Raw genomic sequence first — 66,804 nt, forward strand, 5'->3', positions numbered from 1 at the left:
TCAATGTGATCATGGCTGATCATCCCCAATCAGTACCCCGTTCCTGCCTTCTCCCCATATCCCCTGACTCCACTATTTTTAAGAGCCCTATCTAGCTCTCTCTTGAAAGTATCCAGAGAACCGGCCTCCACCACCTTCTGAGGCAGAGAATTCCACAGACTCACTACTCTCTGTGAGAAAAAGTGTTTCCTCGTCTCCGTTCTAAATGGTTTACTCCTTATTCTTAAACTGTGGCCCCTGGTTCTGGACTCCCCCAACATGGGGAACATGTTTCCTGCCTCTAGCGTGTCCAAGCCCTTAACAATTTATATGTTTCAATGAGGTGACCTCTCATCCTTCTAAACTCCAGAGTGTATAAGCCCAGCCGCTCCATTATCTCAGCATATGACAGTCCCGCCATCCTGGGAATTAACCTTGTAAACCTACGCTGCACTCCCTCAATAGCAAGAATGTCCTTCCTCAAATTAGGGGATCAAAACTGCACACAATACTCCAGGTGTGGTCTCACTAGGGCTCTGTACAACTACAGAAGGACCTGCTCCCTGCTCCTATATTTGATTCCTCTTGTTATAAAATTAGATTCCTCTCCTCTTGTGAAAGGTCCCAACGATAGAGGCACAGACTCACACAATACTGAGACAGGGCACGACTCATGGAGGGACAGACTCACACCTGGCAGAGCAACAAGAGAAGAAACATCAGTGACAACTGGACCACAGAGTCATCCAGCACAGAGACAGGCCCTTCTGCCCCACTCATCGATGCCAACCGTGAAAGTGAGCATGCAGGTACAGCAGGCAGTGAAGAAAGCGAATGGCCTGTTGGCCTTCATAACAAGAGGAGTTGAGTATAGGAGCAAAGAGGTCCTTCTGCAGTTGTACAGGGCCCTAGTGGAGTAACTCAGCGGGTCAGGCAGCATCTCTGGAGGATAAAGCTAGGTGATATTTCAGTTTGGAACCCTTCACCTATCACTCCTCCAGAGGTCCTGCCTGACTCACTGAGTTACTGCAGCTCAGTGGTTTTATTAAGTTACATATATTTATGTATTAAAGTTACATCAATTATGGGGAAGTTGCTAGAATCTCAATTATTTGGGTTCTTTATTCCTTACTTAAATAAAGTGGCATCAGAAAATTGGCCTTTTTTGGATTTAGAGTCAAGTGTGACATTTGCCCCTCCCCAGTTTGAGTGCCTTTGGGAGATGTCATCAGATGCCAGAGATTTGCCTCAATTATGCACTATGGGCCATGATTTTATTAAAACATTATCAATTTCAATTAGGCACTTCACTTATTGCACAGCTGCCGTGAACCACTGCTATTCAGCCTCTCCCTCCACTGGGAAAACACTAAATTACTTCATCGAAACATAGACAATAGGTGCAGGAGTAGGCCATTCGGCCCTTCGAGCCTGCACCATTCGCCATTCAATATGATCATGGCTGATCATCCAACTCAGTATCCTTTACCTGCCTTCTCTCCATACCCCCTGATCCCTTTAGCCACAAGGGCCACATTTAACTCCCTCTTAAATGAACTGTGGCCTCAACTACCTTCTGTGGCAGGGAGTTCCAGAGATTCACCACTCTCTGTGTGAAAAATGTTTTTCCCATCTCGGTCCTAAAGGATTTCCCCCTTATCCTTAAACTGTGACCCCTTGTCCTGGACTTCCCCAACATCGGGAACAATCTTCCTGCATCTAGCCTGTCCAACCCCTTAAGAATCTTGTAAGTTTCTATAAGATCCCCCCCTCAATCTCCTTAAATATAGCCAATGAACTGGCCTCAACTACCTTCTGTGGCAGAGAGTTCCACAGATTCACCACTCTCTGTGTGAAAAATGTTTTTCTCATCTCGGTCCTAAAAACACCGTTTTCTAACTTACTGATTTGTACTATTTTGCAATCATTGCAACGCCCAATATAAGTGAGGACATTACAGCCAAGGGTAAGGATGTACGCTCCACACTCTCTTGTACTTGTCATCTGTGGAGAACATGGATAGGTGACGTTTCAGGATGTCCTCAGACACTGCCTGAGTTTCTCCAGCACTGTGTGTATGTGTTGCAGAGCTGGTGCTGGTTGGTAGTGTGTGGAGACACTGGCCGTCTGGTCTGGAGACTGGGACTCAGGGAGGTTAGGAGCAAGGAGGTTCTACTGCAGTTGTACAGGGTCTTGGTGAGACCACACCTGGAGTGTTGTGTACAGTTCTGGTCTCCAAATCTGAGGAAGGACATTATTGCCATAGAGGGAGTACAGAGACGGTTCACCAGACTGATTCCTGGGATGTCAGGACTGTCTTATGAAGAAAGACTGGATAGACTTGGTTTATACTCTCTAGAATTTAGGAGATTGAGAGGGGATCTTATAGAAACTTACAAAATTCTTAAGGGGTTGGACAGGCTAGATGCAGGAAGATTGCTCCCGATGTTGGGGAAGTCCAGGACAAGGGGTCACAGCTTAAGGAAAAGGGGGAAATCCTTTAAAACCGAGATGAGAAGAACTTTTTTCGCACAGAGAGTGGTGAATCTCTGGAACTCTCTGCCACAGAGGGTAGTTGAGGTCAGTTCATTGGCTATATTTAAGAGGGAGTAAGATGTGGCCCTTGTGGCTAAAGGGGATCAGAGGGTATGGAGAGAAGGCAGGTACGGGATACTGAGTTGGATGATCAGCCATGATCATATTGAATGGCGGTGCAGGCTCGAAGGGCCGAATGGCCTACTCCTGCACCTAATTTCTATGTTTCTATGTTTCTATGTTACCTGGCCGTTGGTGCAGCTGCCAGCCACGATGTTGGTGTCTGTGGGACAGAACTGGAAGCAGTAAATATCATCCGGAGCTTCCAGCATGATCTAAAGAAAATCATAGACAACACAGCAGAGAAAAACCTCACTCGTAACAGGAGCAGAATTAGGCCATTCGGCCCATCAAGTCCACTCCGCCATCCAATCATGGCTGATGGACATTAGACAATATACAATAGGTGCAGGATGAGGCCATTCGGCCCTTCGAGCCAGCACCGCCATTCAATGTGATCATGGCTGATCATCCCCAATCAGTACCCCGTTCCTGCCTTCTCCCCGTATCCCCTTACTCCGCTATCTTTAAGAGCCCTATCTAGCTCTCTCTTGAAAGTACCTAGAGAACCGGCCTCCACCGCCCTCTGAGGTAGAGGCTGATCTATCTCTCCCTCCTAACCCCGGTCTCCTGCCTTCTCCCCATAACCCCTGACACCCGCACTAATCAAGACTCTGTCCATCTCTGCCTTAAAAATACGCACTGACTTGTGGCCTCCACAGCCGTCTGTGGCAAAGAATTCCACAGATTCACCACCCTCTGGCTGAAGGCTGAAGGGTTAGTGTGGGGGGGTCAAGTTAAAAATTGTCCCGCTGGTGTCATCTACACGTGCAGGAGTAGGCCATTCGGCCCCCCATTGAGCCAGCAGCGCCATTCAATGTGATCACGGCTGATCACCCATAAATAGGGAATGTATTTACCTGTCACAGATAGTCAACCTGAGGAGCACCTTCAGCAACAGACTGGTTCCACCGAGATGCAGCACAGAACGCCACAGGAGACCCTTCTTCCCTGTGGCTATCAAACTGTACAACCCCTCACCCTTCTGTCGTGGGGTAGACTGAGACTGAGACTGACTCCCCCACCATCTCCCCAATCTTCGCAGATCAATTTCCCTCCTGGGATAAATTACGTGCTATCATATCGTATCAGGCCCTTCGGCCCAACTTTCCCATGCTGACCAATGCGCCTCATCTACACTCGCCCCGCCCCATCTGCATGTGGTCCATATCCCACCAAACCTTTCCTATCCAAGTCCATGTCCAAACGTATTTTGAATGTCCACAAAAATGCTGGAGTAACTCAGCAGGTGCAGCAGCATCTATGGAGCGAAGGAAATAGGCAACGTTTCGGGCCGAAACCCTTCTGGAAATAGGCAACGTTTCGGGCCGAAACCCAGAAGGGTTTCGACCCGAAACGTTGCCTATTTCCTTCGCTCCATAGATGCTGCTGCACCCGCTGAGTTTCTCCAGCATTTTTGTGCAACTTTCGATTTCCATCATCTTCTTAAAAACGGTATTTTGAATGTTGTCCGTTTCAGTTTAGTTTATTGTCACGTGTACCGAGGTACAGTGAAAAGCTTTTGTTGTAGTACCTGCCTCAACTACCCCCTCCGGCAGCTCGTTCCACAAACTACCCCCCCCCCCCCCCCCCCCCCCACCTCTGTGGGAAAAGATTGCCCCTCTTGTCCCCTGTTAAATCTTTCCCGTTCCACCTTAAACCAGTGTCCTCTACTTCCTGATGAAGGGTCTTGACCTGAAATGTCACCTATCCATGTTCTCCACTGATGCTGCCTGACCCGCTGAGTTACTCCAGCACTCTGTGAAACGTCACCTATCCATGTTCTCCACAGATGCTGCCTGACCCGCTGAGTTACTCCAGCACTCTGTGAAACGTCACCTCTGGCAGCTCGTTCCATTCACCCACCACCCTCTGTGTGAAAAAGTTGCCCCTCGGATTCCTATTAAATCTTTTCCCCTTCACTTTGAACCCGTGTCCTCTGGTCCTCGATTCCCCTACTCTGGACAAGAGACTCTGTGCATCTACCTGATCTATTCCTCTCATGATTTTATACACCTCTATTAGATCTCGTAAAAACTAACCTGCCTCCACCACCTTCACTGGAAGCTCATTCCACACAGTCACCACTCTCTGAGTAAAGAAGTTCCCCCTCATGTTACTCTAAACTTCTGTCCCTTCATTTTCTAGTCATGTCCCCTTGTTTGAATCTTCCCTACTCTCAGTGGGAAAAGCTTATCCACGTCAACTCTGTCTATCCCTCTCATCATTTTAAAGACCTCTATCAAGTCCCCCCTTAACCTTCTGTGCTCCAGAGAATAAAGCCCTAACTTGTTCAACCTTTCTCTGTAACATGCCATATATATTTAATTTACTTACTTACTTACTATCTGGTGGAGCAGCCACAGTCAAGCTGTCAGCTGTGGTCTACAAACTGTGTGTCGTTCCCCACAGTGTTCACGGAGGCCGTGGTCCCTCTCTACCTCACTGACAAGACACAGGAGATGTTCCAGTGCATCATCGGTCAGGACGTCACTGCGGACAATCCCCACAGGATTATCAAGAAGGAGGTGATCATCGATGACATGAAGGCTCGGGCAGCCGTGTCCGACTTCCACCCCTACAAGCACCCAATCTTGGTGAGTACGAGGGAACTGCAGGCGCCACAATCTTCAGCAACACACAGAGTGCTGGAGGAACTCAGCGGGTCAGGCAGCGTCTGTGGGGAGCGGGGGAATGGGTGACGTTTCTAGTCAAGACACTTCTTCAGTTGACGTTTCGGGTCGAGACCCTTCAGCTTCAGAAGAAGGGACTCGACCTGAAACGTCGGCCATTCCTTCTCTCTCCACAGATGCTGCCTGACCCACTGAGTTACTCCAGCACTCTGTGAAACGTCACCTATCCATGTTCTCCACAGATGCTGCCTGACCCGCTGAGTTACTCCAGCACTCTGTGAAACGTCACCTCTGGCAGCTCGTTCCATTCACCCACCACCCTCTGTGTGAAAAAGTTACCCCTCGGATTCCTATTAAATCTTTTCCCCTTCACTTTGAACCCGTGTCCTCTGGTCCTCGATTCCTCTACTCTGGGCAAGAGACTCTGTGCATCTACCTGATCTATTCCTCTCATGATTTTGTACACCTCTATAAGATCTCCCCTCATCCTCCTGCGCTCCATGGAATGGAGACCCAGCCTACTCAACCTCGCCCTGTAGCTCAGGCCCCTGGGTGTTGAGATACCTGTGGGTGAATGGGGTCACTGAAGTTCCAGAAGAGGATGTAGGAGTGGCTGTGGACCGCTCTGCTGCTCGGGTTCATCCGATCCTCCATGGTGATGACGTCTGCGATGGAGACGGCGATCAGGCCTGCCACAGGTACAGGGATTGTCCACCATTAGCATCGACTAGGGCGTCACTGTGGTGCAGCGGGTAGAGCTGCTGCCTCACAGCGCCAACGACCCGGGTTCCATCCTGCTGTGCTGTCTGTACGGAGTTTGCACGTTCTCCCTGTGGGTTTTCTCCGGGCGCTCCGGTTTCCTCCCACACTCCAAAGGCGTACATGTTTGTAGGCTAATTGGCTTGGTGTAAGTGTAAATTGTCCCCAGTGTGTGTGGGATTGTGTTAGTGTGCGGGGATCGCTGGTCGGTCTGGACACGGTGGGCCGAAGGGCCTGTTTCCGCGCTGTATCTCTCAACTAAACTAAACTAATTAACTAATAAATAAATTAGCTGACAAGTCACGGGTAGAATTTTGGACGGCACGGAAACAGGCCCTTCGGCCCATCGAGTCCACACCGACCAGCGATCCCCGCACACTAACACTATCCCACACACACTGGGGACAATTTACACTTACACCAAGCCAATTAGCCTACAAACCTGCACGTCTATTGGAGTGTGGGAGGAAACCGGAGCGCCCGGAGAAAACCCATGCAGGTCACGGGCAGAACGTGCAAACCCCGTACAAACAGCGCCCGTAGCCACTCCCTCATTCTCATTTCCCCCTCCCTTGTTGTTCCCTCACTCAGTCCCCTCGTTACCCCCTTCCCTCCCCATTGCCCCTCCCTCGCCCCCCCCCCCCCCCCCCCCCCCCCTCGCCCCCCCCCCCCCCCCCCCCCGCCCCCCCCCCCCCCCCCCCCCCCTGCCGTCCCTCCCCCCCCCCGTTGCCCGCGGTTACCGAGGATGGCGGGGTGCCACTCAATGTGACTGATCCTCTTGCCCTGGGACTTGAGGAGGTCGGTGAAGGACTGGTACTCCTTCAGGTGGCCGTCCGTCTTGCCGCCAAACGTGCTGTCCTCCTCCGACAGACCGCGCCAGTCGTCGTAGAACACGTCCATGATCTCGTTCTGCTGCAGCGCGCACTCAAACCTGTGCCAAGCACAGCGCACTGCCGTTAACAACACACACGCACACACACACACACACACACACACGCACACACACACTGCCTCACGGCGCCAGAGACCAGGGTTCCATCCTGACTACAGATGCTGTCTGTGCGGAGTTTGCACGTTCTCCCCGTGACCTGTGTGGGTTTTCTCCGGGTGCTCCGGTTTCCTCCCACACTCCAAAGACGTGCAGGTTTGTAGGTTAATTGGCTTTGTGTAAATGTAAATTGTCCCCAGTGTGTGTAGGATAGTGTTAGTGTGCGGGGATCTGCTGGTCGGCACGGACTCGATGGGCTGAAGGGCCTGTTTCCGTGCTGTATCTCTCTATTAAGGTGAGCTTAGGAATGGTGGTCAATGCTGTACCTTCGTCACCAACAAATATGATAGGCCTGGAGTTTAGAAGGATGAGGGGGGGGACCACATTGAAACATAGAATAGTGAAAGACCCGGATAGAGTGGATGTGGAGAGGATGTTTCCACTAGTGGGAGAGTCTAGGACCAGAGGGCACAGTCTCAGAATTAAAGGATGTTCCTTTAGGAAGGAGATGAGGGGGAATTTCTTTAGTCAGAGGGTGGTGAATCTGGGGAATTCTTTGCCACAGACGGCTGTGGAGGCCACAAGTCAGTGGATATATTTAAGGCAGCGATAGATGGATTCTTGATTAGTGCGGGTGTCAATAGACAATAGACAGGTGCAGGAGTAGGCCATTCGGCCCTTCAATCCAGCACTGCCATTCAATGTGATCATGGCTGATCATCCCCAATCAGTACCCCTACTTGTCAGAGGTTATGGGGAGAAGACAGGAGAATGGGGTCAGGAGGGAGAGATTGATCAGCAGTGATTTGATGGGCCGAATGGTCAGATTCTGCTCCCATCATTTATGACCTTACAAGAAGGTACCTGACGGATACGGAGTTGACGAAGGTGTGCAGGGCTTCTGATGTCATGAGCTCTTCCCGCTCGGGGCTGGAGAATTCCCGGGGTGTGTACTGAGTGCAGGCGTTCCGTGGGTAGGTCCTGCAACAGAAAGAGGCGACAATCTGAACAAGGAACTACCCCAAACACAAACCCCTTACAACATCTACCCTACCCTACAGCGCCAGAGAGCCAGATCCATCCTGACCACGGGTGCTGTCTGTGCGGAGTTTGCACGTTCTCCCTGTGACCGCGTGCGTTGCTTGGCTTTCCTCCCGCACTCCATAGAAACATAGAAATTAGGTGCAGTAGGCCATTCGGCCCTTCGAGCCTGCACCATTGCCATTCAAATATGATCATGGCTGATCATCCAACTCAGTATCCCGTACCTGCCTTCTCTCCATACCCCCTGATCCCCTTAGCCACAAGGGCCACATCTAACTCCCTCTTAAATATAGCCAAATGAACTGGCCTCAACTACCCTCTGTGGCAGAGAGTTCCAGAGATTCACCACTCTCTGTGTGAAAAAAGTTCTTCTCATCTCGGTTTTAAAGGATTTCCCCTTTATCCTTAAGCTGTGACCCCTTGTCCTGGACTTCCCCAACATCGGGAACAATCTTCCTGCATCTAGCCTGTCCAACCCCTTAAGAATTTTTGTAAGTTTCTATAAGATCCCCTCTCAATCTTCTAAATTCTAGAGAGTACAAGCCAAGTCTATCCAGTCTTTCTTCATAAGACAGTCCTGACATCCCAGGAATCAGTCTGGTGAACCGTCTCTGCACTCCCTCTATGGCAATAATGTCCTTCCTCAGATTTGGAGACCAAAACTGTACGCAATACTCCAGGTTTGGTCTCACCAAGACCCTGTACAACTGCAGTAGAACCTCTCTGCTCCTATACTCAAATCCTTTTGCAATGAAAGCTAACATACCATTCGCTTTCTTTACTGCCTGCTGCACCTGCATGCCTACCTTCAATGACTGGTGTACCATGACACCCAGGTCTCGCTGCATCTCCCCCTTTCCCAATCGGCCACCATTTAGATAATAGTCTGCTTTCCTGTTTTTGCCACCAAAGTGGAAAACCTCACACTTATCCACATGCTACTGCATCTGCCAAGCATTTGACCACTCACCCCGCCTACCCAAATCATCCTGCATCCTCCTAGCATCCTCCTCACAGCTAAAACTGCCCCCCAGCTTAGTGTCATCCGCAAACTTGGAGATATTGCCTTCAATTCCCTCATCCAGATCATTAATATATATTGTAAATAGCTGGGGTCCCAGTACTGAGCCTTGGGGTTTGGGGGGCCTTGTGGTTTTGTCCACTCACCATTTGGTCTGAGTGCTGCTCTCCTGCAACTTTGACACGGCTTGTATCCCGATATCTCTCTCCAGCTTCTTGATGTTGAAACTTTTATCCTGGTACGACGCACATTCCACGTAGCTGTCCTTCATCTCGGCATCGTTGCGATCAGCGAATCTCACCGGCGCCCCGAACATCCGCCGGACCCGGGAGATCATGAATTTAATCTGCAAACGCGTTAAAGTTAACGGGGTTTAAATTCATCCACTACCACGACCTGTCTTGACACGAGTGACCCACGAATTCTCCCGAGTTTCCCCCTTGATTCAAACTCGGAGATGCCAGCTGTAGGTACTCGGGGCTATTTTTTTTTAACTTGTGGACATTTTTCAACATGCTGAAAAAACTTCCCGACTTTCCTGATGCCCCGTGTACGAGCCGCTACGAATATCTACGGACTCGCAGCGTACATTCCACGAGTTTTAATCCAGGGGAAAACTCGGGAGAATTGGTGAGTAACTCGGGAAAGTGGGACAGGGGGCTTTAAGGCAGAGATTGACGTAGAAAATCATGACAGACGGATAGATTCTTGATTAGTACGGGGTTATAAGTTCCCAGAGTAGGGGAATCGAGGACCAGAGGACACAGGTTCAAGGTGAAGGGGAAAAGATTTAATAGGAATCTGAGGGGTAACTCTTTCCACACAGTGGGTGGTGGGTGTATGGAACAAGCTGCCAGAGGAGGTAGTTGAGGCTGGGACTATCGCAACGTTTAAGAAACAGTTAGACAGGTACATGGATAGGACAGGTTTGGAGGGATGTGGGCCAAGAGCAGGCAGGTTGGGCTAGTGTAGCTGGGACATTGTTGGTCGGTGTGGGCAAGTTGGGCCGAAGGGCCTGTTTCCACACTGTATCACTCAGTGAATCTATGATAGATTTTTGATTAGCACTGGTGTCCGAGATTATGGGGAGAAGGCAGGAGAATGGAGTTAGTAGGAAGAGATTGATCAGCCGTGACTGAATGGCAGAGTAGACTTGATGGGCCGAATGGCCTAATTCTGCTCCTGGAACTTATGAACATGTTATCGACCACATATAAATATCCATCTCGTTGCTGCTCTTGTGTTCAGATAGAGATCCAGTATTCAATAGGGCATGTCATGGCTGGCATGGGGATTAGGGGCCAAAGGGCCTGTGGCTGTGCTGCACTCTTCCTTGTTTAAGAGGGAACTGCAGATGCTGGAGAATCGAAGGTTACACAAAAAAGCTGGAGAAACTCAGCGGGTGCAGCAGCATCATAGATGCTGCTGCACCCGCTGAGTTTCTCCAGCTTTTTTGTGTAACCTGCACTCTTCCTTGTTCCATGTTATAAGAAGATGAGGGGAATAGGTAGGATGATGCACACAGTCATTTATCCAGAGAAGGGGAACCAAGAACCAGGGGACATAGGTGTAAGGTAAAGGGGGAAAGATTTAATAGGAACCTGAGGGGCAGGTTTTCCACACAGAGGGTGGTGTGTGTATAGAAACATAGAAATTAGGTGCCGGAGTAGAGCCATTCGGCCCTTCGAGCCTGCACCATTCGCCATTCAATATGATCATGGCTGATCATCCAACTCAGTATCCCGTACCTGCCTTCTCTCCATACCCCCTGATCCCTTTAGCCACAAGGGCCACATCTAACTCCCTCTTAAATATAGACAATGAACTGTGGCCTCAACTACCCTCTGTGGCAGAGAGTTCCAGAGATTCACCACTCTCTGTGTGAAAAACGTTCTTCTCATCTCGGTTTTAAAGGATTTCCCCTTAATCCTTAAACTGTGACCCCTTGTCCTGGACTTCCCCAACATCGGGAACAATCTTCCTGCATCTAGCCTGTCCAACCCCTGCCGGAGGATGTAGTTGAGGCTGGGACTGTCATGACATTTATAAGACATTTGGATAGGTACATGGATAGGACAGGTTTAGAGGGATGTGGGCCAAACGTGGGCAGGTGGGACTAGTGTAGATGTGGTATGTTGGTGGGCAGTTGGATAACAGGTTCTGTAACATTCAGAAACGTTATGGGAAACGAGACTTAAAAATGATTGAAAATAAATCCGAAGCATTTCTTTCCCTCTCTCCATCGCTCCCCCTCCCTAGTTCACCAACTAGTTTCACTGTGTTCCTGACGCCTTGTTCTCACCTCCCCCCCCCCCCCCCAGCCAACACCGAACCATTCTACATCTCCTTATCATAGTCCCCTTTGATCTGTGTTTTCACACCTTACCCTCCCATGTCTCCATCACCCCCGACTCTCAGTCTGAAGAAGGGTCTCGACCCAAACAGCACCCCTTCCTTCTCTCCAAAGATGCTGCCTGTCCCGCTGAGTTACTCCAGCATTTTGTCTCTAACTAGAGTTAGTTTGTCAGTTAGCTAGCTAGTTAGCTAGTTAGTTAATTAGTTAGTTAGTTATGTTTATTTATTTATGTATTTGGCTGGTCAGTTAGCTAGTTAATTAGCTGGTTAGTTAGTTATTCATTTGGCTGGTCAGTTAGCTAGTTAGTTGGCTAGTTAATTAGCTGGTTATTTATTTATTTGGCTGGTCAGTTAGCTAGTTAGTTGGCTAGTTAATTAGCTGGTTATTTATTTATTTGGCTGGTTAGTTTGCTAGTTAGTTGGCTAGTTAATTAGCTGGTCGGTTAGTTAGTTATTTGGCTGGTTAGTTAGCTAGTTAGTTGGCTAGTTAATTAGCTGGTTGGTTAGTTAGTTATTTGGCTGGTTAGTTAGCTAGTTATTTGGCTAGTTAATTAGCTGGTTGGCTAGTTAGTTATTTGGCTGGTTAGTTAGCTAGTTAGTTGGCTAGTTAATTAGCTGGTTGGTTAGTTAGTTATTTGGCTGGTTAGTTAGCTAGTTAGTTGGCTAGTTAATTAGCTGGTCGGTTAGTTAGTTATTTGGCTGGTTAGTTAGCTAGTTAGTTGGCTAGTTAATTAGCTGGTTGGTTGGTTAGTTAGTTATTTAGCTGGTTAGCTAGCTAGTTATTTGGCTAGTTAATTAGCTGGTTGGTTAGTTAGTTATTTGGCTGGTTAGTTAGCTAGTTAGTTAGCTATTTAATTTGCTGGTTAGTTCGGCTTTTGTCATGTTTGCCTGGTTGGGAACTGGCCAATAGAACAAAAGACCTGGACCACAGAATGACACAGAATGAGTTCTAGAGTAACTCAGCTGGTCAGGTCACTGAAGAAGGGTCCCGACCCTAAAGGTCATCTATCCATGTTCTCCACAGATGCTGGCTGACCCGCTCAGTTACTCCAGCACTTTCTGCCTCTTTATGTAATAACCAACATCTGCAGTTCTTTGCTTCGACATAAATCCACACTTGCACCTTCACTGGCGTTTCCTCAAACTGTTCTTGTTCAATCTCAATGCCGCTGCCCAGATCGGCCCAGGGTTTGTGTTTGGGTTCTTGGCTGTGTTCCTGTTGGTCGACTGTGTCCTGAGTCTTGTTTATTTGGAAGCTCTGGAAGAGAAGAGAAACACAAGACTTCTTGCACACCTTTCTTCCACACTTGCACCTTTCGTGGGGGGGGGTTGAGTCACGGACACAGCATTGTCCTTTGGCCGACTCTTACACCAACCCCGCTCTAACCCACCTCAGTCTCCTCACGTTCACAACCGCTGTCTGGGAGCGACGGGGATCGAGCACAGACGAGGAGACGAGGAGACGAGGCCTGGGTGCAGATCCACAATTGTCACATTTAATCTGTGGGATAGGCTGGAAGGGCCGAGTGGCCTCATCTCAACGTTCAAGATTGAAGGGTGAGATTCAAGAATCAAGGTCAAGGAGTCATGGGTCAATGAGTCAAGGGTCAATGAGTCGAGGGTCAATGAGTCAAAGGTGAAGGTCATGGGTCAATGAATCAAGAGGTCAGTCAAGGGTCAACGAGTCAAGGGTCAAGGGTCAAGGAGTCAAGGTTCATGGAGTCATGGGTCATGGAGTCAAGGGTCAATGAGTCAAGGGTCAATGAGTCAAGGGTCAATGTCAAGGGTCATGGAGTCACGGGTCAACGAGTCACGGGTCAACGAGTCAAGGTTCATGGAGTCATGGGTCATGGAGTCAAGGATCAATGAGTCTAGGATCAATGAGTCAAGGGTCATGGAGTCACGGGTCAATGAGTAAAGGATCAATGAGTCAAAGGTCAATGAGTCAAGGTTCATGGAGTCAAGGGTTAACAGTGCCAAGATTGAAGATGGAGGTTTGGGGATTTGTCACTGTGCCGAGAGCAGATCGATTCCATTCTAACTTGCTGCAGCTTTATGGGCAAATTAAACAACACAGCCAACAATGATACACCTCGCAATCAGTTATTCAAGATAAACCAGACCACGAGACTGTCCACCGTAGCAGGCTGTGTTGTGCAAACACCATAATAGCTGTGGTTAGGGTTGTCCAGAGTTGTCCAGAGTTGTCCAGAGTTGTCCTTGGCCGGTGGCCAGGAAGAAGCTGTTCTTCACCCTGGACGTCACCTTTCTCAGCTACTGGACCAGTGCCAGTTACAGTAAACTCTCTCTCTCTCTCTGTGTTTAGAGGCAGTACAACAATCACTCACCTGTAAGATTATCTCCTTCATCATCTCATTCAGTACCAGGTAGAAGTTTTGCCCGTATTTGGAGTTGACATCATAGGCAATCATAATGTCGTCGCCTTGATAGTCCTGGGTGGACACAACGATTCATGTTAAAGCACTGGCTCAGAGAGAGACTTGCATGGAACGTGCATCCGAGATGGAGCCTCCAGCTAACCCAGGCTGCAAAAAGCGTGGACACTGGCCGGCCCATCACGATACTCGAAGGTCCATCCCTGACCCCCCCACCATCGAAGGTCCACCACAGTACTGACCTCCCCACCATCGAAGGGATCTACAGGAGGCGCTGCCTCAAACAGGCCGCCAGCATCATCAGAGACCCACACCCACGCTCTCATCTCACTGCTACCATGAGGAAGAAGGTACAGGGGCCCAACCCAGGCGAGTATTTGCGTGCCGCCCACAGAAGCAGATCTACACTCACATAATACAATCGCTCCACACTGTTAAATCTCTGTTCCTACAGCAACACCTCTTACTTGAAGCATTATCAGGCAACTGAACCAACTAGAGAGCGGTCCTGAACTACTATCTACCTCATTGGTGACCCTCGGACTATCCTTGATCGGATTTTGCTGGCTTTACCTTGCACTAAACGTTATTCCCTTCTCATGTATCTGTACACTATGGACGGCTCGATTGTAATCATGTCTTGTCTTGCCGCTGACTGGTTAGCACGCAACACAAGCTTTTCACTGTACCTCGGTACACGGGACAATAGACTAAACTGAACTACATTATACGATCGACGTATATCTAAAGGGATCACACATTAGAATCATCGAGTCATACGACGCGGACACAGGCCCTTCGGCCCAACTCACCCCTGCTGACCAAGATGTTCTATCTAAGCCAGTCCCACCTGCTCTTTGGCCTTTAGTCCTCTAAACCTTTCCGACCCATGTGCATGTCCGAATATTGTTATTGTACCTGCCTTAACTACCGGTACCTCCTCTGGCAGCTTGTTCCATACACCTGCCCCCATTTATGTGAGAGGGTTGCCCCTCAGGTTCCCATCTTGCCCCCCCCTCACTTTAAACGTAAGCCCCCTGGTTCTTGATGCCCCTTCCTGCCCTGTTATCATGCTCTCTGTCTCGATGGCATCTCTATGGGGCGGCACGGTGGTGCAGCGGGTAGAGTTGCTGCCTCACAGCGCCAGAGACCCGGGTTCCACCCCGACCACAGGTGCTGTCTGTACGGAGTTTGCACGTTCTCCCCATGACCGCATGGGTTTTCTCCGGGCGCTCCGGTTTCCTCCCACACTCCAAAGACGTGCAGGTTTGCAGATTAATTGGCTTTGGTAAATTTGTAAATTGTCCCTTAGTGTGTGTAGGATAGCGTTAGTGTACGGGGGGGGGGGGGGAGGGGGGTGATCGCTGGTCGGCAAGGACTCGGTGGGCCGAAGGGCCTGTTTCCGTGATGTATCTCTAAGTTAAACTAAACTCGACATTTTATAATATTAAGTAACAACTCCTTCTCCCTCTGTCTTTCCTGTATCCCCCACTCCCCTGACCACTCACCTCTCATACTATCCCACTCTGCATCATCCCGTTATTGCCCCATTTACACCGACAGTGTATCGTCTCCCTCCAGCTTTACATTTCAGCTCAGTTCAGTTTATTGTCACGTGTACTGAGGTACAGTGAAAAGCTTTGTTGCATGCTAACCAGTCAGCGGAAAGACAACACAATACTCCTCCTTCCAGCCTTCCCCCACCCACCCGCTAATGAAACCATTCACCTGTATGGGACCCCAGCTATTTACAATATATATTAATGATCTGGATGAGGGAATTGAAGGCAATATCTCCAAGTTTGCGGATGACACTAAGCTGGGGGGCAGTGTTAGCTGTGAGGAGGATGCTAGGAGACTGCAAGGTGACTTGGATAGGCTGGATGAGTAGGCAAATGTTTGGCAGATGCAGTATAATGTGGATAAATGTGAGGTTATCCATTTTGGTGGCAAAAACAGGAAAGCAGACTATTATCTAAACGGTGGCTGATTGGGAAAGGGGGAGATGCAGCGAGACCTGGGTGTCATGGTACACCAGTCATTGAAAGTAGGCATGCAGGTGCAGCAGGCAGTGAAGAAAGCGAATGGTATATTAACTTTCATAGCAAAAGGATTTGAGTATAGGAGCAGGGAGGTTCTACTGCAGTTGTACAGGGTCTTGGTGAGACCACACCTGGAGTATTGCGTACAGTTTTGGTCTCCAAATCTGAGGAAGGACATTATTGCCATAGAGGGAGTGCAGAGAAGGTTCACCAGACTGATTCCTGGGATGTCAGGACTGTCTTATGAAGAAAGACTGGATAGACTTGGTTTATACTCTCTAGAATTTAGGAGATTGAGAGGGGATCTTATAGAAACTTACAAAATTCTTAAGGGGTTGGACAGGCTGGATGCAGGAAGATTGTTCCCGATGTTGGGGAAGTCCAGAACAAGGGGTCACACAGTTTAAGGATAAGGGGGAAATCTTTTAGGACCGAGATGAGAAGAACTTGTTTTCACACAGAGAGTGGTGAATCTGTGGAATTCTCTGCCACAGAAGGTAGTTGAGGCCACAGTTCATTGGCTATATTTAAGAAGGAGTTAGATGTGGCCCTTGTGGCTAAAGGGATCAGAGGGTATGGAGAGAAGGCAGGTACGGGATACTGAGTTGGATGATCAGCCATGATCATATTGAATGGTGGTGCAGGCTCGAAGGGCCAAATGGCCTCCTCCTGCACCTAATTTCTATGTTTCTATGTTTCTATCCACCTATCACTTGCCATGCTCTGTCCTCCCCCATCTCCCCCTTCCAGCTTTCACCCCCCCCCCCCCAACCCCATCCAAAGAAGAGTCCCGGCTCGAAACGTTGTCTGTCCACTACCCCCCACGGACGCTGCCTGACCCGCTGAGTTCCTCCAGATTGCAGACTGAATATTGCAGCACCTGCAGCACCTGGTAGCAGTAACTGTACCAATTGCAGACAGACGCAGAGTGCTGGAGTAACTCAGCGGGTCGGGCAGCATCTGTGGAGAACATGGATAGGTGGCGTTTCACAGAGTGCTGGACTAACTCAGCGGGTCATGCAGCATCTGTGGAGCTAAGGAAATAGGCAATGTTTCGGGCCGAAACCCGGAAGGGTTTCGGCCCGAAACGTTGCCTATTTCCAGAAGGGTTTCGGCCCGAAACGTTGCCTATTTCCTTCGCTCCATAGATGCTGCTGCACCATAACTCAGCGGGTCAGGCAGCATCTGTGGAGAACATGGATAGGTGACGTTTCACAGAGTGCTGGAGTAACTCAGCGGGTCAGGCAGCATCTGTGGAGAACATGGATAGGTGACGTTTCACAGAGTGCTGGAGTAACTCAGCGGGTCAGGCAGCATCTGTGGAGAGAGAAGGAATGGGTGATGTTTCAGGTCGAGTCCCTTCTTCTGAAGCTGAAGGGTCTCGACCCGAAACGTCAACTGAAGAAGTGTCTTGACTAGAAACGTCACCCATTCCCCCTCTCCCCAGAGACGCTGCCTGACCCGCTGAGTTCCTCCAGCACTCTGTGTGTTGGTGAAGATTGTGGCGCCTGCAGTTCCCTCGTACTCACCAAGATTGGGTGCTTGTAGGGGTGGAAGTCGGACACGGCTGCCCGAGCCTTCATGTCATCGATGATGACCTCCTTCTTGATAATCCTGTGGGGATTGTCCGCAGTGACGTCCTGACCGATGATGCACTGGAACATCTCCTGTGTCTTGTCAGTGAGGTAGAGAGGGACCACGGCCTCCGTGAACACTGTGGGGAACGACACACAGTTTGTAGACCACAGCTGACAGCTTGACTGTGGCTGCTCCACCAGATAGTAAGTAAGTAAGTAAACTAAATGTATCTGTGACTCTGTGACTCTGTGACTCCGTGTCTGTGTCTCTGTGTCTGTGTCTCTGTGTCTATGTGTCTCTGTGTCTTGAACAAGTTAGGGCTTTATTCTCTGGAGCGCAGAAGGTTAAGGGGGGACTTGATAGAGGTCTTTAAAATGATGAGAGGGATAGACAGAGTTGACGTGGATAAGCTTTTCCCACTGAGAGTAGGGAAGATTCAAACAAGAGGACATGACTTGAAAATGAAGGGACAGAAGTTTAGGGGTAACATGAGGGGGAACTTCTTTGCTCAGAGAGTGGTAGCTGTGTGGAATGAGCTTCCAGTGAAGGTGGTGGAGGCAGGTTCGTTTTTATCATTTAAAAATAAATTGGATAGTTATAAGGACGGGAAAGGAATGGAGGGTTATGGTCTGTGCGCAGGTGTATGGGACTAGGGGAGGATACGTGTTCGGCACGGACTAGAAGGGTCGAGATGGCCTGTTTCCGTGTTGTAATTGTTATATGGTTATATGTTGAAATCAACTCACGTTGAAACCAAAACATAAAATAAATCATTAAGTTTCCCTACATCCATAGAAAATTAAAAAAAATGACACAACACATTATAGAATTCAACATGAACTCCACCCCCACACCCCCCCCACACAACAGAATCAATATTTTCCACTGTGGGGAAAGGCATCAAAAAGTTCAGCCCCCTTCCTCTGTGAATCACCCGAGGTCGAGGCCTATTTGTGGCCTACGCAGCCAGTCCGATGTTTTCAGGTCCTCTTTGCCGGGAAGCTGGAACTCCGGCGTCTGGTGAACACTCCTCAGCGGCTTGGAAAATGTCTGGAGCGGCTGCTCCCTCCCCGGAGATCACGGCTCCCGAAGGCCGGCACCATAGCCCACACGCAGGAGATGGTGTGGCAGGGAGACGGGGTGGAACAGCGTGGACATACAGCGTGGAGCGTTACAGCACAGGAACAGGGTCTGTGCCAGAGACACAGAGACACAGAGACACAGGGACACAGAGTCACAGAGACACAGAGATACGGAGACACAGGGACACAGGGACACAGGGACACAGAGACACAGAGATACGGAGACACAGAGATACGGAGACACAGAGATACGGAGACACAGGGACACAGGGACACAGAGACACAGAGTCACAGAGTCACAGACACAGAGACACAGAGACACAGACACAGACACAGAGATACAGAGACACAGAGACACAGAGACACAGACACAGAGACACAGAGACACAGAGACACAGGGACACAGGGAGACAGGGAGACACAGAGTCAGAGACACAGAGACACGGAGACACAGAGAGACACAGAGACACGGAGACACAGAGACACAGAGACACAGAGACACAGAGACACAGAGACACAGAGACACAGAGACACAGAGACACAGACACAGACACAGACACAGAGACACAGACAGAGACACAGAGACACACAGACACAGAGATACGGAGACACAGAGTAACAGACACAGGGACACAGAGACACAGAGACACAGACACAGAGACACAGAGACAGAGAGACAGAGAGACAGAGAGACAGAGACACAGAGACACAGAGACACAGAGACACATAGTCACGGAGACACGGACACACAGAGTCACAGAGACACAGAGTCACAGAGTCAGGCAGCAGGGAAATATGGAGGCACGGTGGAGCAGAGGGTAGAGCTGCTGCCTCACAGCGCCAGAGACCCGGGTTCCACCCTGACTACTGGTGCTATCTGTACGGAGTTTGCACGTTCTCCCCGTGACCTGCGTGGGTTTTCACCGGGAGCTCCGGTTTCCTCCCACACTTCAAGGACGTGCAGGTTTGTAGGTTAATTAGCTGTTGTAAAAATTGCCTCTAGTGTGTGGACAGTGCGAGCGTGCAGGGTGATCGCTGGTTGGAGCGGAGTCAGTCGGGCGAAGGGCCTGTTTGCGTTCTGTATCTCTGAAGTCTGAAGTGTAAAACTGACCAAGAAGCCCCATCTAGGCCAGACCTACTTGCCTGCATTCGGCGCACAACCCATTAAACCTTCCCTATCCAACACGTACCTGTCCAAGTGCCTTGTAAAAGAGTGAGGCCACACACACACACTGGAGGAGCAGCACATCATATTTCACTTGGGCAGCTTACACCCCAGCAGGTATGAAGGTTGATTTCTCTAACATCAAGTAACCCTTGCACCCCCTCTCTCTCCATCCCTCCCCCACTTGAGTTGCCTCACTCGGCGTGTTATTGTTTCAATGTCTGTAACTAGTTTTCACCTCAACCACAGCTAACAATGGCCTGTTTCCTTGATCATTCTTACTTTTTTGCATATCTTTCATTCATTTGTTCTATATCTCTCCACATCACCATCTATATCTCTCGTTTCCCTTTCCCCTGAATCTCAGTCTGAAGAAGTCTCGACCCAAAACGTCACCTATCCATGTTCTCCACAGATGCTGCCTGACCCGCTGAGTAACTCCAGCACTCTGTGTATTTCACATGATGTGGTTGAGACCAACTTTTGCCTGCCTGCACATAATCCATATCCACCCCCTGCATATCCATGCTCATGTCCAAAATGTTGACCTTCATAACAAGAGTAGTTGAGTACAGGAGCAAAGAGGACCTTCTGCAGTTAGTGCAGTTAGCCCTAGTGAGACCACACCTGGAGTATTGTGTGCAGTTTTGATCCCCTAATTTGAGGAAGGACATTCTTGCTATTGAGGGAGTGCAGCGTAGGTTTACAAGGTTAATTCCCGGGATGGCGGGACTGTCATATGCTGAGAGAATGGAGCGGCTGGGCTTGTACACTCTGGAGTTTAGAAGAATGAGAGGGGTATCTTATTGATTATTAATAAGATTGTTAATAAGATTATTAAGGGTTCGGACACGCTAGAGGCAGGGAAACATGTTCCCAATGTTGGGGGAGTCCAGAACCAGGGGTCACAGTTTAAGAATAAGGGGTAAGCCATTTAGAACGGAGATGAGGAAACACTTTTTCTCACAGAGAGTTGTGAGTCTGTGGAATTCTCTGCCTCAGAGGGCGGTGGAGGCCGGTTCTCTGGATACTTTCAAGAGAGAGTTAGATAGGGCTCTTAAAGATAGCGGAGTCAGGGGATATGGGGAGAAGGCAGGAACAGGGTACTGATTGGGGATGATCAGCCATGATCACATTGAATGGCGGTGCTGGCTCGAAGGGCCGAATGGCCTCATCCTGCACCTATTGTCTATTGTGTAAAACACCACTACTATATCTGCCTCCACCACCCCTTGGCAGCGCGTAAAAGCAACGCCCCGCTCACCTCATTCATCTTTAGCTCCTCTCACTTCACAAGTTCACAGGTTACAGGAGCAGAATTAGGCCATTCCGCCCATCAAGTCTATTCCACCATTCAATCATGGCTGAGATATCTCTCCCTCCTAACCCCATTCTCCTGCCTTCTCCCTGTCACCTCTGACACCCGTGCTAATCAAGAATCTATCTATCTCTGCCTTAAAAATATCTGTTAACTTGGCCTCCACAGCCGCCTGTGGCAAAGAATTCCACAAATTCACCGCCCTCAGAGTAAAGAAATTCCTCCTCGCCTCCTTTCTATAAAGCGCCCTTTAATTCTGAGGCTGTGCCCTCTAGTCCTAGACTCTCCCACTAGTGGGAACATGCACCCTATCATTGCTCTCTTGTATTCGCTTGAGGAGCCTGCCACCTGGCGGTGAACGCGTGAATAACAGCCAGTGATCAATTGCTGTATTTTCCCCAATATAAGGTGGAAACATAGAAACATAGAAAATAGGTGCAGGAGTAGGCCATTCGGTCCTTCGAGCCTGCACCGCCATTCAACATGATCATGGCTGATCATCCAACTCAGTATCCTGTACCTGCCTTCACTCCATACCCCCTGATCCCTTTAGCCACAAGGACCACATCTAACTCCCTCTTAAATTTAGCCCTTGTTCTGGACTTCCCCAACATCGGGAACAATCTTCCTGCATCTAGCCTGTCCAACCACTTAAGAATTTTGCGTCTCCCATTTTCCTAGGTGACGTTTCACAGAGTGCTGGAGTATCATATTGAATGGCGGTGCAGGCTTGAAGGGCAAATGGCCTACTCCTGCACCTATTTTCTATGTTTCTATGGACAGCAAATTGGCTCCATGGAAGGAAGCAGAGAGTGATGGTGGAAGGTTGCTTCTCGGACTGGAGGCCTGTGACTAGTGGTGTGCCTCAGGGTTCAGTGCTGGGCCCGTTACTGTTTGTCATCTACATCAATGATTTGTCATCTACATCAACGGTGGGAGCTTTCTGTACCCGGGGACACGGACGGCTTCAGGCGCGGCCTGTCTGGGCTGGTGGGGGGTGTGTGGGGGGGGGGGGTGCGGTCAGAGGGGGGGGGGGGGGGGGGGAGGGGGGGGGGGTGGGGGAGGGGGTGTGTTCTGGGGAGGGGGGATGTGTGGGGGTGGGGGGGGGATGTGTGGGGCACCGGTTCCCGTTCTGTACTCATTCAGCGGCTCCCATTCCCAGCGCCTGTCACGCTCACAGCCCCCGCCTGCGAACACAGCCCACACTCCGCTGCTTCAGCTTTATTCTAGGCGGCATCTGGACGGGCAGCTTCTGTACGGGCGGCTTCTGGACATGCTCGCGGACTCAGCTCCGCCTCTGGGACTTTATTCTCCAGCGGGTGCCGGAGGGGCATTACCTTCAGGGTGACTGACAGGCGAGAAGACCAATCTGCTAAACCTTCCTAACTTTTGTAATCTTCCACCGATGGGAACAAAACTTGGTGCCTTGGGGCAGAGGAGAACGGTGAGTGAGGAGGAGTAAAAATCCTAGCGATATAGGGTATCATTATTGCACAAAATTTAAAACAACGCAGACCGGAAGTGGTCAAGATAAGAGTTTTAGTATTGATGGGTCAAAACCAGGCTGGTGAGACTCGTGTAGATGGGGCATGCGCACGTTGGGCCGAAGGGCCTCTTCTCGTGCTTCGTGACTCTCTGACTATAATTCACCTGTTGTGCCAATGAACACACCTGTAGTGTCAGTGTACACACCTTCGTGTCGCAGTGGACTCACCTGCCGACTTGGCTTTCCTTGCAGACTTTAAAGGTGTTCTGGACCTGGACCTGTCCACATGTTTTGGGAGTAATTTCAAATCCTTGGCTGTGGATGGGCGTGAGAATATCGCATCACTAACCTTCAGTTCGATCTGTGGGCACGGACACGGTGCAGGTTAGGGGCCGGAGGAAGCAAGGTGCTTGTAATCGCAGTGACCTGGGCAAACTCACAATGTATCACTCCGCAAATAATCCATCATCAATCCATCACGTCCGGTCTGAATGTGCAGTACAACTATCGTACACCCCGTCAAATAAACTCTGAACTACATAGATTGCACTATTATTGTTATTATTGCACTATTGTTCTTTGATTTTTGAGTGTGCGTGTGTGCGTGTGTACGTGTGCGTGTGTGCGTGTGTGTGTGTGTGCGCGTGTGTGTGTGTGTGTGTGTGTGTGTGTGTGTGTGCGCGTATGAATGTGTGTGTGAGCGTGTGTGTGTGTGTGTGTGCGCGTGTGTGTGTGGGTGTGTGTGTGTGTGTGTGCATGTGTGTGTGTGTGTGTGTACGTGTGTGTGTGTGTGTGCGTGTGTGTGCGCGTGTGTGTGTGAGCGTGTGTGTGCGTGTGTGTGTGTATGTGCATGTGTGTGTGTGTGTGTGTGTGTGAGCGTGTGTGTGTGTGTGTGTGTGTGTATGTGCGTGTGTGCGTGTGTATATGTGTGTGTGTGTATGTGTGTGTGCATGTGTGTGTGTGTGAGTGTGTGTGTGTGTGAGCGAGTGTGTGTGTGAGCATGTGTGTGTATATGAAGGTAGACAAAAGTGCTGGAGAAACTCAGCGGGTGCAGCAGCATCTAAGGAGCGAAGGAAATAGGCAACGTTTCGGGCCAAGAAGAAAGGAAAAAGGAAGAGGAGGAGCCCGAGGGCTGAGGGAGAGCTGAGAAGGGGAGAAGACAGCAAGGGCTACTGGAAATTGGAGAATTCAATGTTTATGCCGCTAGGGTGCAGACTGCCCAAGCGGAATATGAGGTGCTGCTCGTCCAATTTCCGGTGGTGCTCACTCTGGCCATGGAGGAGGCCCAGGACAGAGAGGTCAGATTTAGAATGGGAGGGGGAGTTGAAGTGCTGAGTCACCGGGAGATCAGGTTGGTTAATGTGGACCGAGCGGTGGTGTTCGGCATTGTGTATATGTCTATATATAATCTATATGTCTAAGGGAATTCTCTTGAACTTCTACAGGTGCACAGTAGAGAGCATGCTGACTGGCTGCATCGTGGCCTGGTTCGGCAACTTGAACGTCCAGAAGCGGAAAAGAATGCAGAAAGTTGTGACCACTGCCCAGTCCATCACCGGCTCGGACCTGCCCACCATCGAAGGGATCTATCGCAGTCGCTGCCTCAAAAAGGCAGCCAACATCATCAAAGACCCACACCATCCTGGCCACACACTCATCTCTCCGTTGCCATCGGGAAGAAGGTTCAGGAGCCTGAGAACTGTAAGGTCCAGGTTCAGGAACAGCTTCTTCCCCACAGCCACCAGGCTATTAAACACCACAACCTCATAAGCTCTGAACTACAACAGACTATTATTATTATTATTATTATTGCACTGTTATTATTTGTTGTTCTTTTTCTGAGTGTTTTTAATATTATTTATTATGTTTGCATATTGTATTGTGCTGCAGCAAGGAGTGGAGGGGGGGGGGTGTGAGGGGAGAGAAGGGGGTGGTATGAAGGAGGGGGAAGGGGGTTGGGGAGGAAGATGAGGGGAGAGGGAGGGGGGGAGAGGAGGGGGATGAGGAGAGAGGGGGAAGAGGAAAGGGATGAAGGAAGGGGTAGGGGGGTGGGAGGGAGGGGGAAGGGGAGGAGGGGAGGCGTGGGGAGGGGGGAGGAGGGGGAGGGGGAGAGGAAATGAAGGGGGGAGCAAGGGAATGGGTTTTAGGGGGTGAGGAGGATGGGTTGAGGGGGAGAGGGAGGGAGGGGGGGGGTGATGATGATGGAGGATGGGATGGGGTGGGATGAGAGGGGGGTTGTGGGTGAAGAAGGATGGGGAGGGAGGATGGGGAGGGGTGAGAGAGGGAGGTGAGGGGGAGAGGGAGGGAGGGAGGGGGGGGAGGTTGAGGGTGAGGATGGGGTGGGTGAGGGGGAGAGGATGAGAGAGAGGGGGTGAGTGGGATAGGGGGGTGAGTGGGAGAGGGGGGAGGTGAGGTGAGTGAGGGTGAGGGAGGGCGAGGGAAGATGGGGTGAGAGGGGTGTTGAGGGTGAGGGAGGATGTGGAGGGAGGATGGAGAGGGGTGAGAGAGGGGGGGGTTGAGGGGTGGGAGGTGTTGAGGGGGACAGTGTGAGAGAGGGGGGTGAGTGTGAGGGAGGGGAGTGAGGTTGAGGGAGGGTGAGGGAAGATGGGGTGAGAGAGAGGGGGGGGGAGTGAGAGGGAGGGGAGTGAGGTTGAGGGGGGTGGGGGAGGGTGGGGGAGGGGTGGGGGAAGGTGGGGGTGAGAGGGGAGGTTGAGATTACTCACACTCATGGCGGTGCTGCTGTTGTTTGCCTGTCGCTTCCGGCGTCCCCGGTTGCCATGGCCGTTGCCAGGGTGACGCGGTGACGTGAAGACGCGGTGCCCCAGGGCTGCGCATGCGCTGTGTGCAGACACTGGGGTCTGAAGTTTCTCACCAACTTTTCTCCAGAGGTTTGAACTTTGAAGGTTGAACCAGAGCGAACTGTGTTTTAGTTTGCAGACACGTGGCCGTATCCAGCACCACCGGGGGAGACTACGCTGCTTCAAGCAGTGGAGACTTTGGAGGTTTTCACAAACATATATGAACACAAGAATAAAATAAAAGTTTTGACAACAATCTCAGCACACAATGGCACTAAAATGTTCTCTAGTGATGCTTGTATGTTTCTTACAATCGTCACAGACCAGTACAGCTTAGGGGGACGAGTTTTGATTTTATTTGAAGGGAGTATGAGATGTCTTGGACACAGGTGGGAAGGGATAGGAAGTCTGAAGAACAGTCCTGTCCCGAAATGTCAGCCATCCTTTTCCTCCACAGTTGCTGCCTGACCCGTTGAGTTCCTCCAACACTCTGTGTCAACAGAGCAGGAACAGGTCCTTGCATCCACATTCGCTTGGGCAGCTTGGACAGCCAGTGGTATGAATATTAATGTCTCTAATTTCAGCTAGCCCTGGCATGCCCTCCCTCTCTATCCCTCCCCCACACAAGTCGCACCTGCTTCTTGATTGAAGCTTGTTGCCTTCCCTCACAGTGGGAAACGTTGATTCCGCTGTGGGGGATGTTTTATGTTAAATACCACAGTCTTGTGTTTATCTTATTTGCGTGCTGCATGCTAATTCAAATGTCACTGCCCCAATTGGTGTATGCGACAAGAAATCTCTAGAATTTACTCTCTAGAATTTAGGAGATTGAGAGGGGATCTTATAGAAACTTACAAAATTCTTAAGGGGTTGGACAGGCTAGATGCAGGAAGATTGCTCCCGATGTTGGGGAAGTCCAGGACAAGGGTTCACAGCTTAAGGATAAGGGGGAAATCCTTTAAAACCGAGATGAGGGGAACTTTTTTCACACAGACAGTGGTGAATCTCTGGAACTCTCTGCCACAGAGGGTAGTTGAGGCCAGTTCATTGGCTATATTTAAGAGGGAGTTAGATGTGGCCCTTGAGGCCAATGGGATCAGGGGGTATGGAGAGAAGGCAGGTACGGGACACCGAGTTGGATGATCAGCCATGATCATATTGAATGGCGGTGCAGGATCGAAGGGCCGAATGGCCTACTCCTGCACCTAATTTCTATGTTTCTAAATGTCACTTGAACTTGAACTTGTTTTCACCCAATAAACAGCTGTTTCCTTGATCATCATTACTTTGTTTGCATATCTTTCATTCATTGTTCTTTATCTCTCTACATCATGGTCTAAATCTCTCGTTTCCCTTATCCCTAACCAGTCTGAAGAAGGGTCTCGATCCGAAACGTCACCCATTCCTTCTCTCCAGAGACGCTGCCTGTCCCGCTAAGTCACTCCAGCTTTTTGTGTCTATCTTCGGTTTAACGCAGCACCTGCAGTTGCTTCCAACAACTTCCACCCCCAATGTCCGCGCTGAATATGATGACAAGATCATGTAAAAACCCACGAGAACCATGGGCGATTAAAAAAAATTACAGCCAGATTTATCATTTCTGAAACTTTTTAGATGCCAAAGGAATCAAGAAAAAAACACAAATAATGCCTTACTGTTGATGAAATGCAGTGAGCAAACGGCCAATGTTCGCCAAGCACTATGTCTGTCGTTGTCCCTTCAGCTCTCGCTTCTATCTATCGTCATTTCCCCTCATTTTTGGAATTGTGAAGTAGGCTAAATGTCTCACACGCTTATCCCGATTTCCATCATTATTTACAGCGCAAAATTGACAATTTCAGCGGGTTTTAACGGGCCCGCTACGCTGGAAACAATGGTAAGTGCCTACCTGCAGTTCACCGCGTGTACTCCACTTGGAGTAGCGTGGCAACAGTACGGGTCATGGTTTGTGACCCGACTGTCGTGAAACCTCCCTATACCTTGGGGATGCAAGCAATGAATTTCACGTGACTTGTCGCATGTGGCAATAAAGCATTCATTCATTACTTCATTCAAACATACATTCATTCATACATTCATTCATTCATTCATGCATTATTCATTCGTTCAATCATTCATTCCAGTCCTGGGCCTCCTCCATTGTCAGAGTGAGGCCCACCACAAATTGGAGGAACAGCACCTCATATTTCACTCGGGTAGTTTACACCCCAGCGGTGTGAAAATTGAATTACTCCAGCATGTTATGTCTATCTTCGGTGTGAACGTTGACTTCTCTAATCCCCTCTTGCAGCGTGCACGCGCAGGGGGGGGGGGGATCCCTTTCTGGCAGCGTGCACGCGCAGGGGTGGGGGGGCTTTCTGGCAGCGTGCACGCGCAGGGGAAACCCTTTCTGGCAGCGTGCACGCGCAGGGGAAATCCCTTTCTGGCAGCGTGCACGCGCGGGGGAATTCCTTTCTGGCAGCGTGCACGCGCAGGGGGAATCCCTTTCTGGCAGCGTGCACGCGCGGGGGAATCCCTTTCGTGCAGCGGGCACTGACTGGGACACGTTGAGTTGCATTTGACTTTAATGAACGCTGTAGGTTTCGACGTGACCTCCAGGGCCGCCCAGCGGCAACTATTAAATTGGGGTCGTTCAATCTAGCTGCGTCAATGCCATGGGACTGGCGGCGAGGAGCGGCTCGGGCTGTGAGATGCAAACACTGGCCATCCAGTCGGCCTGTCCACAATACAAGCAAGGTCTGTCTGCATTCAAACCCGCCGTCTGCTGGCCGTGTTTAGACAACATGCCCTCGATAAAAAAACATACAGTCAAATAGTGCTGTCGTTTGTCTGTTGAGCAAAGTTCCACACAGAGGGCGGCGGGTGTGTGGAACGAGCTGCCGCAGGAGGTAGTTGAGGCTGGGACTATCCCATCGTTTAAGAAACATTTAGACAGGTACATGGATTGGACCAAACGTAAGCAGGTGGGACTAGTGTAGCTGGGTCATGTTGGCCGGTGTGGGCGAGTTGGGCCGAAGGGCCAGTTTCCACACTGTATCACTCTGTGACTAAGTTCAACTTGTGTTGGCCCTTCCCGTTTCCCATTCATTCCGAAAATTGTGAGATATATAGATATTATGTGTGTGTATTATATATATTATATATATTCTGTCGTTCTCAACTATACTATACACACACACACAGAGACACAGACGCACACACACACACACATCTTTCTATACATGTATCACCAATTGTGGTGTATATATATATTTGATATATTTTGTGTGTGTGTGTGTATATATATGTATATGTGTGTGTATGTGTTACAGTTCAGTGCGACTGATACTAAAATCCTTGACTTCCAGCTCTCTGGAGTTGTTTAGTGTTATGTTGAAGTTGAATCATTTTTGAATAACTGCTTAGTGTTGGGGACTGTGATCTATTTTACGTCGATAGTCGCCTTTTAGCCCCTCGGGCCCAGTGTGTGGTTTGTTCAATTGGTTTCTGCAGCGCAGTAACTTTTTGCGAGGTTGCACACGAGTTGGTGACTGTGGACAAGGGTGAATTAATGCGCGGCTTTGGACCCGTGAGCGGCCGCGAAGGTGCGCGGTTTGAACTGCTCTTATCACGGGAAGGGTTGGGGTGAGTGTTAGTTCTGGGATGTCTATGTTGTGTGTGTCTCTGTCTGTGTGTCTGCGCGTCTCTGTCTGTGTGTGCCTGTGTGTGTGCCTCTGTCCGCGTGTGTGTGCCTGTGTGTGTGCCTCTGTCCGCGTGTGTGTGCCTCTGTCCGCGTGTGTGTGTCTCTCTGTCTGTGTGTGTCTCTGTCTGTCTGTGTGTGTCTCTGTCTGTCTGTGTGTGTCTCTGTCTGTCTGTGTGTGTCTCTGTCTGTCTGTGTGTGTCTCTGTCTGTCTGTGTGTCTCTGTCTGTCTGTGTGTGTCTCTGTCTGTGTGTGTGTGTGTCTCTGTCTGTGTGTGTGTCTGCGCGTCTCTGTCTGTGTGTCTCTGTCTGTGTGTCTGCGCGTCTCTGTCTGTGTGTCTGCGCGTCTCTCTCTCTCTGTCTGTCTGTGTCTCTGTCTGTTGAATTAATGACCCGTGTGTGTGTGGGCGGTGGTGGTGTGATGTTGATCCATTGTTCCACTATTTGTAGAGGTGGGGATACACATCTGCCTGCAACAACTCCACCTTGTCATCTCCTGATGAAATTAGACCCCACTCAGTCACAAGACAGGAGCAGAATGAGGCCGTTCGGCCCATCTATCCCATTCCCATTCCCACACTGACCTTGATAGACACAAAATGCTGGAGTAACTCAGCGGGACAGGCAGCATCTCTGGAGAAAAGGGATGGGTGACATTTCGGATCCAGACCCATCTTCAGACTCTAACTGAAACATCACCCATTCCTTCTCCCTGTCCCACTGAGTTACTCCAGCATATTGTGTCTAACCTCGTATTTGGCTTGGGTAGCTTGCACACAACCCAGTGGCATGAACGTTGAATTCTTCAATTGCAGGTAAATAACCACACACCCGTGTCCCCTTTTCCCTGGTGGCATCAAAGCCATCACCCAGTAACTGATGCTGTCCAGGCCTGGATGTCTACCCTTGAACTCCAACTATAGGCTGTGAACGCCATATGCAAGACGATTTACTTATTTATTGTCACATGTACCGATGTACAGTGAAAAGCTTCTGTTGCGTGCTAACCAGTCAGCGGAAAGACAATACATGATTACAATCGAGCCGTCCACAGTGTACAGATACAGGGTAAAGGGAATAACGTTTAGTGCAAGGTAAAGCCAGCAAAGTCTGATCAAAGATAGTCCAAGGGTCACCAATGAGGTAGATGGGAGGTCAGGACCGCTCTCTAGTTGGTGAGAGGACGGTTCAGTTGCCTGATAACAGCCGGGAAGAAACTGTCCCTGAATCTGGAGGTGTGCGTTGGTTTTCACACTTCTGTACCTCTTGCCCGATGGGAGAGGGGAGAAGAGGGAGTGACCGGGGTGAGACTGGTCCTTGATGATGCTGCTGGCCTTGCCGAGGCAGCGTGAGGTGTAGATGGGGGCGATGGAAGGGAGGTTGGTTTGTGCGATGGTCTGGGCTGCGTCCACAACTCTCTGCGGTTTCTTGCGGGTCTTGGATGGAGCTGTTCCCAAACTGTGCTGGGATGTATCCAGATAAAATGCTCTCTGTGGTGCATCTGTAGGAGTTGGTGAGAGTTGTAGGGGACATGCCGAACCTCCTTTCCCTTCTCGGGATGTAGAGGCGTTGGTGTGCTTTCTTGGTCGTTGCTTCAACACGGGTGGGTGGTCCAGGAGAAGGTGTTGCTGATATTAACTCCGAGGAATTCTGTTTCCACTATTCCATGTCTACTTTAGAATTGTCAGTGCAAACATAGAACATAGAAACATAGAAATTAGGTGCAGGAGTAGGCCATTCGGCCCTTCGAGCCTGCACCGCCATTCAATATGACCATGGCTGATCATCCAACTCAGTATCCCGTACCTGCCTTCTCTCCATACCCCCTGATCCCCTTAGCCACAAGGGCCACATCTAACTCCCTCTTAAATATAGCCAAAGAACTGGCCTCAACTACCCTCTGTGGCAGAGAATTCCAGAGATTCACCACTCTGTGTGTGAAAAAAGTTCTTCTCATCTCGGTTTTAAAGGATTTCCCCTTTATCCTTAAGCTGTGACCCCTTTCCTGGACTTCCCTAACATCGGGAACAATCTTCCTGCATCTAGCCTGTCCAACCCCTTAAGAATTTTGTAAGTTTCTATAAGATCCCCTCTCAATCTTCTAAATTCTAGAGAGTATAAACCAAGTCTATACAGTCTTTCTTCATAAGACAGTCCTGACATCCCAGGAATCAGTCTGGTGAACCTTCTCTGCACTCCCTCTATGGCAATAATGTCCTTCCTCAGATTTGGAGACCAAAACTGTACGCAATACTCCAGGTGTGGTCTCACCAAGACCCTGTACAACTGCAGTAGAACCTCTCTGCTCCTATACTCAAATCCTTTTGCAATGAAAGCTAACTGGGGAATGTGGACCGTGTCACTTCCTAAAGTCAATCACAGCTGACAGGAAGGCACTGCAACGGGTGGTGAAAACCGCCCATCATATCATCGGTGCCCCGCTCCCTGCCATGGCTGCCCTTCACCGCACACGGTGTCTGAGACGGGCTGGCAACATCATTAAGGACCCCTCGCACCCCAACCATGGACTGTTTACCCTCCTCCCATCAGGGAGGCAGTCCAGGAGCCTTGGGTCTTACACCAGCAGGCTAAGGAACGGCTTCTTCCAAAACACCATTACCCTGCTGAACTCACAGGCCTGGTGCTAGCCCTCCCCCCGTATATGCCTATGTACACGGGGCTGGATTAACCATTAAGCAAAATAAGCACGTGCTTGGGGCATGAAGGGAAGGGGGGCACCGCAGAGATGGTAAATGGTTTACGGCACAAAATAAATCATTTTAAACTTGCTAAAATAATATTCAAAGTGGTTTATATGATTTTATATGTGTTGCGCAAGATTAATTTTGAGATCTGATCAAAGACTTTGCAATTAAAAAAAGTAGAAAACTTTTCAACTATAAATAAAGTGGAAGTTTACAAAAATAAACATTATTTTACATCGTCCTGTTAGTTTTGTTTCATTTTGAAAAATAAAAAAAATACTTTATTTCAGTTTATATTTTGAATTACATATATATGGGGGCACCAGCATCTTTTAAGTGCTTAGGGCCTCTATGGGTCTTAATCCGGCCCTGTATGTACATACACCAATATATCCTCATTTGTATATATTGCCTTCAACTGCACTTTACTAGTTTGCATTCTGGTTAGATGCAAAACTGCGTTCCGTTGTACCTGTACTTGTACTGTGTGCCATGATAATAAAGTTGTCTCGCTGGCTAGACTGACGTGTCTTGCAGTTCCTTGTGTCCACGTTGTCCTTGCCTCGCCAGGTATGGAAGATGCCGATCTGCTGGTCAGTGACCCCACCCCGCCGGGGAAGGACGGGGAGCGGGACGGAGACGTCGCCCACGCCGACACCGACCAACTCCGCAGGAAGCTGAAATTCTTCTTCATGAACCCGTGCGAGAAGTTCAGGGCCCGCGGGGCGCAAGCCCTGGAAACTGGGCGTCCAGATCCTGAAGATAGCCATGGTCACTCTGCAGGTAACAACTCCCAGCCCCCCCCCCCCCCCCCCCCCCCCCCCCCCCCCCCCCCCCCCCACACCTGTGGTCACACTGCAGGTAAACAACTCCCACACCTGTGGTCCAGCCCCCACACTTGTGGTAACCAACTCCAGGTAACACCCCCCCCCCCCCCCACCCCCCACACACACCCCCCTGGCCCATGGTCACTCTGCAGATAACAACCCACCCCAGCCCCAGCCCCCCCCCCCCCCCCCCCCCACCCTGTGTGTCAAAAAACTCCAGGTAACTGCCCCCCACCTGTGGTCACTCTGCAGGTAACAACCCCCAGCCCACACACCTGTGGTCCAACTCCAGGTAACCGCCCCACACCTGTGGCCACACTACAGGTAACCCTCCCACACCTTAGCCCATGGTCACTCTGCAGGTTACCTGCAGACCCCAGTCCCATTTTCACATCTCTCTAAACCTGTCCTATCTACCATTTGCCCGAATTACTATTAAATATAATTTCATCCATTGCTTTCACTTCCTCTGCTGTGATTTTCAATTGTCACTGCCCAATCTCTCAGAGTCTGAAGAAGGGTTTCGGCCCGAAACGTTGCCTATTTCCTTCGCTCCATAGATGCTGCTGCACCCGCTGAGTTTCTCCAGCTTTTTTGTCAACCCTCTCAGAGTTCACTTCATGCTAAGTCTGAAGAATGGTCTCGACCAGAAACGTCACCTATTCCTTCTCTCCACAGATGCTGCCTGGCCTGCTGAGTTACTCCAGCACTCTGTGAAACGTCACCTATCCATGTTCTCCACAGATGCTGCCTGACCTGCTGAGTTATGGTGCAGCAACATCTATGGAGCTAAGGAAATAGGTAACGTTTCGGGCCAAAACCCTTCTGGAAATAGGCAACGTTTCGGGCCGAAACCCGGAAGGGTTTCGACCCGAAACGTTACCTATTTCCTTAGCTCCATAGATGCTGCTGCACCCGCACTCTGAGTTACTCCAGTACTCTGTGAAACGTCACCTATCCATGTTCTCCACAGGTGCTGCCTGACCCGCTGAGTTACTCCAGCACTTTGTCTTTTTTTTGTAAACTAGCATCTTCCCTTTCCCCATCTCTGGACAAGAGACTCTGGGCATCTACCCGATCTATTCCTCTCATGATTTTGTACACCTATATAAGATCACCCCTCATCCTCTTGCGCTCCAAGGAATATAGTCCCAGCCTGCCCAACTTCTTCAATTGGATGTTGCCTGGAGAACATAGACCTTGGAAAAGAGAAACATAATTGACTGTCATGTTTTTGTTTGCTCTGGAGGTCCCCGTCACCCAAAGATGCCCCATCTATGTTAGAATAAATGAATTTCTGTAATCAGAGGGTGGTGAATCTGTGGACTACAGGTCAGTCTCAGAAATAAATGACGATCATTTAGAAAGGAGATGAGGAGGAATTTCTTTAGCCAGAGGGTGGTGAATCTGTGGACTAGAGGTCACAGTCTCAGAAATAAATGACGATCATTTAGAAAGGAGATGAGGAGGAATCTCTTTAGCCAGAGGGGGGTGAATCTGTGGGATTCTTTGCCACAGACGGCTGTGGAGGCCACAAGTCAGTGGATATTTTTAAGGCAGAGATAGATAGATTATTGATTAGTACAGGTGTCAGGGGTTATGGGGAGAAGGCAGGAGAATGGGGTTAGGAGGGAGAGATAGATCAGCCGTGACTGACCGGGGGAGTAGACCTGATGGGCTGAATGGCCTAATTCTGCTCCTATTCCTTATGACCTTTGTTCTCTGGAGCTTTGATGGCTGAGGGGGAGACCTAATAGGTGTATAAAATGACCAGTGGCATAGATAGGGTAACTAGTCACAGAGTGATACAGCGTGGAAACAGGCCCTACAGCCCAACTTGCCCACACCGGCCAACATGTCCTCTGAGGCAGAGAATTCCACAGACTCACAACTCTCTGTGCGAAAAAGTGTTTCCTCGTCTCCGTTCTAAATGGCTTCCCCCCTTATTCTTAAACTGTGACCCCTGGTTCTGGACTCCCCCAACATCGGGAACATGTTTCCTGCCTCTAGCGTGTCCAAACCCTTAATAATCTTATATGTTTCAATGCGATCCAGCAGGGACATTGTGGGTCGAAGGGCCTGTTCCTGTGCTGAAGATAGACACAAAACGCTGGAGTAACTCAGCGGGACAGGCAGCATCTCTGGAGAGAAGGAACAGGTGACATTTTGCGTGTCGAGGCCGTCCTTCTGACTGGGGAGGGTCTCAGCCCGAAGCGTCACCCATTCCTTCTCTCCAGGGATGCTGCCTGTCCCGCTGAGTTACTCCAGCGTTTTGTGTCTTTCTTTGGTGTAAGCCAGCATCTGCGGTTCCTTCCCACACACCATGCGTGTCACTGTCCCGTGTTGTCACCACTGCTATCGGCCGATGTTCACGTCTCCTGTTCTGCCCCTCAGCTGGTCGTGTTTGGTCTCAGCAACCAGATGGTGGTTCTGTTCAAGGAAGAGAACACGGTGGCATTTAAACACCTCTTCATTAAAAACTACCTGGACAACAGCAACAGTGACCTTGCCATCTACACCCAGAGTGAAGTCTACGAGTATCTGTCCTTCATTTTCACCCAGGTCAGTATTCCCAATCCCAGACCCTCTTGTCATCCAACCTCAGCCCAGTTATGTTTCGATTGAAATACAAGTATAAACACATCGATGGGCGGCACGGTGATGCAGCGGGTAGAGCTGCTGCCTCACAGGGCCAGAGACCCGGGTCTCATCCTGACTACGGGTGCTGTCAATAGACAATAGGTGCAGGAGTAGGCCATTCGGCCCTTCGAGCCAGCACCGCCATTCAATGTGATCGTGGCTGATCATCCCCAATCAGTACCCCGTTCCTGTCTTCTCCCCATATCCCCTGACTCCGCTATTTTTAAGATCCCTATCTAGCTCTCTCTTGTCTGTACGGAGTTTGTACGTTCTCCCCGTGACCTGCGTGGGTTTTCTCCGGGAGCTCCGGTTTCAGGAGTGAAGTGCCGGGGCTTGTTTTGTCTTGCAGTACGTGCAGCTGCGGAGGGTGTCGGTGGGAAACCATGCGTACGAGAGGCGGGGGACCGGCCTGATGCCCCTCACCGTGTGTCAGTACTTCTACAAGCGGGGCAGCGTCAGCCCAGGCAACGAGTCCTTCAACATCGACCCAATGGTGGAGACCGGTACGTTAGCAGCAGAGTTCTTCCTGACCACGCGGGGTTGGGGCGTGGCGTTGGGGCGTGGCGTTGGGCGCGGCGTTGGGGGCTTGACTCCATCTACACCTCACGCTGCCTCGGCAAGGCCAGCAGCATCATCAAGGACCAGTCTCACCCCGGTCACTCCCTCTTCTCCCCTCTCCCATTGGGCAAGAGGTACAGAAGTGTGAAAACGAACGCACACCTCCAGATTCAGGGACAGTTTCTTCCCGGCTGTTATCGGGCAACTGAACCGTCCTCTCACCAACTAGAGAGCGGTCCTGACCTCCCAGCTACCTCATTGGCGACCCTCAGACGATTGGACTTTGCTGGCTTTACCTTGCAGTAAACATTATCCCCTTGATCATGTATCTGTACACTGTGGGCGGCTCGATTGTAATCATGTATTGTCTTTCCACTGACTAGTTAGCACGCAACACAAGCTTTTCACTGTACCTCTGTACACATGGCAATAAACGCAACTCAAACTGTAGATCCACGCACAATGCTGGAGTAATTCAGTGACAGGTGCATCTCTGGTGATAAGGAATGGGTGACGTTTTGGGTCAAGACCCTGCAGACCCTTCTTCAAACCCAGAGATGCTGCCTGTCCCGCTGAGTTACTCCAGTATTTTGTCTATCTTCGCTTTAAACCTGCATCTGCAGTTCCTTCCTATAACAAACTCAAACTGTTATACTTTAGTTTATTGTCACGTGTACCGAGGTACAGTGAAAAGCTTTTGTTGCGTGCTACCCAGACAATACATGATTACAATCGAGCCGTCCACAGTGTACAGATATATGATAAGGGAATAACGTTTAGTGCAAGGTAAAGCCAGCAAAATCCGATTAAAGATAGTCTGAGGGTCTCCAATGAGGTAGATGGGAGGTCAGGACTGCTCTCTAGTTGGTGAGAGGACGGTTCAGTTGCCCGATAACAGCCGGGAAGAAACTGTCCCTGAATCTGGAAGTGTGTGTTTGTTTTCACACTTCTGTACCTCTTGCCCGATGGGAGAGGGGAGAAGAGGGAGTGACCGGGGTGAGACTGGTCCTTGATGATGCTGCTGGCCTTGCCAAGGCAGCGTGAGGTGTAGATGGGTGTCAGTGGAAGGGAGGTGAGGTGATGGGGACGTGGGGAGAAGAGGGAGCGATGGGTGAGACTTCAACCCATGTTGTTGCACGGAGTGTGGGAACAGCAGGGCAGAAACTGTCCGTCAGTCTGTGGTGCGGAGTGGTGTGGGAATGCATGGCTAGTGTTGATGCTGCCACCGGTTTAACACGCGTGATGTTGGCGTGTTCTCTACATGCAGAGTGCTTGGACATTGAGCCAATGACTCCGGGTTCCACTGGACCGGCAGCTGAGAAACCAAACTTGACCCTGCACTTCCATCGGTAAGTCACCTGGTTTAGTTCCTTGCTGGCCACAAACTGCTGGAGTAACTCAATGGGACAGGCAACATCTCTAGAGAGAAGCAATGGGTGATGTTTCAGGTCCAGACTGTCTTAAGAAGGATCTTGACCTGAAACGTCACCCATTCCTTCTCTCCAGAGATGGTGCCTGTCCCACTGAGTTATTTGTGGTTTGGTGTAACGTTTCTCTCTAGTATCTAATGGTATAAATGGGGCTGGTTTGGATGGGGGATGTCGGTCGGCATGGGCGAGTGTTTCTGGGCTGTGTGACGATTTGCGATGAATTTCATTGAGTGCTTTTTATTTTTTTCTCAGCCTTTTAATGGTGCAAATTCAGTTTAAACTCAAGGCCATCAATCTTCAAACCATCCGGCGTCACGAGCTGCCTGATTGCTACGATTTCCATGTGACTGTAAGTTGCTCCTCTGTACAATGTCGCCCCATCCACCTGCTGCTCGGTAGAACGGCTCGATTGTAATCATGTATTGACTTTCTGCTGACTGGTTAGCATGCAACAAAAGCTTGTCACTACCCTGGTACACATGACAATAAACTCAACTCAAACTGTAGATAGACACAAACTCAGCGGGACAGGCAGCATCCGTGGTGAGAAGGAATGGGTGACGTTTCGGGCTCGAGACCCTTCTTCAAATCCAGAGATGCCGCCTGTCCTGAGTTCAGTATTTTGTCTAACCGCGCTTTAAACGTCTGAAGAAGGGTTTCGGCCCGAAACGTTACCTATTTCCTTCGCTCCATAGATGCTGCTGCACCCGCTGAGTTTCTCCAGCTTTTTTGTGTAACCTTCGCTTTAAACCAGTTCCTTCCTATAACATAAGCCTATTGCAGTGTAGTTTATTGTCCCGTGTACCGAGGTACTGTAAAAAGCTTTTGTTGCGTGCTAACCAGTCAGCGGAAAGTCAATACATGATTACAATCGAGCCTTCACCAACTAGAGAGCGGACCTGACCTCCCATCTACCTCATTGGAGACTGACTGACTCTTTAATTCGACTTTACTGGACACCTCCACACACACCTGGATCTCCTGCCATCAGGCAAGAGATATCGAAGCATCAAAGCCCGGACTACAAGACTGCTAAACAGCTTCCTGCCACAGGCTGTGAGGCTGCTAAACAGTCACTCTGTACTCACAGTCACTTGATTCTGTGGCTGGCACGGACACTTTAATAACTGGCACTGGCCACTCAAATCAGCGGCCCCGGACATTTTTATGATTGGTTTATTGTATTTTAACATTGTGTTTTACCTGCTTTTAACTATTTATATTGTTCCATCAGGAACTGGATTGTTTTTAGTGTTATTATGTGTGAAATGTTTTAAATTTCATGTGCGATGCTCTGGTATTCCCTGGGAAACGTCTTTTCATTTTGCACTATACATCTGTTGCTTGCAAGATGACAATAAAGGTTGATTGATTGATTACCTTGCACTAAACGTTATTCCCTTTATCCTGTATCTGTACACTGTGGACGGCTCGATTGTAATCATGTACAGTCTTTACGCTGACTGGATAGCACGCAATAAAAAAGCTTTTCACGGCACCTCTGTACACGTGACAATAAAGAAACTAAATGAACAGTCCCTGACCTCCCAAAGTGCTTCACCTGACGCTTGTCCTGATTAAACTCCATCTGCCACCTGCCTGCCCCTTCTGATCTATGTCCCCTGTATCAGTCCGCAACCATCTTTGCTGTCTACAGCCCTTGTCCAAAACCTTGCTAATCATAAGTGATAGGAGTAGAATTAGGCCATTCGGCCCATCAAGTCTACTCCACCATTCAATCATGGCTGATCTATCTCTCCCTCCTAACCCCATTCTCCTGCCTTCTCCCCGTAGCCCCTGACACCCGTACTAATCAACAATCTATCTATCTCTGCCTTAAAAATACCCACTGACTTGTGGCCTCCACAGCCGTCTGTGGCAATGAATTCCCAAAGATTCACCACCCACTGATTAAAGAAATTCCTCCTCATCTCCTTCCTAAAAGAACGTCCTTTAATTCTGAGACTGTGCCCTCTGGTCCTAGACTCTCCCACTAGTGGAAACATCCTCTCCACATCCACTCTATCCAGGCCTTTTGCTATTCTGTACGTTTCAATGAGGTTCCCCCCCCCCCCTCATTCTTCTAAACTCCAGCGAGTACAGGCCCAGCGCCCACAAACGCTCAACATATGTTAACCCACTCATTCCTGGGATCGTTCTTGTAAACCTGCTCTGGATCCTCTCCAGAGCCAGCACATCCTTCCTCGGTTACGGGGCCCAAACGTACAGCAACACATGCAAGTTATTTATCTGAACGTGTGCTTGGTCCAGTAACAGAAATGAATGTCTGCGCTAATGGTCATTTGTATTTGTTTCAGATCACCTTTGACAATAAGGCTCACAGTGGCAGAATTCAGATTGGTTTGGACAGCGACATATCCATTAGAAAATGCAAAGGCAGGCATGTAACTGGGGGAGGTGAGTATCCCTGATGTTTAGAGTTACGTAGCTGTACAGCACGGAAACAGGCCCTTCGGCCCGCCTTGCCCATACTGACCAAGTAGGCAGATTGGTCGCGTCCCATTTGCTTGTATTAGGCCCATGTCCTCTCCCATCAGACAAGAGGTACAGAGGTCTGGAAACGCATGCCTGCATATTCAGGAGGATACCTCCAGTCTGAAGAAGGGTCGAGTCAAGAGTGTTTTATTGTCATGTGTCCCAGATAGAACAATGACATCTTTCCTTGCTGCAGCTCAACACAATATGTAAACATAATAAATAATATAACAAAAACTCAGAAAAAAAATACAATAACATACAATAACAGTGCAATGATAATAATAATCTGTTGTAGTTCAGAGTTTATGATGTTGTGTTTAATAGCCTGATGGCTGTGGGGAAGAAGCTGTTCCTGAACCTGGATGTTACAGTTCTCAGGCTCCTGAACCTTCTTCCCGATGGCAGTGGAGAGATGAGTGTGTGGCCAGGATGGTGTGGGTCTTTGTTGATGTTGGCAGCCTTTTTGAGGCAGCGACTGCGATAGATCCCTTCGATGGTGGGGAGGTCAGAGCCGGTGATGGACTGGGCAGTGGTCACAACTTTCTGCATTCTTTTCCAATACAATACAATACAATTTATTTGTCATTTGGACCCCTTGAGGTCCAAACGAAATGTCGTTTCTGCAGCCATACATTACAAACAAATAGACCCAAGACACAATACAGCTACATAAACATCCATCACATCACTGTGATGGAAGGCAAAAAAACTTATCTCTCCACTGCACTCTTTCCCCCCCCCCCCCCCCCGATGTCAAAGTCAAAGCCCCCGGCTGGCGATGGCGATTGTCCCGCGGCCATTAAAGCCACGCCGGGTGATGCAAGGTCGCACACCGGGTCTTGGCGTTAGAGCCCCCGGCGTGTGCTCGCACAGTCCCGCGACCATTCCAAGCCGCGCGGGGTGGTGATGTCAGGCCCCGCTCCAGGAGCTCTTCGACCCCGTAACTCGGGCGGGAGAAGTCGCCATTGCGGGAGCCCTGAAAAGCGGTCTCCCTCCAGGAACCCGCGGGCTCCCGGTGCCGCCGTCCGCCAGACCCGCAGTTGCAGCCTCCGAATCTCCAGAGGTCGGGCTGCAGCTGCAGCAGCGCTCCACCACCGCTCCACCCGCTCCGTACCCGGCTAGCTCCGCGACGGTGAGGTGAGTCGTCGGCAGCTCCGCAGCTGGAACCCCAGGTCGTTCCTGTTGGAGGCCGCTCCACGTTGCAGCCCCAACGACAACGGAGACCCGACAAAGAAAAGGTCGGGTCTCCCGTGCAGGGGAAAGATTTTAAAGTTACCCCCTCTCCCCCCACACACACACACACACCCCAACAACAAAAAATAACAAAAACTACATAAAAACGAGACACAAAATAATAAAAACACAGACGGACTGCAGAGGCCGCTGCTGATGAGAATCGCTCCACCCACCTGGATGTTCAAGTTGCCGAACCAGGCCACGATGCAACCGGTCAGCATGCTCTCTACTGTGCACCTGTAGAACTTCGAGAGAGTCCTCTTTGACACACCGACTCTCCGTAATCTTCTCGGGAAGTAGAGGCGCCGTGAGGCAGCAGCTCTACCCGCTGCACCACCATGCCGGCCCAAATGGGGGCTGAAATGAAATATTCCAAGTGTCCACTAGATGGTGATGTGGAGTCAACATGCAGGGACCAGGATAGACACTAAATGCTGGAGTAACTAACTCAGCGGGTCAGGCAGAATCTCTCGAGGACATGGTGTACCTGCTATGGTCACTCTAACATTGAGTTTCTTTCTCCTAGTGCAACGAAACAGCCACTACATGGTGATATTCGACGGTTTTATCGTGGGGATTTGCCTGATCTCGTTGGTCCTCTGCACCCGGTCCATTGTCAATGGGATAAAGTTGCAGCATGTACGTATTACCTCGTGTTTGATAAAGGTGTTGTATTGTTTGTTGTCACGTGTAGCAAGGTGCAGTGGAAAAACTGCAGACCAACACAAAGTGCTGGAGTAACTCAGCGGGCCAGGCAGCATCTCTGGAGAGAATGAATGAGTGGCATTTTGGTGGGTCTGAAGTTGGGGTTAGGGGCTGATGAAGGGTCTCGACCCAAAACGTCACCTATCCGTGTTCTCCACAGATGCTGCCCGACCCGCTATGGAGCTAAGGAAATAGGCAACGTTTCGGGCCGAAATCCTTCTGGAAATAGGCAACGTTTTGGGCCGAAACCCTTCCGGGTTTCGGCCCGAAACGTTGCCTATTTCCTTAGCTCCATAGATGCTGCCTGACCTTCTGAGTTACTCCAGCACTCTGTATGAAACGTCACCTATCCATGTTCTCCACAGATACTGCCTGACCCGCTGAGTTACTCCAGCACTCTGTGAAACGTCACCTATCCATGTTCTCCACAGATGCTGCCTGACCCGCTGAGTTACTCCAGCACTCTGTGTCTGTATCCGTGTAAACAAGCATCTGCAGTTCCTTCCTACACAGTGAAAGGCTGATCATATTATACCTGTTTATGATCAACTTGGGCACGCATATGAAAGGTAGTGCAAAGACTGAGTCGTACAGCATCGAAACAGGCCCTTCGGCCCGACTCGTCCATGCTGACACAGATGCCCCATCTAAGTCGGTCACGTTTGCCTTTGTTTGGTCTATCCCACTCTGGCCTGGCATGGTGGTGCAGCGTTAGAGTTGCTGCCTTTTGCAGTGCCAGAGATCTGGATTAGATCCTGACTACAGGTGCTGTCTATGTGGAGTTTGTGCGTTCTCCCCGTGACTGCGTGGGGTTTCTCCAGGTGCTCCACTTTCCTCCCACATTCCAAAACGTGCAAGTAAATTAATTTGCTTCGGTAAAATTGTAAATTGAATGAATGAATAAGTTTATTGGCCAAGTATTCACATACAAGGAATTAGTCTTGGTGCTCCACCCACAAGTGACAACATGACATACAGTGACAGTTAGGAATGGCACATAAAACATTAAACATTAATAATAAAACATTAATGATTAAACATGAGAATTATATAAAATACCCCAGCAAAAGGATTTTTGGTTATTGTCATTCATTCATTCAAAATCTAAATTGTCCCTAGTGTGTAGGATAGTGCTAGTGTAGGGGTGATTGCTGGTCGGCACGGATTCGGAGGGCCGAAGGGCCAGTTTCCATGCTGTATCTCAAGTCTAAAGATTCCTTTGGGAACCTGCAAAAGAGGAGAATAGCAGGATTTAGTGTTGCAGAATTATGTTGTTACACTTGGAGAAAAGGTCCAGTGTGCACATGGGGTAGACTGGAGGATCAAGACTACACCCAGGCTTAGTTGGTAACTGTGGTGGCACAGCGGTAGAGCTGCTGCCTCACAGCGCCAGACACCCGGGTTCCATCCTGATCCTGTGCTGTCTGTACGGAGTTTGCACGTTCTTGCCGTGACTGTGTGGGTTTTCTCCGGGTGCTCTGGTTTCCTCCCACACACCAAAGATGTTCAGGTTCGTGGGTTATCTACAGTCTCTCTGTGGTTTATTGGTTAATTTCCTTTGGTTAAATTGTAGAATGGTGCTAGTGTACGGGGTGATCGCTGGTCGGCATGGACTTGGTGGGCCGAAGGGCCAGCTCCCACACCGCATCTCAAGTCTTGAGATTCCTTGGGAACCTGCAAAAGAGGAAAATAGCTGAGTGCAGAATATAGAGTTACAGCGTGAAATTGTTACAGTTGGAGAAAAGATCCCGTAACTGCATTGTGGTTGGTTGGAGGATCAGATCTACACCCAGGCTAGTTTAGATAGATAGATCCTTTATTGTCATGTATACCGAGGTACAGTGAAAAGCTTTTGTTGCATCTAACCAGTCAGCGGAAAGACAATGCATGATTACAATCGAGCCATGATAAGGGAAAAACGTTTAGTGCAAGGTAAAGCCAGCAAAGTCTGATCAAGGATAGTCCGAGGGTCATCAGTGAGGTAGATAGTAGTTCAGGACCGCTCTCCAGTTGGTGAGAGGACGGTTCAGTTGCCTGATAACAACCTTGAAGAAACTGTCCCTGAATCTGGAGGTGTGTGTTTTCACACATCTGGGGATGATCAGCCATGATCACATTAAATGGCGGTGCTGGCTCAAAGGGCCATATGGCCTACTCCTGCACCTATTGTATCTATTGTACCTCTTGTCAGATGGGAGAGGGGAGAAGAGGGAGTGACTGGGGTGAGACTGGTCCTTGATGATGCTGCTGGCCTTGCCGAGGCAGCGTGAGGTGTAGATGGAGGCGATGGAAGGGAGGTTGGTTTGTGCGATGGTCTGGGCTGGGTCCACAACTCGCTGCGATTTCTTGCGGGTCTTGGACGGAGCTGTTCCCAAACCGTGCTGCGATCCATCCCGATCAAATGCTCTCTGTGGTGCATTTGTAGAAGTTGGTGAGAGTTGTAGGGGACATGCGGAACTTCCTCGGCCTTCTGAGGGGGTGGAGGTGTTGTTGTGTTTAGTGGGTACGTGCCTGTGTTCTGTCCCTGCAGGAGTTCGCCAGCTTCTTTGCCCAGCAGTACAGCAAGCAGGTGAGCTGGTCCGAGCGTTCGCAGTTCCTCAACGGCTGGTACACCCTGATCATCACCAGCGACCTGCTCACCATCACCGGCTCTGTACTCAAGATGGAGATTGATGCCAAGGTGAGGGGTGACGGTGGTCTGGGTGCGGACTGACCCCGTGGGTGGTGGGATAGTAATGTTCATCGGTTACTGCAGCAGAATTAGGCCATTCGGCCCATCGTTTTCAAGATGAGAGTTGCTTTCAAGAGTTAGATAGAGCTGTTAGGGATAGTGGAGTTAAGGGATATGGAGAGAAGGTAGGAACAGGGTACTGATTGTGGATGATCAGCCATGATCACATTGAATGGTGGTGCTGGCTCGAAGGGCCGAATGGCCTACTCCTGCACCTATTGTCTGTTGTCTCAAGTCTACTCCACCATTCAATCATGACTGATCTATCTCTCCCTCCTAACCCCATTCTCCTGCTTTCTCCCCATAACCCCTGACACCCGCACTAATCAAGAATCTATCTATCTCTGCCTTAAATATATCCACTGTCCTGTGGCCTCCACAGCCGTCTGTGGCAAAGAATTCCACAGATTCACCACTCTTTAGTCAAAGAAATCCCTCCTCATCTCCTTCCTAAAGGAACGTTCTTTAATTCTGAGGCTGTGACCTCTGGTCCTAGACTCTCCCACTAGTGGAAACATCCTCTCCACATCCACTCTATCCAGGCCTATCGCTAGTCGCTAAATTTCAATGAGATCCCCCCCCCCTCATTCTTCTAAACTACAGTGAGTACAGCGGGCGGCACGGTGGCGCAGCGGGTAGAGCTGCTGCCTCACAGCGCCAGAGACCCGGGTTCCATCCTGACTACGGATGCTGTCTGTACGGAGTTTGCACGTTCTCCCCGTGACCTGCGTGGGTTTTCTCCGGGATCGTCAGTTTCTTCCCACACTCCAAAGACTTACAGGTTTGTAGATTAATTGGCTTGGTATAAGTGTAAATTGTCCCTAGTGTGTGTGTGTAGGATAGTGTTGGTGTGCGGGGATCGCTGGTCGGCGCGGACTGGGTGGGCCGAAGGGCCTGTTTCCGTGCTGTGTCTCTAAACTAAACCCAATCTACAGGCCCAGTGCCTACAAACGCTCCTCATATGTTAACCCAGTCATTCCTGGATTGATTCTGGGGAACCTCCTCTGGACCTTCTCCAGGACTGGCCTAAGCCACACGCTGCCTGGATGGTTCAAAATGCAGCGCGTGCAATGTGGGGTTGGATGTGTTGTCCACTCCAGCGTGAAGCGACTAGGGACGTTTGCTGGAGATAGCTGGGGACTTGGTCAGCATGGCTAAGGTGGACTGCAGGGCCTGTTTTCATTACCTGAAGAAGGGTCTCCTATTCTTCAGTCGAAACACCGCCTATTTCTCTCCACAGATGTTGCCTGACCCGCTGTGTTACTCCAGCGCTCTGTGAAACGTCACCTATCAATGTTCTCCACAGATGCTGCCTGACCCGCTGAGTTACTCCAGCACTCTGTGAAACGTCACCTATCCATGTTCTCCACAGATGCTGCCTGACCCGCTGAGTTACTCCAGCACTCTGAAACATCACCTATCCATAGAAACCTAGAAATTAGGTGCAGGAGTAGGCCATTCGGCCCTTCGAGCCTGCACCGCCATTCAATATGGTCATGGCTGATCATCCAACTCCGTATCCCGTACCTGCCTTCTCTCCATACCCCCTGATCCCTTTAGCCACAAGGGCCACATCTAACTCCCTCTTAAATATAGCCAATATCCTTCTGGAAATAGGCAACGTTTTGGGCCGAAACCCTTCTGGGTTTCGGCCCGAAACGTTGCCTATTTCCTTAGCTCCATAGATGCTGCCTGACCCTCTGAGTGACTCCAGCACTCTGTGAAACGTCACCTATCCATGTTCTCCACAGATGCTGCCTGACCCGCTGAGTTACTCCAGCACTCTGTGTCTATCTATGGCCTGTCTTCATATCTATGACCTGATCTGAATAATTACAGCCTTCTCCAACAGAGGGAGGTGGGTGTATGGAACAAGCTGCCAGAGGATGTTTAGATTAGAGATACAGCGTGGAAACAGGCCCTTCAGCCCACCCACTCTATGATGACCAGCGATCTCCATTGACATTAACAATATCCTACACTCAAAATAGACAATAGGTGCAGGAGGAGGCCATTCGGCCCTTCGAGCCAGCACCGCCATTCAACGTGATCATGGCTGATCATCCCCAATCAGTACCCCGTTCCTGCCTTCTCCCCATATCCCCTGACTCCGCTATCTTTAAGAGCCCTATCGAGCTCTCTCTTGAAAATATCCAGAGAACTGCCCTCCACGGCAGAGAATTCCACACTCACCACTCTCTGTGAGGAAAAAGTGTTTCCTCGTCTCTGTTCTAAATGGCTTGCCCCTTATTCTTAAACTGTGGCCCCTTGTGTCCACTCGGGACCATTTACAATTTTACTGAAGGCAATTAACCTACTAAGCTACAAATGTCTTTGGCGTGGGGAAGGAAACCGGAGCACCCGGAGAATGGTGACGGAGAGAGGGTACAAACTCTGTACAGACAGAGCCCCGAGAGGGGATTGAACGCGGGGCTATGGCACTGTGAGGCAGCAGCTCCACCCGCTGTCTGCACGGAGTCTGGAGAGTGGGAGGCTGGAGCTGATCTTAAAGAGCCGCATAAACTCACGAGGGGAATAGATGGGGTGAATGCAGAGTTTCTTCCCCCACCTCAGGGAATCATCAAGCAGAGGACATGGGTTTAAGGTGAGAGGGGGGAAAGATTGAACAGGAGGCTGAGGGGCAACGTTTCCACTGGGAGGGTGATGGGTGGGTGGGTGTGTGGGTGGTTGAGGCAGGGACTGGAACAGCATTTAGATGTTTGTTTGTGTTACAGAGTTTTGCATCGTATGATGTGTGCAGCATCTTGCTGGGCTCGTCCACGCTGCTGGTCTGGGTGGGAGTCATCCGATACCTCGGCTTCTTTGAGAAGTACAACGTAAGGAGCTGTGTGCCTCTTCTGTTTGTGTTTGTGTGTGTGGATGTGTGTGTGTGTATAGGATGTGTGTGTGTGTATAGGATGTGTGTGTGTGTGTAGGATGTGTGTGTGTGTGTGTGTGTGTGTGTGTGTGTGTGTAGATGTGTATGGGATGTGTGTGTATAGGATGTGTGTGTATATATATGCATATAGTATATATATGTGTGTGTTTATATATATATATGTCTATATATGTGTCTGTTTGTTTGTGTGTGTGTATGTGTCTATTTGTGTGTGTGTAAATATATATATATGTGTGTGTAATATGGGTGTGATTGTACATGTGTATGTGTGTGTGTGTGTGTAAATATATATGTATATGTATATGTATGTATATGTATATATATATGTATATGTGTGTGATTATATATGTGTATACGTGTGTGTGTGTATATGTGTGTGTGTGTAAATATATATATGTGTGTGTGTGTGTGTATATGGGTGTGATTATATGTGTGTGTGTGCACATGTGTGTATATATGTGTATGTGTCTATTTGTGTGAGTATATATTTATGTGTGTGTCGTGTATGTGTGTCTATATATAAATCTATGTGTGTGTGTGTGTGTGTGCATATATCTACACGTGTGTACGTGCCTCTTGCTGCAGGTGTTGATTCTCACCCTGCGTGCAGCACTGCCCAATGTGATGCGTTTCTGCTGCTGTGCCTCCATGATGTACCTGGGCTACTGCTTCTGTGGATGGATCGTGCTGGGGCCGTATCACCAGAAGGTGCGGGGGGCCGCTGACGAGGGGCGGGAGACGAGGGTGGGGAGCGGGTGGGCAAGATGCCAGCGCGGGCAAGAGTGGGGGGGGGGGGGGGGGGGGGGGGGGGGGGGGGGGGGGGGGGGGGGGGGGGGGGGGGATCGGGTTTGGACCCCGCTTGTTGCCTTTGGGCACCAGATCTGAGGAAGGATGTGCTGGCTCTGGAGCGGGTCCAGAGGAGGTTTACAGGAATGATCCCAGGAATGATGAGCGTTTGTCGGCACTGGGCCTGTACTCGCTGGAGTTTAAAAGGATGAGGGGCAAAACCTCATCAAAACGTACAGAATAGTGAAAGGCCTGGATAGAGTGGATGTGGAGAGGATGTTTCCACTAGTGGGAGAGTCTAGGACCAGAGGGCACAGCTCAGAATTTAAGGACGTTCTTTTAGGAAGGAGATGAGGAGGAATTTCTTTAGTCAGAGGGTGGTGAATCTGTGGAATTCTTTGCCACAGACGGCTATGGAGGCCACAAGTCAGTGGATATATTTAAGGCATTATTTGCCTGAGTCTGGTCCCAGGTCATCATAGAGCCACACAAGAATGGGACCTTTGGCCCTCATTAGATTAGTTTATTGTCCCGTGTACCGAGGTACAGTGAAAAGCCTTTGTTGCGCGCTAACCAGTCAGTGGAAAGACAATACATGATTACATTCGAGGCGTCCACAGTGTACAGATACAGGATAAAGGGAATAATGTTTAGTGCAAGGTAAAGCCAGCAAAGTCCGATCAAAGATAGTCCAAGGGTCACCAATGAGGTAGATGGGAGGTCAGGACCGCTCTCTAGTTGGTGAGAGGACGGTTCAGTTGCAAGCCCGGTAACAGCCGGGAAGAAACTGTCCCTGAATCTGGAGGTGTGCGTTTGTTTTCACACTTCTGTACCTCTTGCCCGATGGGAGAGGGGAGAAGAGGGAGTGACCGGGGTGAGACTGGTCCTTGATGATGCTGCTGGCCTTGCCGAGGCAGCGTGAGGTGTAGATGGAGGCGATGGAAGGGAGGTTGGTTTTGCAATAGACAATAGGTGCAGGAGTAGGCCATTTGGCCCTTCGAACCAGCAACGCCATTCAATGTGATCATGGCTGATCATCCCCAATCAGTACCCCGTTCCCGCCTTCTCCCCATATCCCCTGACTCTGTTATCTTTAAGAGTGTCTAACACTCTCTTGAAAGTATCCAGAGAACCGGCCTCTACTGCCCTCTGAGGCAGAGAATTCCACAGACTCACCACTCTCTGTGTGAAAAAGTGTTTCCTCGTCTCCGTTCTGAATGGCTTGCCCCTTATTCTTAAACTGTAGCCCCTGGTTCTGGACTCCCCCAACATCGGGAACATGTTTCCTGCCTCTAGCGTGTCCAAACCGTGAATAATCTTATACGTTTCATTAAGAAACCCTCTCATCCTTCTAAACTCCAGAGTGTACAAGCCCAGCTGCTCCATTCTCTCAGCAAATGACAGTCCCGTCATCCCGGGAATTAACCTTGTAAACCTACGCTGCACTCCCTCAATAGCAAGAATGTCCTTCCTCAAATTAGGAGACCAAAACTGCACACAATACTCCAGGTGTGGTCTCACTAGGGCTCCGTACAACTGCAGAAGGATCTCTTTGCTCCGATATTCGATTCCTCATTATAAAGGCCAACATGCCATTGGCTTTCTTCACTGCCTGTTGTACCTGCATGCTTACTTTCATGGACTGATGAACAAGGACCCCAGATCCCGTTGTACTTCCCCTTTTCCCGTTTTGTGTGACGGTCTGGGGATTCTCGTGGGGTGGGTATCAGTTGGGGATTGCTGGGGAGTTGCGGATTGTTGGGGGTGGCTGGGGGGGGGGGGGGGTGGGGGTGGCTGGGGGCCGTCGGGGAGTCGGGGTGGGACAGTGGAGTTGCCCGCTGATGTTGGCTCTGGATCCACAGTTCCGATCGCTCAACATGGTCTCCGAGTGCCTCTTCTCCCTCATCAATGGCGATGACATGTTCTCCACCTTTGCGGCCATGAAGGACAAGAGCTACCTGGTGTGGCTCTTCAGCAGGCTGTACCTGTACTCCTTCATCAGCCTCTTCATCTACATGGTCCTCAGCCTCTTCATTGCCCTCATCACCGACACCTACGAGACCATCAAAGTAAGGAGACCTCACCTGGGCGTTGGCTGCTGTTTATTGTCACGTGGACAGAGGTGCCGTGTAAAGCTTGTTTGTTGCGTGTTAACCAGTCAGCGGGGAGACAATACATGATTACCATCGAGCCGTCCACAGTGTACAGATACAGGATAAAGGGAATAACGTTTAGTGCAAGGTAAAGCCAGTGTGCCGGAGACCATTGGCTGGGGCCCAGGGCAATTGGCCAGTCCTGGCCTGAGCGTAAATATAAACATACTTGGGACTAGCATGGATCTGATGATCTCTGTACAGGGTCAGCAGAGTGGTGCAGTGCCGACTACAGGTGCTGTCTGCAAGGAGTTTGCACGTTCTCCCTGTGACCTGTGTGGGTTTTTTTCCGGGCGCTCCGGTTTCCTCCCACACTCCAAAGACCTGCAGGTGTGTAGGTGAATGGTCTTCTGTCAAATGTCCCCAGTGTGTGTAGGTTGTCAGGGTGTGTGGAGGACACAGGCAGGAGAGGAGTTGCAGCTTGTGAGCCAGACCAGTGCTATTTGTTACAGGCACCTTGTATGTGAACACTTGGCCAATAATCTCTTCATTCATTCACCTCCAGTTCCATTTCTTACCCTCCTAAATGAACCTGCCGACTGCAGTCTTTGGGATGTGGGAGGTAAACTAACTCCATGGGGAACCCTGTGCACCTGAGGCTGGGATTGAACCAGGCTCTCCAGAGCCGAGTGGAAGCAGCTGAAGGAAATTTGCATCAACTTGATGATAAATGTGTCTGACTGTTTTACGGGAATGTTTTGAATGCAGTGTTTTACCCAGAGTAGGGGCATCAAGAACCACATGACGTCATGGAGAGTGGAGCGGCTGGGCTTGTACACTCTGGAGTTTAGAAGGATGAGAGGAGATCTTATTGACACGTATAAGATTGTTAAGGGTTTGCACACGCTGGAGGCAGGAAACATGTTCCCGATGTTGGGGGAGTCCAGAACCAGGGGCCACAGTTTAAGAATAAGGGGTAAGCCATTTAGAACGGAGACGAGGAAACACTTTTTCTCACAGAGCGTTGTGAGCCTGTGGAATTCTCTGCCTCAGGGCGGTGGAGGCCGGTTCTCTGGATATTTTCAAGAGAGAGCTAGATAGGGCCCTTAAAGATAGCGGAGTCAGGGGATATGGGGAGAAGGCAGAAATGGGGGGTACACAAAATTGCTGGAGAAACTCAGCGGGTGCAGCAGCATCTATGGAGCGAAGGAAATAGGCGACGTTTCGGGCCGAAACCCTTCTTCAGACTTATGGGTGTTATCCAGCATTTTTGTGTACCTTCGATTTTCCAGCATCTGCAGTTCCTTCTTGAACAGGCAGAAATGGGGTACTGATTGGGTATGATCAGCCATGATCGCATTGAATGGCAGTGCTGGTTCGAAGGGCCGAATGGCCTACTCCTGCACTATTTGTCTATTGTCTGTTTAAAGTCAGAGGAGGAAAAGGTTTGCTAAGAACCTGAGGGGCAACTTTGTCCACACATGAGGTGGTGTGTGCATGGAATGAACTGCCTGAGGAGGTAGTTGAGGCAGGTGCTGTAACAATCTTTAAAGGGCATTTGGACAGGTACATGGATAAGGAAGGTTTAGAGTTATGGACCAAACGCAGGCAGGTTTAGGTGGAGATACAGAGAAGAAACAGGCTCTTCAGCCCACCAAGTCCGCTACAACCAGCGGTCCCTACACTAACACTTTCCTGCACACACTAGGGACAATTTACACCTACGCAAAGCCAACTAAACCTAAAAAACCTGCACGTCTTTGGAGTGTGGGAGGAAACTGAAGATCAGCCATGATCATATTGAATGGCGGTGCAGGCTCGAAGGGCCGAATGGCCTACTCCTGCACCTAATTTCTATGTTTCTATCTCTGAGAAAACCCACGCAGGTTACGGGGAGAACGCACAAACTCTGTACAGACAGACAGCACCTGTAGTCGGAATCGAACCTGGTTCTCCGGCGCTGCAAGTGCTGTAAGGCAGCAACTCTACTGCTGAGCCACTAGGTGGGACTAGAGTAGATGTTGGGCAGGGGCAAGTTGGGCTGAAGGGCCTGCGTCGGTGATGAATGACTCTTTGTGTCCGCGGTTGAGGAGGTGGTGGCTGTTTGGCCTTGTCTTGGAGGTGGGTTTATGGTGCTGCATGTTACCTGCTGCTTGCCTCCTGTGTACCCTTGCCCTGCGTCACGTCCTGCTCTGTCCTCTCCATCAGCTTTACCAGCGGCAGGGGTTCCCACAGACCGACCTGCAGGCATTCATCGGTGAGTGCCAGGACTTGCCAGACTCTGGCAAGTACCGGGTGGCAGAAGAGTTGCCCGTCTCTCTCTACTGCTGCTGTAACAGGTGAGGCTGGGAGAGGCACTGCCCTGTCCAAATCATCGTCCACTAGTTAGTTTAGTGGTACAGTGCGGGAACAGGCCCTTCTGCCCACCGAATCCATGCCGACCAGCGATCACCCCGCACATTACTCCCACACTAGAGGCAATTTACTGAAGCCAATGGACCTACAAATCTGAAGAGGGCCCTCGACCCGAAACGTCACCCATTCCTTCTCTCCACAGATGCTGCCTGACCCGCTGAGTTACTCCGGCACACTGTGAAACGTCACCTATCCATGTTCTCCACAGATGCTGCCTGACCCACTGAGTTACTCCAGCACTCTGTGAAACGTCACCTATCCATGTTCTCCACAGATGCTGCCTGACCCTCTGAGTTACTCCAGCACTCTGTGAAACGCCACCTATCCATGTTCTCCACAGATGCTGCCTGACCCTCTGAGTTACTCCAGTACTCTGTGAAACGTCACCTATCCATGTTCTCCACAGATGCTGCCTGACCCGCTGAGTTACTCCAGCACTCTGTGAAACGTCACCTATCCATGTTCTCCACAGGTGCTGCCTGACCCGCTGAGTTACTCCAGCACTCTGTGAAACGTCACCTATCCATGTTCTCCACAGGTGCTGCCTGACCCACTGAGTTATGGTGCAGCAACATCTATGGAGCTAAGGAAATAGGCAACGTTTCGGGCCGAAATCCTTCTGGAAATAGGCAACGTTTCGGGCCGAAACCCTTATGGGTTTCGGCCCGAAACGTTGCCTATTTCCTTAGCTCCATAGATGCTGCCTGACCCTCTGAGTTACTCCAGCACTCTGTGAAACGTCACCTATCCATGTTCTCCACAGATGCTGCCTGACCCTCTGAGTTACTCCAGCACTCTGTGAAACGTCACCTATCCATGTTCTCCACAGATGCTGCCTGACCCTCTGAGTTACTCCAGCACTCTGTGAAACGTCACCTATCCATGTTCTCCACAGATGCTGCCTGACCCGCTGAGTTACTCCAGCCCTTTGGGCCTCCACACTGTATATTTAACAATAATGCTCTGATCCATTTTCCTTTTTGTTTCCCAGGTTGAGGTCGGAAACGTAGGGATGAGAAGTCCTTGCCATCTGTCCTGAAGATGGTGTGTGGGTGTGGTGCGTGTGGTGCGTGTGGTGCGTGTGGTGTGTGTGTGTGTGTGTGTGTGGTTTTGCCCCTCACCAGCTGAGTGCGGGCACTCTACGTAATGCCAAGGCTCTGGCTTGAGCTGAACATGTGTCCACTGGCCCAGTATGGTGACGCTGGTCTGACGAGCCCACCTGAACGTCTCCAGGGCACGGCCTGGCCACGTCTCTTCAGTCACGCTGCGGCCCTGGAGAATGAAGCTGCCATTGGTCGTGGTCTCCAGCTTGCTTGTTGCATTGGACGGGTTGGTGTTGGACTGGGACCAGTTGGTGCTTGATCAGCTGGTGTGAGACTGAACTAGTTGGTGTGGGACTGAACTAGTTGGTGTGGGACTGAACTAGTTGGTGTGGGACTGAACTAGTTGGTGTGGGACTGAACTAGTTGGTGTGGGACTGAACTAGTTGGTGTGGGACTGAACTAGTTGGTGTGGGACTGAACTAGTCGGCATTGGATCAGCTGGTGTGCGACTGGGACTGGCTGGTGTTTGACCCGCTTGTCTGGGACTGGGACTGCTTGGTGTTGGACTCTATGATGTTGGACATGTTGATCTACAACTCTGGCTGTGCAGCACGAACAAACCTCTGCTCATCCACAAGCCCCAACTCCTCGGTAAAACTCAACGCAACAAAGCAGGTGCCTGTGAGTGAGGGGACAGTGTCTGGAGGGACGGAACATGGTCTAACTCCAGCTTGAACCCAGTGCTGCCGTTCTGTTGACTGCCTGTGTCCCTTCTCCTTGGCTGCTCTTTGACCCCCCCCCTCCCCTCGGCTTGGCTGCAGAGGCCAAGTTTAACATCGCTGTGACTGGACGGGTCACTAGGGCGAGAGTCCCAGACTGCCCACGGTCGTCCCCAGCTCCCCGTGGAACTTCCTGCAACACCACTAGAGACTTTTATTAACTGATTCACCATTCAAATGATTGAAAATGTAACATAAGCTGCAAATCTGGACCACAACGTGCAAACTGGAGGGGAAAAGGCTGGTGTTTTGGAAGTGAAATAAATAAATCTCTAGCCACTTGGTCTGTGCTGTGTCACCGTCATTCATTCCATAACGTCTGATGAAAAGCCGGAACAATGCCCACAGCTGGCTTCCACCTTCTAGGTCATTGTCCTCGGCTGTCCGGTGCAGTTGGCAAAGGTCCTGCAGGATCTGGGAGTGTGCTGGTTGGTCCTCCAGTGTCCACATGTGTTTTGTTTTGTTCCTTCTTTAGCGGCGGCACAGTGGCGCAGCGGGTAGAGCTGCTGCCTCGCAACGCCAGAGCCCCGGGTTCCATCCCGACTACGGGTGCTGTCTGTACGGAGTCTGCACGTTCTCCCCGTGACCTGCGTGGGTTTTCAGCACACTCCAAACACGTGCAGGTTTGTAGCTTAAGTACCTCCTGTAAAGATTGTAAATTGTCCCTAGAGTGTAGGATAGTGTTGGTGTACGGGATGGCCGCTGTGGACTGTGGGCTGAAGGGTCTGTTTCCACGCTATATCTCTGAACTAAAAAAATCTAAACCCTTCCCACCCCTGAAAGATTTAGGAGGGAGGTTCAGCAGTTGTCTTCTGCTTTGGCTCTTGCAACCAAGAGACCAGAGGGTGTAGCTTTAAGGTGGGAGAGACGAAGTTGCAAGGAGATGTGCAGAGCAAGTTTGAAGATGTGGTGTGGCCCACCAAGTCCATGCCAACCAACAATCACCTGTACACACACTAGGGCCAATTTACCAAAACCTGCACGTCATTGGGATGTGGGAGGAAACCAGAGCACCTGGAGAAAACCCACGCGGGTGAACGTACAAACTCCGTACAGGTGGCACCCGAGGTCAGGATGGAACCTCTTATCTCTGGCGCTGTGAGGCAGCAACTCTCCTGCTGGTGACAAGCTTTTGTTTACATGGTGGTGGGTGCCTGGAACACGGTATTGGGGGTGATGGTGAAGGTAGATGCCCATTGTGGTTTGAGGAGCATTTAGAAACATAGAAATTAGGTGCAGGAGGAGGCCATTCGGCCCTTCAATATGATCATGGCTGATCATCCAACTCAGTATCCTGTACCTGCCTTCTCTCCATACCCCCTGATCCCTTTAGCCACAAGGGCCACATCTAACTCCCTCTTAAATATAGCCAATGAACTGTGGCCTCAACTACCTTCTGCGGCAGAGAATTCCAGAGATTCACCACTCTCTGTGTGAAAGTTTTCCTCATCTCGGTCCTAAAATTTAGATTAGTTTAACTTGGCATCATGTCCAGCCTGGACATTGTGGGCCAAAGGGCCTGTTCCTGTGCTGGACAGCTCCATACTGACCAGGTGAGGCACCTTCTCCAACCTCTGCTGTTCCAGGTGCCAACTTCTTTACATCAGCGAGACCAAGCGCAGGCTCGGCGATCGTTTAGCTGAACACCTCCGCTCACTCCGCCTAAACCTACCTTATCTCCCGGTTGCTCAGCACTTCAACTCCCCCTCCCATTCCCAATCTGACCTTTCTGTCCTGGGCCTCCTCCATTGTCAGAGTGAGGCCCAGCGCCTCATATTTCACTTGGGTGTCTTACACCCCAGCGGTAGGAACATTGACTTATTGAACTTTAGATAGCCCTTGCTTTCCCTCTCCCTCCATCCCCTTCCCAGTTCTCCCACTTGTCTTACTGTCTCTGCATACATTTGATCTTTGTCCCACCGCCTCCCCTGACATCAGTCTGAAGAAGGGTCTCGACCCGAAATGTAGCCCATTCCTTCTCTCCAGAGATGCTGCCTGTCCCGCTGAGTTACTCCAGCATTTTGTGTCTATCTGCCATACTAGATGCAGGAAGATTGCTCCCGATGTTGGGGAAGTCCAGGACAAGGGGTCACAGCTTAAGGATAAGGGGGAAATCCTTTAAAACCGAGATGAGAAGAACTTTTTTCACACAGAGAGTGGGTGAATCTCTGGAACTCTCTGCCACAGAGGGTAGTCGAGGCCAGTTCATTGGCTATATTTAAGAGGGAGTTAGATGTGGCCCTTGTGGCTAAAGGTATTAGGGGGTATGGAGAGAAGGCAGGTACGGGATACTGAGTCGGATGATCAGCCATGATCATATTGAGTGGCGGTGCAGGCTCGAAGGGCCGAATGGCCTACTCCTGCACCTAATTTCTAAGTTTCTATGTTTCTATGTAACTGCAGTTGCTGCAAAATTGAAGGTAGACCAAAATGCTGGAGAAATTCAGCGGGTGAGGCAGCATCTATGGAGCGAAGGAAATGGGCGATGTTTCAGGTCGAGACCCTTCTTCAGTTGCACTCTCATGCCCTGTTCCAGTCTGTTCTCCCGACTGACAGTTCAGCCCTGTTGATGCCTATATGGGCCTGTCCCACAGGCAATTTCCTTTTTTGGGCGACTACAGGTGAGTGCTGCAAAATTTTCAACATGTTGAAAAGAATTCGGTGACAGTGGTGACAATTTTTGCTGTCGTAGGTTATCGCCAGGTGTTGTAGGTGAATTCCATTAAAACTAGTCCCTGGCAGTCGCCTAAAGAGTTGCCTAAGTGGGACAGTACTGGAGTAACTCAGCGGGACTGGCGGCATCTCTGGAGAGAAGGAACGGGTGACGTTTCGGGTCGAGACCTTTCTCATTGGTGCCATCACTGCAGGGCCCTTGGTCAGAGCAGTAGGTGACCACTGATGTCCCACTTGAGGCCAGTATTTGGCCATTGGGCAGATTCGCATCACGGGTAACCAGCCCTTCAAGATGGGCCGAAAGGCCTGTTTCAATGCTGTACAACACTATTTGCAATGTAGCAATTCTCCAACAGTCCCAAACATGGCCAGCAGAGGTCAGTGGAGATGGACACAAAATGCTGGAGTTACTCAGCGGGACATGCAGCATCTCTGGAGAGAAGGAAGGGGTATTGTTTTGGGTCGAGACCCTTCTTCAGAGGCCCCTTTGCTCCAGAGTCTCTGTCTGACCACCAGTGAGTCGCGGGGAAAGACAGTTTAAAAAGAGCCAAGATCCAGGAGCTCGGAGATGCAGCAAGCAGAGAAGAGACTATTGGCTTGAAAGTCCGTGAGAAATAAGGTGAGTCGGAGGGAAAGACCCAGGTTCAGGTAATTTACTAACCAGCACTAAAGTAGTTGATTAGGGAAGAGATTAAAAACAAGTGCAGATTTAGTGCAGCAGCCTTGCTGAGGTGAAGTGCCTTGGTGAGTAAAGTGTGAGTCTTTGGCGAGGAGACTGAGGCAAGGACGCTACCCTTGATTCGAAAGCTGTGATTTTATTTATTTATTTTTTTTGTCCATTGAAGAAATGGCAGGTAAGTTGGTGCAGTGTGTTTCCTGCATGGTGTGGGAGGTCAGGGTATGGAGGGTGGTGTGGGAAAGGTTAGACTAGGCAGGTGAAAGGCGGAGAGCGAGGAAGGAGGGTTGGTTTAAACTGCATGTATTTTAATGCAAGGGGCCTGATAGGTAAGGCAGATGAGCTTAGGGCGTGGATAGGTACGAGCGACTGGGACATTGTAGCCATGACTGAAACCTTGTTAAGGGAGGGGCAGGACTGGCAGCTCAATGTTCCGGGGTACAGGAGCTTCAGGACAGGCAGGGGTGAGGGGAAAAAGAGAAGGGGGGGTTGCATTGTTGGTTAAGGAGGATGTCACGGGTGTGTTCAGAGGTGACATTACGGATGGTTCGTCTAGTGAGGCTATATGGGTGGAGCTCGGGAACAAGAAAGGGATGATCGCCTTGTTGGGGGGGGTACTACAGACCCCCGAATAATCAAAGGGAATTAGAAGAACAAATATGCCGGGAGATTGCAGGCAGCAGCAGGTCAAATAAGGTTGTTGTAGTCGGGGATTTCAACTTTCCCAATATAGACTGGGACAAATTATAGTGTGAAGGATTTAAATGGGGTGCAATTCCTCAATAGAGTTCAGGAGAGTTTTCTTAAACAGTATGTGGAGGCCCCCACACGTGAGAGGGCAACGCTGGATCTAGTATTGGGAAATTGGGAAGGGCAAGTTAATGAAGTGTGTGTGGGTGAGCCTTTTGGGACCAGTGACCACAGTTCGATAAGGTTTAAGATAGTTATGGATCGGGACGGAGAGGGTCCACGTGTTAAAATGCTAAACTGGGGTAAGGCCAACTTTGAGGGTATGAGAGAAGGTGTCGCTCAAGTTGACTGGAGCAGGTTATTTGAGGGGAAAGGAACATTGGCTAAGTGGGATGTTTTTAAAAGTGTGCTGAAGAAAGCTCAGGATGTGGACGTCCCTGTTAGAGTGAAGGGCAAAGCAGGCAAACATAAGGAAACTTGGCTGACGAGGGAAATTGAGACGTTGGTCAAAAACAAGAAGGATGCATGGGACAGGTATAGGATCAAGTGCATCCCTGGAGGAGTTTCGGGAACTAGGGGGTAAATTGAAAAAATAAATCAGAAGGGCAAAATGGGGCCAGGAGATAGCTCTGGCGGGTAGCATTAAGGACAATCCCAAAATATTTTATAAATACATAAGGGGGAAAAAAGGGAACTAGAGAGAGAGAGTGGGACCTCTCAGGAATCAAAGCGGTCACCTCTGTGTGGAGCCACAGGAGATGGGCAAGGTCCTCAAAGAGTCCTCTGTATTTACTGAGGAGAAAGACAGTAGGACGGAGGAAATTGGAGCAGTCACTGGAAGTGCCTTGCGGGCAGTCAGTGTTACCGTCGAGGAAGTACTGAAGGTACTGTTGTGTATGAAGGTGGACAAATCTCCAGGGCCTGATCAGATATATCCGAGGACATTGCGGGAGCCCTGTTTGAAATTTACGAGTCGTCCTTAAATACAGGAGAGGTGCCGGAGGACTGGAGGTTGGCAAATGTTGTGCCTCTTTTCAAGAAGGGCTGCAGGGAAAATGCGGGGAACTATAGGCCGGTGAGCTTAACATCTGTAGTTGGTACGTTACTGCAGAGTATTCTGGATCGATTGGCCAGGTGGACGGAGGAATGGTTGATGGAATTTAATGCAGAGAAGTGTGAGGTGTTGCATTTTGGGACGTCGAACAAGGGCAGGACCTACACAGTGAATGGTTGGCCTCTGGGTAGTGTTGTAGAGCAGAGGGATCTAGTAGTACAGGTGCATGGTTCCAGGAAGGTGGAGTCGCAGGTAGATAAGGTGGTCAAAAAGGCTTTTGGCACTTTGGCCTTCATCAGTCAGAGTATTGAGTATAGAAGTTGGGAGGTCGTGTTGCAGTTGTATAAGACGTTGGTGAGACCGCATTTAGAATATTGTGTTCAGTTCTGGGCACCGTGTTATAGGGAAGATATTGTCAAGCTTGAAAGGGTTCAGAGAAGATTTACGAGGATGTTGCCAGGACTAGAGGGTGTGAGCTACAGGGAGAGGTTGAGTAGGCTGGGTCTCTATTCCATGGAGCGCAGGAGGATGAGGGGAGATCTTATAGAGGTGTACAAAATCATGAGAGGAATAGATCGGGTAGATGCACAGAGTCTCTTGCCCAGGGTAGGGGAATCGAGGACCAGAGGACATGTTCAAGGTGAAGGGGAAAAGATTGAATAGGAATCTGAGGGCTAACTTTTTCCACACAGAGGGTGGTGGGTGAATGGAACGAGCTGCCAGAGGAGGTAGTTGAGGCTGGGACTATCCCATCGTTTAAGAAACAGTTGGACAGGTACATGTATAGGACAGATTTGGAGGGTTACGGACCAAGTGCAGGCAGGTGGGACTAGGGTAGCTGGGACATTGTCGGCCGGTGTGAGCGAGTTGGGCCGAAGGGCCTGTTTCCACACAGTAGAACCATATAACAATTGCAGCACGGAAACAGGCCATCTCGACCCTTCTAGTCCGTGCCGAACACGTATTCTCCCCTAGTCCCATACACCTGCGCTCAGACCATAACCCTCCATTCCTTTCCCGTCCATATAACTATCCAATTTACTTTTAAATGATAAAAACGAACCTGCCTCCACTACCTTCACTGGAAGCTCATTCCACACAGCCACCACTCTCTGAGTAAGGAAGTTCCCTCTCATGTTACCCCTAAACTTCTGTCCCTTAATTCTCAAGTCATGTCTCCTTGTTTGAATCTTCCCTACTCTCAGTGGGAAAAGCTTATCCACGTCAACTCTGTCTATCCCTCTCATCATTTTCAAGACCTCTATCAAGTCCCCCCTTAACCTTCTGCGCTCCAAAGAATAAAGCCCTAACTTGTTCAACCTTTCTCTGTAACTTAGTTGCTGAAACCCAGGCAACATTCTAGTAAATCTCCTCTGTACTCTCTCTATTTTGTTGACATCCTTCCTATAATAGTATCACTCACAGTGACCCACTGAGTTACTCTGGCTTTTTGTGTCTATCGGCAGTTTAAACCAGCATCTGCAGTTCTTTCCTTCACACAAGTCAGTGGCGGATGCTTTCCGCTTTGATTCTCTGACAGAGGCGTGGAGATGAGGAGTTTAGCGGTAAACTGTTGGACCCACTGCATCTACGCTGACTATCGATCGCCCGTTGACACTAGTTCTATGTTATCCCACTTTCTCACCACCCTGCACACCAGGGGGTACCAATTTACAGAGGTCCAATTAACCTACAAACCCACACATCTTTGTGATGTGGGAGGAAACCGGAGCACCTGGAGGAAACCCACGCGGTCACAGGGAGAACGTGCAAACTCCACACAGAGGGGGCCGGAGGTTGGGATTGAATCCGAATCTCTGGCTCTGCCCACTACTTCACCAATTCTGGTTTTCATCTGGAGAGGGTCAAGAGGAGGTTTACAAGGATGATCCCAGGAATGAGTGGGCCTGTACTCGCTGGAGTTTAGGATGAGGTGGGGACCTCATTGAAACTTACCATAATAATGAAAGGCTTGGATAGAGTGGATGTGGAGATTCTAGGACCAGAGGTCATATCCTCAGAATTAAAGGACGTTCCTTTAGGAAGGAGATGAAGGATTTCTTTAGTCAGAGGGTGGTGAATCTGTGGAGGCCAAGTCAGTGGGTATTTTTAAGGCAGAGATAGATAGAGTCTTGATTAGTACGGGTGTCAGGGGTTATAGGGGAGAAGGCAGGAGAATGGGGTTAGGATGGAGAGATAGATCAGCCATGATTGAATGGCGGAGTAGACTTGATGGGCCGAATGGATTAATTGTGCTCCTATCACTTATGAACATGGATTTATGAATGCTGGCAGGAACGGAGCGATCTGGTGACGTCTCGACCCGAAACGTCACCTACTTCCATCGCTCCATAGATGCTGCCTCACCCGCTGAGTTTCTCTGGCATTTTTGTCTACCTTCGATTTTTCCAGCATCTGCAGTTCCTTCCTAAACATTGTGTCCACATGTGGGTGAGTCCAGGACAATGGACAGAGCCCACATTCTTGGGGGCAGTTGCTTCCCCCAGGGGTGTCTGGGCCTCAGCTTGCTGTCGGTTCTGGCCTGGGGCTGTTGGCTGGGAGCCAGGGGAGATGTTTATTAAATGTCCCCATTCTTTGTGCGATAGATTTGCATTCCAATCCCAGCTGAGATGCATAAAGGGTGCTTGCAAACAGGACAATGACCCCCCCCACCCCACCACAGTCCAGCCACATTGACGCAAACTGATCCCATGCATAATTCTGATTCTTGGACTGCTAAGGTTAGCCGAACAAATATTAGAATTTGAAGAAGCCAACAATCTCACAGTGTTTACGATGCAAATGAGTGCTGTCAGCTCTCTGTAGCTACTACATGTTAATGTTCACATTACAGTCCACTGTGTACGGGTCATGTTTTTGTATTCAATGCAAAGGGAGCCCTTCAGTCAGTCTAAAATGTCCCCCGATCAGTCCACAAACATGCACACTGTGTACAAACCCAGCACATATTCCACCACCGCCAATACAAAAAGGACAATTAATTCATGCCGCCACCGGGTCTTAATGGGAATGAGAATCGACCTTTAGTTGATAAGAAGGAAATAATTTCAAGGGGTCTTTGTTGAAAGATGAATCTGAAAAGGCTTTATATTTCTTCGTAGGGTTTAGTTTAAAGATACAGTACACATACAGGCCCTGTGACCCACCGAGTCTGCACCGACCAGTGATACACTACCTTACACACACTAGGGACAGTTTTACATTGACATCAAGCCAATTAACCTGCAAACCTACACGTCGTTGGAGTGTGGGAGGAAACCAAAGATCTCGGAGAAAACCCACGCAGGTCCCGGGGAGAGTGTACTATCTCTGTACTGACAGCACCTGTAGTCGGGATGTAAGCCGGGGCTCTGGTGCCGTGAGGCAGCAACTATACCGCTGTGCCACCCTTATGGTCATTTAAAGCATTTGAACTTACGAATGCTCTCTTCTATAAATCCTCCTTTGAGGTCATGTTTCGTGATGTTGGCTTGTGATGAAGGCCTGTCTGCTTCACTGAAAATCAAAATACTGCAGACAGTGGGAATGCAAAATGAAAACACAGCATGCTGGAAACACTCAATAGGCCAGGCAGCATCTGTGGAGAGAGAAGCAAAGGCAATGTTGTCAGATTCATGAAGGGATGTTGACCTGAACCTATAGAGCATAAAACAGTACAGCACAGGAACAGGCCCTTCGGCCCACAATGTCCATGCTGAACAGGATGCCAAGATAAACATATCTCCTCTGCCTGCACGTGATCCATATCCCTCCACTCCCTGCATATTCATGTAAACGCCACTCTCGTATCTGCTTCCACCACCCCTGGCAGCGTGTTCCAGGCACCCACCACCCTCTGTGTAACCCTGTACATCTCTAAACTTTGCCCCTCTCACCTTAAAGCTGTGCCCTCTAGTCTTTGGCAAAACGTTCTGACTGTCTACCCCATCATATACCTCTGCATTTAAAGAAGACCTTAGAGCAGAAACACAATTAGACAATCAAGCTGCCGGTCGTGCCAGAGTTAGTCTGTGGTGTTCCGTTGCTGAGGTGGGATTAGGGTGGGTTCAGGAACGTGATGGTCGTGGGAAAGTATCTGTTGCTGAGCCTGGTGGTGTGGGTCGTGAGGCTTGTGTACCTCCTCCCCTGGCGGGAGCAGTGAGATGAGGGCAGGGCCTGGATGGTGGGGAACCGTGAGGAGAGATGCCGACTTCTTGTGGCAGTGCCCGGTGTCGATGCTCTCGATGGTGGGGAGGGTCGTACCCGTGATGGACCGAGCTGAGTCTATCAGGGCCCAGCTGGGCTGAATGGCCTGCTTTTGTATTGCTGTAACTGGAGCCAACACATGGTGGCTGGATCTGCCAGGTAGTTTATTTTGTTGTCACGTGTACCGAGGTACAGTGACAAACGTTTGCCAGTCAGCGGGAAGAGAATACATGATTACGATCGAGCTATTCACAGTGTGCAGATACATGATCAGAGAATAACGTGAATAATCTTTGGTGCAAGATAAAGTCCAGTAAAGTGAAAAATATCCCGAGGATCTCCAATGAGGTAGTTTGTAGTTCAGGACTGCACTTTAGTTATGGTAGGACGGTTCAGTTGCCAGATAACAGCCAGGAAGAAACTGTACCTGAGTCTGGAGGTGTGCGTTCGTTTTCACACTTCTGTACCTCTTGCCCGATGGGAGAGGGGAGAAGAGGGAGTGACCTGGGGTGAAACATAGAAACATAGAAAATAGGTGCAGGAGTAGGCCATTCGGCCCTTCGAGCCTGCACCGCCATTCAATATGAGCATGGCTGATCATCCAACTCAGTATCCTGTACCTGCTTTCTCTCCATACCCCCTGATCCTTTAGCCACAAGGGCCACATCTAACTCCCTCTTAAATATAGCCAATGAACTGGCCTCAACTACATTCTGTGGCAGAGAATTCCAGAGATTCACCATTCTCTGTGTAAAAAATGTTTTTCTCATCTCAGTCCTAAAAGATTTCCCCTTTATCCTTAAACTGTGACCCCTTGTTCTGGACTTCCCCAACATCGGGAACAATCTTCCTGCATCAAGCCTGTCCAACCCCTTAAGAATTTAGTAAGTTTCTATAAGACCCCCCCTCAATCCTCTAGCGAGTACAAGCCGAGTCTATCCAGTCTTTCTTCATATGAAAGTCCTGACATCCCAGGAATCAGTCTGGTGAACCTTCTCTGTACTCCCTCTATGGCAAGAATGTTCTTCCTCAGATTAGGAGACCAAAACTGTACGCAATACTCCAGGTGTGGTCTCAACAAGACCCTGTACAACTGCAGTAGAACCTCCCTGCTCGCTGCACCTATACTCAAATCCTTTTGCTATGAATGCTAACATACCATTCGCTTTCTTCACTGCCTGCTGCACCTGCATGCCTACTTTCAAGGACTGGTGTACCATGACACCCAGGTCTCGTTGCATCTCCCCTTTTCCTAATCGGCCACCATTCAGGTAATAGTCTACTTTCCTGTTTTTGCCACCAAAGTGGATAACCTCAAGAAACCAGGAGCAGATCTAAACCATGTGTGCATGGCCTCTTCACCATGTGTGTAGATCTGGCCACAGCACAAGGAGAATATCATCGGAAAAATGCAGATCGTTTTACCAATCAAACCCAGCCCTCACGGACTCACGTTTCACATCAGTGCTGGAGGACGGGGAAATGATATTTATAACCAGTCAGCTGTTGCTCGGACGTACACAGCTGAGGCCTCGAACCTGTTATTACAGATAGCTGCATCTGAACTCCACCTGTCTCTTGGCCACATTAGGCCTTCATCGTCTCGCCTGAACTTCAACTTGCGTTTCCCACACGCTCACAAAGAACAGCAGATGCTGCAATCTTGCGTAGAACACTAACTTAGTTTAGTTTGGGAGATACAGCGTGGAAACAGGCCCTTCGGCCCACCGAGTCCGTGCCGACCAGCGATCCCCGCACGCTAGCACTATCTTACACACACACTAGGGACATTTTACAATTTTACCAAGCCAATTACCCTACAAACCTTTACATCTTTGGACTGTGGGAGGAAGAATACCCACGCAGGTCACGGGGAGAACGTACAAACTCCATACAGACAGCACCTGTGGTCAGGATCGGACCCGGGTCTCTGGCGCTGTAAGGTGTACCACTCCATCATGCCGCCCCAAACTGCTAAAGAAATCCCATCAATGCCTCTACTTCCTTGAGAAGATTGAGTATGTCGATGAATATTCTCGTCAACATCTACAGGTGTACAGTAGAGAGCATATTTACTGGTTGCATCTCCACCTGGTTCAGCAACTGAAACTCACAGGAACAAAGGAGACTACAGGGAGTGGTGAACACAGCCCGGTCCATCACAGTACTGACCTCCCCACCATCGAAGGTCCATCACAGTACTGACCTCCCCACCATCGAAGGGATCTACAGGAGGCAATAGACAATAGGTGCAGGAGTAGGCCATTCAGCCCTTCCAGCCAGCACCGCCATTCAATGTGATCATGGCTGATCATCCCCAATCAGTACCCCGTTCCTGCCTTCTCCCCATAACCCCTGACTCCGCTATCTCTAATAGCCCTATCTAGCTCTCTCTTGAAAGCATCCAGAGAACCTGCCTCCACTGCCCTCTGAGGCAGAGAATTCCACAGACTCACCACTCTCTGTGAGAAAAAGTGTTTGTTCGTCTCCGTTCTAAATGGCTTACCCCGTATTCTTAATATGTGGCCCCTGGTTCTGGACTCCCGTAACATCGGGAACATGTTTCCTGCCTCTAGTGTGTCCAAACCCTTAACAATCTTATATGTTTCAATAAGATGCCCTCTCATCCTTCTAAACTCCAGAGTGTACAAGCCCAGCCGCTCCATTCTCTCAGCATATGACAGTCCCGCCATCCCGGGAATTAACCTTGTAAACCTACTCTGCACTCCCTCAATAGCAAGAATGTCCTTCCTCAAATTAGGGGACCAAAACTGCACACAATACTGCAGGTGTGGTCTCACTAGGGCTCTGTACAACTGCAGAAGGACCTCTTTGCTCCTATACTCGACTCCTCTTGTTATAAACGCCTCAAAAAGGCAGCCAGCATCATGAGAGACTCACACCACCCTGGCCACTCTCTCATCTCGCTACTGCCATCGGGAGGAAGGTACAGGAGCCTGAAAACCGTGATCTCCAGGTTCAAGAACAGCTTCTTCCCAACAACTATCAGGCTGTTGAACGCTGCACAACACTAACTTAACTACAAAATATAAACTATGTTGATAGCACAAGGGACTTTGGGCTTTTGTTTTGCACATATTGTTTTCTGTTGGATTGATTGAACTTTCTTTTGTTTTTATGTTATCTATGAGTACTGTGTGTACAGGCCTGTTATGGCTGCT

At 49.9% G+C, this 66,804-nt stretch overlaps 2 protein-coding genes across 2 annotated transcripts in view; one reads left to right on the top strand and one right to left on the bottom strand.

Annotated features, from left to right (window-relative positions):
* dnai3 (dynein axonemal intermediate chain 3) overlaps positions 1 to 22,989 on the bottom strand; it is a 36,696-nt gene extending 13,707 nt beyond the window's left edge. Inside the window, exons 1-9 of the mRNA XM_055630776.1 lie at positions 22,730 to 22,989; positions 17,402 to 17,586; positions 13,783 to 13,887; positions 12,558 to 12,692; positions 9,226 to 9,425; positions 7,879 to 7,995; positions 6,767 to 6,957; positions 5,832 to 5,956; positions 2,760 to 2,849 (exon numbers count right to left, since the gene is read on the bottom strand). Of these exons, the coding sequence (XP_055486751.1) occupies positions 2,760 to 2,849; positions 5,832 to 5,956; positions 6,767 to 6,957; positions 7,879 to 7,995; positions 9,226 to 9,425; positions 12,558 to 12,692; positions 13,783 to 13,887; positions 17,402 to 17,536 (1,098 nt within the window). The 5' untranslated portion in view covers positions 17,537 to 17,586; positions 22,730 to 22,989. The remainder of the gene's footprint in view (positions 1 to 2,759; positions 2,850 to 5,831; positions 5,957 to 6,766; positions 6,958 to 7,878; positions 7,996 to 9,225; positions 9,426 to 12,557; positions 12,693 to 13,782; positions 13,888 to 17,401; positions 17,587 to 22,729) is intronic.
* A 4,964-nt stretch (positions 22,990 to 27,953) lies between these two features.
* mcoln3b (mucolipin TRP cation channel 3b) lies at positions 27,954 to 53,422 on the top strand. Its single transcript, XM_055630782.1, is given in 14 exon segments — positions 27,954 to 28,035; positions 32,253 to 32,404; positions 32,406 to 32,465; positions 34,904 to 35,071; positions 35,499 to 35,652; positions 36,975 to 37,056; positions 37,390 to 37,486; positions 39,456 to 39,555; positions 41,399 to 41,511; positions 44,108 to 44,257; positions 47,044 to 47,145; positions 47,793 to 47,915; positions 49,856 to 50,062; positions 52,295 to 53,422. Coding segments are annotated over 14 exon segments (1,725 nt in total). The 3' UTR covers positions 52,430 to 53,422.
* Positions 53,423 to 66,804: the final 13,382 nt, after the last annotated feature.

The sequence above is a fragment of the Leucoraja erinacea genome, unplaced genomic scaffold (assembly GCF_028641065.1).
Source record: "Leucoraja erinacea ecotype New England unplaced genomic scaffold, Leri_hhj_1 Leri_52S, whole genome shotgun sequence".
Lineage (NCBI taxonomy): Eukaryota > Metazoa > Chordata > Chondrichthyes > Rajiformes > Rajidae > Leucoraja > Leucoraja erinaceus.